At 31.6% G+C, this 72,089-nt stretch overlaps 2 protein-coding genes across 3 annotated transcripts; both read left to right on the top strand.

Annotated features, from left to right (window-relative positions):
- The first annotated feature begins 10,583 nt into the window (after nt 1–10,583).
- On the top strand, nt 10,584–17,018 carry LOC146745899 (uncharacterized). The gene is made up of 5 exons (XM_085499635.1): nt 10,584–10,621; nt 12,167–13,383; nt 14,465–14,578; nt 14,692–14,725; nt 15,192–17,018. The coding sequence occupies exons 2-5, from the start codon at nt 12,174–12,176 to the stop codon at nt 16,372–16,374; spliced, it is 2,541 nt and encodes an 846-aa protein (XP_085355761.1). The 5' UTR covers nt 10,584–10,621; nt 12,167–12,173; the 3' UTR covers nt 16,375–17,018.
- Nucleotides 17,019–49,486: 32,468 nt separating this feature from the next.
- On the top strand, nt 49,487–57,422 carry LOC146745898 (uncharacterized). Of its 2 annotated transcripts, XM_085499633.1 has the most exons (4): nt 49,487–49,594; nt 49,692–50,086; nt 53,482–53,534; nt 54,315–57,422. In XM_085499633.1, the coding sequence occupies exons 1-4, from the start codon at nt 49,526–49,528 to the stop codon at nt 54,455–54,457; spliced, it is 660 nt and encodes a 219-aa protein (XP_085355759.1). In that variant the 5' UTR covers nt 49,487–49,525; the 3' UTR covers nt 54,458–57,422. The 2 variants fall into 2 exon arrangements, with proteins under 2 accessions (XP_085355759.1, XP_085355760.1); XM_085499634.1 differs by lacking the exons at nt 49,487–49,594; nt 49,692–50,086 and adding an exon at nt 51,627–52,080.
- The last annotated feature ends 14,667 nt before the right edge of the window (nt 57,423–72,089 follow it).

Raw genomic sequence — 72,089 nt, 5'->3', positions numbered from 1 at the left:
TATGTGTGTCTTTGTAACTGAGTGACTTGACATAACTAGGTGTAATTAACTTACCTGCTACTTTATCTGTGTCTTTGTAACTGAGTGACTTGGTATAACTAGGTGTAATTAATTTACCAGTTACTTTATGTGTGTCTTTGTAACTGAGTGACTTGGCATAACTAGGTGTAATTAACTTACTAGCTACTTTATGTGTGTCTTTGTAACTGAGTGACTTTGCATAACTAGGTGTAATTAACTTATCTCCTACTTTATGTGTGTCTTTGTAACTGAGTGATTTGACATAACTAGGTGTAATTAACTTATCTGCTACTTTATCTGTGTCTTTGTAACTGAGTGACTTGGCATAACTAGGTGTAACTAACTTATCTGCTACTTTTTGTGTGTCTTTGTAACTGAGTGACTTGGCATAACTAGGTGTAATTAACTTATCTGCTACTTTTTGTGTGGATTTGTAATTGAGTAGTTTGACATAACTCGGTGTAATTAACTTACCTGCTAATTTATGTGTGTCTTTGTAACTGAGTGACTTGGCATAACTAGGTGTAATTAACTTACCAGCTACTTTATGTGTGTCTTTGTAACTCAGTGACTTGGCATAACTAGTTGTAATTAACTTATCTGCTACTTTTTGTGTGGATTTGTAATTGAGCAGTTTGACATAACTCGGTGTAATTAACTTACCTGCTAATTTATGTGTGTCTTTGTAACTGAGTGACTTGGCATAACTAGGTGTAATTAACTTACCAGCTAATTTATGTGTGTCTTTGTAACTGAGTAACTTGGCATAACTAGGTGTAATTAACTTACCAGCTACTTTATGTGTGTCTTTGTAAGTGAGTGACTTGACATAACTAGGTGTAATTAACTTATCTGCTATGTTATGTGTGTCTTTGTAACTGAGTGACTTGACATAACTAGGTGTAATTAACTTACCTGCTACTTTATCTGTGTCTTTGTAACTGAGTGACTTGGTATAACTAGGTGTAATTAATTTACCAGTTATTTTATGTGTGTCTTTGTAACTGAGTGACTTGGCATAACTAGGTGTAATTAACTTATCTGCTACTTTATGTGTGTCTTTGTAACTGAGTGGCTTGACATAACTAGGTGTAATTAACTTATCTGCTACTTTATCTGTGTCTTTGTAACTGAGTGACTTGGCATAACTAGGTGTAATTAACTTATCTGCTACTTTATGTGTGTCTTTGTAACTGAGTGACTTGGTATAACTAGGTGTAATTAAATTACCTGCTTCTTTATCTGTGTCTTTGTAACTGAGTGACTTGACATAACTAGGTGTAATTAACTTATCTGCTACTTTATCTGTGACTTTGTAACTGAGTGACTTGGCATAACTAGGTGTAATTAACTTACCAGCTACTTTATGTGTGTCTTTGTAACTGAGTGACTCGGCATAACTAGATGTAATAAACTTATCTGCTACTTTTTGTGTGTCTTTGTAACTGAGTGACTTGGCATAACTAGGTGTAATTAACTTATCTGCTCCTTTTTGTGTGTCGTTATAACTGAGTGACTTGGCATAACTAGGTGTAATTAACTTATTTGCTACTTTTTGTGTGGATTTGTAATTGAGTGCTTTGACATAACTAGGTGTAATTAACTTACCTGCTACTTCATGTGTGTCTTTGTAACTGTGTGACTTGGCCTAACTAGGTGTAATTAACTTATCTGCTACTTTTTGTGTGGATTTATAATTGAGTGCTTTGACATAACTAGGTGTAATTAACTTACCTGCTACTTTATGTGTGTCTTTGTAACTGAGTGACTTGGCATAACTAGGTGTAACTAACTTATCTGCTACTTTTTGTGTGTCTTTGTAACTGAGTGACTCGGCATAACTAGATGTAATTAACTTATCTGCTACTTTTTGTGTGTCTTTGCAACTGAGTGACTTGGCATAACTAGGTGTAATTAACTTATCTGCTCCTTTTTGTGTGTCGTTGTAACTGAGTGACATGGCATAACTAGGTGTAATTAACTTATTTGTTACTTTTTGTGTGGATTTGTAATTGAGTGCTTTAACATAACTAGGTGTAATTAACTTACCTGCTACTTCATGTGTGTCTTTGTAACTGTGTTACTTGGCCTAACTAGGTGTAATTAACTTATCTGCTACTTTTTGTGTGGATTTATAATTGAGTAACTTGACATAACTAGGTGTCATTAACTTGCCTACTACTTTGTGTGTGTCTTTGTAAATGAGTAACTTGACATAACTAGGTGTAATTAACTTATCTGCTACTTTTCGTGTGGATTTATAATTGAGTAACTTGACATAACTAGGTGTCATTAACTTGCCTACTACTTTATGTGTGTCTTTGTAACTGAGTGACTTGGCATAACTAGGTGTAATTAACTTATCTGCTACTTTTTGTGTGTCTTTGTAACTGAGTGACTCGGCATAACTAGATGCAATTAACTTATCTGCTACTTTTTGTGTGTCTTTGTAACTGAGTGACTTGGCATAACTAGGTGTAATTAACTTATCTGCTACTTTATGTGTGTCTTTGTAACTGAGTGACTTGGCATAACTAGGTGTAATTAACTTATCTGCTACTTTTTGTGTGGATTTGTAATTGAGTGCTTTGACATAACTAGGTGTAATTAACTTACCTGCTACTTTATATGTGTCTTTGTAACTGAGTGATTTGGCATAACTAGGTGTAATTAACTTATCTGCTACTTTATCTGTGTCTTTGTAACTGAGTGACTTGACATAACTAGGTGTAATTAACTTATCTGCTACTTCATGTGTGTCTTTGTAACTGAGTGACTTGGTCTAACTAGGTGTAATTAACTTATCTGCTACTTTTTGTGTGGATTTGTAAGTGAGTGCTTTGACATAACTAGGTGTAATTAACTTACCTGCTACTTCATGTGTGTCTTTGTAACTGAATGACTTGGCATAACTAGGTGTAATTAACTTATCTGCTACTTCTTGTGTGTCTTTGTAACTGAGTGACTTGGCATAACTAGGTGTAATTAACTTATATGCTACTTTTTGTGTGTCATTGTAACTGAGTGACTTGGTATAACTAGGTGTAATTAACTTATCTGCTACTTTTTGTGTGGATTTGTAATTGAGTAGTTTGACATAACTCGGTGTAATTAACTTACCTGCTAATTTATGTTTGTCTTTGTAACTGAGTGACTTGGCATAACTAGGTGTAATTAACTTATATGCTACTTTGTGTGTGTCATTGTAACTGAGTGACTTGGCATAACTAGGTGTAATTAACTTATCTGCTACTTTTTGTGTGAATTTATAATTGAGTGCTTTGACATAACTAGGTGTAATTAACTTACCTGCTACTTCATGCGTGTCTTTGTAACTGAGTGACTTGGTCTAACTAGGTGTAATTAACTTATCTGCTACTTTTTGTGTGGATTTGTAATTGAGTGCTTTGACATAACTAGGTGTAATTAACTTACCTGCTACTTTATCTGTGTCTTTGTAACTGAGTGATTTGGCATAACTAGGTGTAATTAACTTATCTGTTACTTTATCTGTGTCTTTGTAACTGCGTGACTTGACATAACTAGGTGTAATTAACTTATCTGCTACTTTTTGTGTGTCTTTGTAACTGAGTGACTTGGCATAACTAGGTGTAATTAACTTATCTGCTACTTTTTGTGTGTCTTTGTAACTGAGTAACTTGACATAACTAGGTGTAATTAACTTATCTGCTACTTTATGTGTGTCTTTGTAACTGAGTGACTTGGCATAACTAGGTGTAATTAACTTGCCTGCTACTTTATGTGTGTCTTTGTAACTGAGTGACTTGACATAACTAGGTGTAATTAACCTACCTGCTACTTTATGTGTGTCTTTGTGTGATAAACGTACCTGCAATTGTCTGCGCTTCTTCATAACTTAGTGGCTTAACAGTTCCACGTCTATCTGTAAGAAATCAATAATACCACTGATTATTCTCATGTATCAATAGACAGCGAAGCGTTTGACATTTTTGGTATTTACCAATAGTGACAAATAGAAGAAGAAAATATGGCCACGATCAGTTTCCTCCATTATTTCATTATTATTACCTTCGAACGCTATGTCTGGTTCGAGTTTCATAGCTGAAATGTATTCTGGACTCCAATCTTTACTATGCCCCCATTGTTTAACATCTTGTTGCTCTTGTTTAAAGTAGATGGTTTGGTCTGTTTGCGTCTCGATTTCAGCTGGTGGAAAAAAATGATAAATCATTGGGTAGTAGCGGCAGTAGTGTGTGATGATAGTATAATTACTGAAATACCACTTTATAATAACGACACTGTTTGGAAGTTTAATTATGTTTTTTGCTATTCCAATAATTAACTTACCTTTCAGTTTTATCTCTTTTTTGCACAGCTCATACTCTTTGAAATTAATATAACACCTTAAATCTAAGTAAACAGCGCCGATGTGTTTCATGTTCTCTGAAGTGAAAACATTTGATTTAATTCGTTCTTGTATTTTCGTTGTTTGATATTGTTCCCATAAATATCGTAACGATTTGAATGTGTTACAATATAATACAAAAGTGAGAGGTGGTCCCAATCGATGTCTGAACACGATGTCTTCATGTGATATAGGCAGTTTTAGCAACACGGCACTTTCGTGTAACCGTTTCTCTACTTCTGTCATCGTCACGTCTTTTTCTGGAATACCTTTAATGTGAATGTGCACGGATATATCACCTGCGAGTAAAATACAAACAGATTCATCTAAAACAATGCATAATTTCTATATAACAAAATTCGAATACGAATTAAATAATACAAAGATTTACTACCTTCCTCTCGACTTTTTCTTAAAATAATAGACTCATCCCTTCCAATATCTTTTTTAAAATAATCTGTAAGCGAACAAACGAGAATACTAGATAGAATAATAATGCAGATAATTGTATAAAACCCGAATTCTTGACGACGTCGTTTAGGTTCCTACATTCCATACCAGATTCCCGTTTAGTGAAAAGCAGTAGTACCTTGCCAAGGATACAACAAATGCATAGCCAAGTCTCGTATGTACTAGCAAACATGCGAGTAATAAAAGAGGACTAAGAAGACGAGAAACAATATTGAGTATATCAAGTCCCAAGGGACAATACAACTCCAGCTGCCAAATAAAGGCGCTCATGGGTTAGGTTCCAACATTCCATACCAGATTCCCATTTAGTGAAAAGCAGTAGTACTTGCCCAAGGATACAACAAATACATAGCCAAGTCTCGTGTGTACTAACAAACCTGTTAGTAATAAAAGAGGACCATGGAGATAAGAAATATTTTATTACTATATAGTTTATTACATGTGAAATGGACCTCCATTCAGCGACTGTTCCTGGTTTCCCGAAAAAGCCGCAAATCACAAAAGTTAATGCGTACCACACCCAACTCAATGAAACTCAATGGGCTCAAGCAAAACAGTCAGTTCTTGAAATTAAATACAAGATGTGAAAATGGGAAAAAGTGTTGCTGCGTTCCTGATACACATTATATGTCTTACTATTAACTAACTGTCTACAATCATATTTATATACTATGGGGTTATCACCTGATATCACTTGTTTGTAGAGATGGTTTAATAGTAAGAGTGACGTCAAAGGTCATTATTATTATGAACCAAAGGTCATTATTATTATGAACCAAAGGCGATTATCATTCAAAGATATGGGTTTCTATCACATGATTCATTGTATTAATTATAACTATACCTTGAAACTGGAATCCCTAGATGTACAGATATACAAAACACTGATATGCATTCATTGTTGAACATATGGCACAATCGATGCTAGAAAAACCCGAACAATGTGATAACTTAAGATATATATGGATACTGTATGGGTGGTCACCCATTTGGGTATTTTCAATAACACATTGCAGGCACGTGTATATTAATTAGTAATAAGAGCAGCACCGTCGGACGATTTGTATTTCTCTACGCAGAGTTTGAACAAAATATTGATGGCTTTTAACTGTAACCTTTACTGTACCATATCGGTTGGTGATATTAAAATGTCACAACTGTACATGGTAATTTCACAATTCAAACTAAAACTTTAGGTTTCTATTTGTCGATTGAATCTAATAACATTGAGACATTTCCAAATGACGTTCTTATGCAGTTATGTGTTAGTTAATTAAATCGACTGTCATTCATATTTATAAATATTTTGCAAACATTGCGCACCAGATTTATGTGCAAAATACCCATTTGAAGAAAAACTAGCTTGGCAACAAATAAAATAGTAAATAATTAACAATGAATGAACAGTAATAACATCGTATAGTATGGTAATGTGGTAAATACTATGTCAATCAAAGTAAACATCTGCCACGTCAGCAGGAACTTTGCCAATCGGGCTAACGCTTCATGAACCTCTGTGCTGCTTTGTGATACATGTTTAGTTTGATTAATATAGTATTTACACGTATGTGAATGCAGTAATATTCTAATACAACTAATGTACTAACAAATTAAGAAATATTTTACCTTGACTGGATCGAGTTAACCCTGTTTTGTACTCAAGCATGTTGTAGATGTCGTCATTACCACGATACGTTGAGTCTTGAAATACACGTTGTAAGTCCTGTTTGATTTTACTTGCAATATCAGTGTATTTGGAATAATTCCCGTAGACGTCCTGAATTAGTTCCGTTAGTGATTCGTCGTCAGATTCATTGTTATAAACAACGCTTTGGAGATTGTCTGAAAGTGTTTCAATACATGGGTAGCAATCCGACTGGACAAGGGTTGGTATGCCCATGGCCATAACATTGAGTGCGAATTGTAGAGAAGTTTGCGATGTGATAATTACTAAATGTGAAGAAATTAATTCATCATCAATGTCATCAAGCTCTGTAAATAATGTTACTTTCTGGTTTGGAAGTAATTTAATTTTCTCGAGGATAATGTCTTCCTCTGTGCATGGAACATCAAGTATTTTCCAGTTGAAGTCGATATCTTTATATGATAACGCATTTATGGAGAACAATACATGCCTCATTGACACAATATGGAGGTACCCACCGACATACGCATAACACGACTTCATAAAATACCTTTGATCAGGAAAAGTGTGGAAGCTAAAGTGATCAGAATAATTAGTCAACAATTTGTTAAATGATTCAAATACTGGATACCCAAATGACAACAAGCCATCAGCCTGTATAAGGTCTTTAATTAACTGGCTTTTCTGCTGATTAATTTCCTCAATGCTTAAACAAAGCTTAGTTTGCAAGAATGTATCACCTAATTTCAATACATTACCAAAAAGTAGTATAGCTCTTGGAAACAAAGCGTCTCGAATTTCAAGAGCTGCCCCTGAGGTCGTAATGCTAAACCCTAAAACAATTCTCACATCGTTAATTTTGCTCAGATGCGGAAAACAGAGTTCATGGAAATTAAACCATTCATTATTTGGTTTCGTATATTTATGCAATCCAATAGGTTCAGGATATAGTAGCTGTACTCCATACTTGTTTGCGTACTGTTCTTCCTGTCTGCTTGTTTTGAGACACGTACAATATACACCTAAACCGAGTGTCCTGAATAACCGGACAGCGAGGTATATGGCATCAGACTGATAACTTTGCATCGGTTTACCCAGGTTATCGCTCACTATTAATGCAGTCATTTGTAAATCACCGTAATCTGACACAAAAAAAGAAATTGGAGTAACGAATCCTATGATGACAATGTCATTATTCTCACTGTAAAGATACAGTGTGTGGGCACTTATGTTAAATAGTTTATATTTACTCTGTGGCATGGGCTATTTATTAAACTGCAATGGTCGTGCCGTCATTTTATTGGAATTAATTTGCTGTCGGGTTCAACAGAAGCACAGTTCTTATCAATGACAAATCAGCTGTACAGTATCACGGTCATAATAATCAGTTAGAAGGTATTTCACGAACTTCCAACATTGATATCATGGTCCGTGTGTCATTAATAGGCACGCCGTGAAACCATTTTGACCATACAGCAGTGAACAGAGATCAGAAATCAATTCGAATATTCAAACCAGGGCCAATGAAACCACAATTGTTTGCACACAACGGCACAGATTAGTAGTACCCAAAACCACGTAGTGGCTGTTCCGCCATGACAAATATCAAAATGTGAGCCACACAGTAATTATTTTTAAAAACTAGTCATAAGACTATTTTGATGCTGCATATTACATCAGACTGTAAATATACTTCATTTGAATACAACAAATATCAGTAACCATTACTTTCGTAATAGCGTCCTCTGCTTATAAACAACTTGGAAATTAAGAAACGGATCTCGATTATAGAGGGCCTCGATCACAATAGAGAATCATATTTAAACAAAATTGTTTGATATATATGTTTAATTCTTTTAAAAGATCATTCTCATTAGTAAATAGCGCCCTCACTCAACAATAATTAGAATGAGTGGTTGGTCAAAAGTTTGATGAGTCAGGTGCATCTATAGATGAAATTAGTATAGGAACCATTAATGCTGTAGGGTGTATTGGGAGGGGTGGAGGATTTCATGTTTGTAATGGCTGGTTGTAATGTGCTATCTCGTTGTTTTAAGGATGCAGCCTGATATTTGTTGCTTTCCTGGTTGTTCAATTATGGCTACAATTGTTTGTGGTGGGTGGAAGATGTGTTTATTTGCTGTTAAGTCATTGTTTAGACACCCTGTAAATTGAAATGGTATGGTCCAAATCAAAATTTAATATGGCTGTGTCTTCTAAAAACGTGGCAACAAAATGATTTCTGTTTATTTATTCACTGTTGTAGATTCTGAGAACTAGCCACTGAGTGTGATGTCGGGAATACATGGTATTCTGAACAAGCTTTATTAATTATTGCTGTCAATATTCCAACATGAATTGGGAGCAAACTGTAACATCAAATCTAGTCGTTGTATTGTGATGCTAAAATGTCTTGAAACAGATTCATATATAAGGATATGGATAGTAAAATATTAAGATGAAATAGTGTCCAACAAATTATTTTTTTAACTCTTATTGCTTTAAAGACTATAATTTCTTTAATTTGGGAAGGTTCTTCTATAAAAATAAAACAGATATAGCTATATGTATATATATATATATATATATAGCTTTGGTGCAGGCAGCACTAAAAGCTACGAGTCTCTGGACCATTTACACCTAATCGCAAACACTTTAAAATATTATTTCACTTTTTATAAGCTGCTAGTTCGGGAATTGCACACTGTTTTCCTGTTAATTTTATTTTTTCTATCTCATATGTTTACATATCTGTCCGTCTGAAATAGATTGACATTTGCCCATGATAGTTGTTGAATCCTACGTGACCGATAATATTATTAAACTTACCTACAAGGTGGAAGTAATCAACATATATGGGCGATGAAAACAAACGTCAGTCAAGTATTTACCCTCGACATGTAAATATTGAGCAAAACCAGGATTCTGAAAGCGACTGAACCACAGCGCCTGGTGATATCATGAGTAGCCAGAATGAAGTCTGACTTACCTTGTTGGGGGTCCGATCCTTCCTTATACGTACATACACAGCAATTGACTATTCCCTCTCCCTCTGAGACATTACGTGATTTGACAAATGGGTGCGCTGAAGGTCATGCTATGGTTGACCCTGTGTCTGTAAAGACGACAGCTATTGTGTGTTGATTTAAATAATGCATAGCAATATCAATTGGAGTGTAACAGTACACCTACGGGCGTCGTACAATGAAGTAATGGACATTTCAAACGGGCATTGTGTTCGCACATATCAGTATTCAACTGGTAAAATATGCTGTGCGAATCAGAGGTTGTTCCTTTGGAACGATTTTGGAAAACATAGTATAATCCTTGACAAAATTAATAATAACACTGTGGGGATGGGACAAGATGGATTCAAGGTACGGTGGTCAATTGAATGTCGTTCAACAATACATGTATTTTTTCGAATGATTCTTCTGATAAGAGGACGTCGACCTGTATCGTAGCGAGTGAAAAGGGTGCAAGTTTTCGTTGTATTGTGACATGTTGGCACATGTTGCCTAGTATGTGTAATGTAAATAAAGTTGTGCTTTGTAACAAAGCAAAGAGAAAAAATATACCCCAAAAGCCAGATAGGTGTTTCCAACAACAACAACAACTGCACAAAAATATAAATAAAAAGGACGTAAATTGTTCAGCACGTTAGTATATGAAATATAATACACTAGATAACTCTACATATTTTACAAAAGCACAATTCTGGGATATTTATATTCTACCATATAGAATTATGGTGACGTGTAGACCTGTAACGATAAATCACCCAGACGGAACAATGATAGAAACATGATATATTATTTCTTAAGGTATAATGCTGGTTTGGAGAAACAGAACACAATACCGCCTTCCAAGTAATCACTTTTAAGACGTCTGGGGGTGTACGATTCCGCTTCAATTGATATTGCATTACAAAATTTAAATAAACTCACAATACCTGCAGTCTTTACACGCCCAACGGGGTCAGCCCTTAGCATGACCTGCACGTCCATATGCCAAATCACGCAATGTCTCGCAGGGTGCGGGAATAATCAATTGCTGATTGTGTTGGGACGTATAAGGAAGGATCGGTTCCCAAAAAGGTAAGACTGACTTTATTCTCACTACTCATCACATTTCCAGTCGTGTAAGTGTAAGAACCTTTGTTTTTGCCCAATATTTACATGCAAAGGACAATACGTGACTGACTTTTTTTTTTTCATGACACACACTTAGTGATTACTTTTGATGGAATTTAGAGAGCCCTGTCAACAATTCTGTACGAACCTCATAATAAAAAGGGGGCATGGTTCTATTTGCAAATAGGTTACGCTCTGAAACGCTCTGAAAGCACCTTTATTACACAATGCGTGGAATGCAGTACATGTATGATTATACTTGACAATTGAATTGCTATACTAAAATAAGTTTGAATGGCTATAGTTTGAAGTCAGTGATGACCATGGTCATGGTTAAACATGCAGGTTACATTACAGAATAGAATTACTCAGTAATTCAACAAACATATTTCACACTTATAGTACCCCATATGAAGATCTATCATAGCAAGTTTAGAGTGAAGTAGAGTATCAGTTGCATAGACTATTTGTGAATATATACTCCCTGTAGTCAATGCGAAGCTACTTACAAGTTGTGCTAATCCAATCAGAGAGTAGTTTCAGGTTTTTTGACGTACAAAATTCTGCTTCGACTCAACTGTCTCCCTGTGACATACTTTTATGAGTGTTGTTGACTATGTGGACCTGATTGAGTTACGACCTCAATTCTGTAAGCTACTAAAACCTGGGCAGTATATGGATATTCATATGTCCTACTTGCTTATTTTGTCAGAATGCGTACATGTACAGTGTTTTGGGAGAACAATGCATTGTGTATTATATTGTGATGGTTTGGTTTGCAGTGCTATCATCACCTAATAATAACCAAGAACCAGACATTGCATGTTGTAACATTACTAGTTTGATTTATATTAGTTAAAGAGTTGAAACTCCAATTATTTGTAGAAGTATATTTTACGCAGCTTGTGTGTTCGACCTCATTCTTATTTTCCAGCTCAGACAAGTATTTCAAATCAGTCTGTATAGTTCTGATTAAAGAACGCCATGTTACAACCAGTCGAAATTATATAAACTCGTGACGAGTTTTAGTCATATTTAGAACTTTGACTTTAGGGACAGCTTTCATGTGAGCTTGTCTATAAAAAAGAGAGGGGATATGCAGCCAAATTAACTTGTTTAGTGGAATATCTTGACATTGTCATTCTTAATTCAATAGATAATTTAACTCTTAGTCTTGCATATACGATTTAAGATGGAGTTGGTAAAACAAGTGTCTGTTTTACAAATAAAAGTTGCATTGGTACATTCTGCGTGTGTTATCACACGACCTGTCACATTTATTCCCAAGTCAATTCAACCATGAATTAGCATATCATTTCCTTCTTGACAGCGTCGTGAATACGCTTGGCTTGGTGCGAGCTCGACTATGGAATGTTATGACAATACAATGTTTGTATCTTATATGCATCACACTATTTTGCACCACAAATAAGAATCGTGTTTGAAGTATTTGTCAATTTTTCCAAGAAAGTAGAAAAAGTGTTAACTGGCAATCAATATGTTTTCCAGGTGCAATATGGTTAAAAAGGCGTTGATTGTGAGTGGAGTTTGGGGAAAACCTCTGCAGCATGGAATCCCTTCAATAACACGATATCTAATCCGTCATCTACAGAAACTGTCAATGGAAGTTCATTGTCTGGTGTTAGATGCTGATAACTTTGACAAACAAGAAGCCGAAAAACTAGACGCCTATCTTGAATTACCCAATCCAGTAGATCAATTGAAATGTACGAGTCCAAATTTTAAATGGGCATTAAAATATAAAAATTATTTCCCGGGAATGCAGAGAGAACAACTGAAAGATGACATAAATATTATCATTGGTTTCGGTGTGCTTACTTGCCAGGCTGCCTGTCAAATGAAGAGGCAACTTTTTAGAAGTGCGTCTTTAGTCATTATTAATACAGTGCCATATGACAATAATTATTTTTGTAAACAATTAAATATAGAACCGCTGAGCTACCCTAATTTTAAGAATAACAGTGTAAGAAACTGTTCAAAAGAGGCAGATAAAATTCTGTCAATTTCGGGATGTACGTATGACTCCTTTGAGAAAATATACAATGAGCATAAAGACAAACACATACAGCTCAATTTAACACCTGACAGTAAATATTTTGAAATAACATCATCCATAGAAGTTGATGAAACCTGTTTACTATCAGCATATCAAACAGATATCGACAATAACTTGAGTGATGGGTGCCAGAAAATTGCAAATGCAGTACAACAAGTAGCTGATGAAGAGCAGAGAACTCTAACGTGGACGATTTTCGATCTACCAAATGACATGTGCTCTAAACTGAATAAAATAGCAAAGAGTAAAAATGTAACTATCGTTCCATATAGTTATGCTGATGGTCGGAAACCGGAGGACATAATACGCCAATCCCGTCTTGTTCTCATTCCGCCCGACGATAGCACGTTACTGCAACTTGCACATGCCACAATGGCAATAGGTGTTCCTATTATTGTGTCATTAAATTCGGAATGTCACAATTTTGGTGACACGCATTTAAAAGATTACACTAAACACATTGCAGTGGATATGAATTCAGATAATTCAACGACATTGCTAAAGGAGAAAATCTTCGATGTGCTCAAATCTCCCGAAATCTGGAAAACAGTAACCGACGCAATCAGAAAGAATCTTAAGGCATATACAACTAGTAATGACAATGAGTTTCAAGCTATTTTAAAGACATTGCTGCCCACTTATACTGAAGGTAAGAGAAGATTTATCATCTCACTATATAATATTCCATCATATGCATCATGTGATACTGGGGCCAGCACTACTAATATGCAGAAACTCTGGTTTCGATTTGTAAAACATTACAAAGCTAATTGTTTTGGATTTTTAACAAATACAACAGTAACAATTATTATTTTATTATTTAACTGGAAAACAGTTTTCCATAACCGATATGTTGAATCTAAATTACCTCATATTATTTATCACAAAACATAAATGTGCTGCCAAACTATGTATGCTATCCACAAAAAATGAAATTGTGTTCTGATCAACATTTGACCATGTAACCATTATATTACCATATTTGTTTACGGTTTTGATATGTTATTGGTTTTTTTTGACAATTATATGAACATTTTAATGTCAATTTCTTTAGCGATATTCTACCATTATAAGAATTTCTGACCATTCTGCGCCACTTGTTGACCATTATATTCCATCGATTCTATGGAATTTTACTACCATTCTTCAAGCATATTCTGACCATTATATGACCATTCATTAAACATGATCTGAACCATTCTATGGCAATTCCCGATGTTATGACTTAAAATTTGTACTAGTATTTGTCACATTTTCTTGTCAATTTTACACGTTCCCAGAATATTGTATGCTCATTATGTGATCAATTTCACAAACATTCTGAATATTATATATTTGATTTTCCACCAACATGGACATAATTACGCCTCGTGATCTAATTTCTAGTTTGTTGATTTACCAGATTTCGTACCAGTAGATGTTACATGAGCTAAACTATGCCCCAAAGAACATTTTTTAAAATGAGACCCCCTCAATGGCACTATATTTAAACCTTCGCCCTACTGGTTGGCTAACAACGAGTGCACTCCAAATACAAATCTTCATTGGTGAGAAAATAAGTGTGTGCACAAGTTGTTAACAAAAGCCTAATTTGGGTTGGCTTATTAAAGGCTTTCCAGTTCTTTTATGACAATCCTCCATCCAATGAAATATTACAACTCACACTCTTGTTCATTGCACAATGTGTGTGATACTAAAGAAATATTATTCTTTTTGTTTATTAACAATAGTTACAGAAACTCCAAACACAAGAAAAAGGTATGCAACAACAAGCTCTGGTAATACAGCGAAACGCCACAAAAATGAGGCTCAAAGTATGCCTCAAGAACCAATACAAATTACAGGTGAGATAGCACTTGAGACATAATTTTAAAGTGTGATAAATATTTGTTAACTTTAAATGTGTTGTCAAATATTGCATCACCATAATTCATTCATTACTACATTTGTGTTACAGGAACAGATGTGGATATGAGTTCTAGTGAAAACAGGTATAATTGTAATTCAACTTTACAATATTGATGTCAAATCCTATTTTATCGTGATGTGAACTACTCTTTTGTTGTATGCCTGTCATTTTATAGGTATTTGTTAGCTGTCAGTAGTTCAATATATAATTTTCCATCCATTTATCAGCAGAGGCAAATACTATTACATACTCGGGTTAAATTCTGTACAACATTTAAGGGCAGTATCAGGGGGAAATTCTTCTCCTCTGGGTTCTCCACACTTGCAAGGGGGGAATCTCGTCTCGTCTCTCTATCGCGTCCCCTTGAGGTGCGGGATCGGGGAAGTCACTTACGCCTTACAATATTGATGTCAAATTCTATTTTATCGTGATTACTATTACATACTAGGGTTAAATTCAAAAGACTATACAAAATTGAAGGGCAGTGACATCTAGCAAGTTGTTCAACACAAACTAATATGGCAACAATTCTTGCTTTCTGTACATAGGAGTATATTGATTGTCAATGACAGGAGTTTAGTCGGTACGGATGAATTATCAACACTGAATCGATCGGTGTGCAGGATGGCTGTGAAAACTGGATACAACGTCTACATCACTACACTGCACCACGAAAAGGACGTACGTGAACAGTGCATCGACTACGCAAAGAATAACGGCATCATTTTGCTTCTGCCCAAACTCTCTAAAAAATCTCCAGAAATAGACTGGTTAAACTTGGAATATGAAACCTACTTCTCTGAAATCAAATCAATTCCAAATCTTGCCGTTATTATTGGTTATGTCGGCAGTACGTCAGGAGGAGTTATTGATATTAGAAAACATGTTTTCGGAGAAAAAAAAGTTAAAATTGTTCTTATAGATCACGGAATTACTGAAATATATACAACTGAAAATATACTAGGAGTAGCGGAAAAGAATAATAATGTATCTGTAATTGCAATTGGCAATAGCATTCATAGTGATTTGAGTAATGTAGCAAGGGGATATCAGTTACCTCAACCCCGGTGTTTGTATCCACTCCCGGACAATTTGAATTACGATTTTCGTTTTACTAAACCTTTTCCAGAATCTCGGCCTGTGATTTTGACTTTGTTAAATACATCTCAAGAAGTTGATTGTCAGGGGTTCAAAGTAGTCACAGAAGCTATTAATAATGTAGCTAATCATGTTGCTAGAAGTCAGAGATACCTTCTTCCTAGATGGCAAATACGTCTGTCTGTTGAAGGAAGTATAAATACAGAAGCATTACTTACGTCTTCATATTTAAATATCGATATTGTGTCGTCAAGTAGAAGATTAACGACAATACTTCAGCAGTGTCATTTAGTTATAATTCCAGATTCCAGTGAGCAGCTCAGTGTAGTTGGTCTCAGTATCATAGCAGCAGGTATCCCAGTTATTCTTGCTGAAAGGTCAGGACTGGGAGTGTTTCTGAGAAACGAGTTACGCAAAGATTCAGTTAAACCAATAATGGTTGATGTAGGTGTGAATAATATTTCCCCCGCGAAAGACGTGGGTAAGTGGGAAGAACGCATAATTGAGTCACTTTATACAAATTATGCACGTGCTTTTGAAAGAGCTGATGATCTGAAGAATCAAATAGCGAAATGCCAGACTCTATCAGATTCGTTGCAGCAATTTGTTGAAATATGTCATAAATTTGCTTAAGGCATGAGTGAAGTATATAACGCTTTCTAGAACGTTACGTCAATTGCATATTACTTTTCTTGGCATTTCGAAACCCTGTTCTCACTCAGGAACTGCTGTACCCTGTACCCACTCAGGACATTATTCAGATATACAAAGTGTGTTCAATCCTATCGCTTTTTGTTCATGCGAGCAGGTTTCGCTTTAGGAGAGACTCTGGCACGGTTCAAAAATATGGCTGCCTCAATGTTCGTTTATTATTCATAAACGAATTCTAAGATGTTTTTCAACGTATTTTTACACACAATCTTATAGCAATTATTGAGTATCAATGTCTATGCTATATGATTTCTTCCTATGTGATTTTGTGTCAAAATATTACAGGAAGTGTTCATATAGAATTACTGTATAATTTATTGTTATAAGACTGTGTGTCAAAATATTCTATGACTTTATCCTATGAGGATATCTAATTCCATCACACAACATAAACTTATCTTCCACATTCACACAGAACACACATTTCAGTAAGGCTTTTGCATGATGATTTTTCTACTGTATTTTTCTTCTTTAGTGGTTTGAGTTAATTATCATAATTTATGTTGTCGGACATGTTTATGTACAACATGACCTAGAAAATAAATAAAACTGGTTATAGAAATGCATTTAAAAAGGAAGTATTAATTTACTCTCATTAGATTTTAAAAGATGTTTCACTGACCAAAATATGTCATGTATTCATACTATTGAATAGGTGACATTAAATTATTAAGTAGATAATGTAGCATTATTTGTATTATATTCATTACACACACATACATTAAAACAAATGAAGTACAAAATAATGGAAACACGATTTTCTATTATTTTAGTCCAACAATTTGATTTTTGGCCTGATTTAATATTTAATCTGTTTTTTGTTGGGCTCGCGAAACAGCATTTAAAAAATGCCTTCAATAATTATTAGTAATTGTTAAAAAAATTACAAACTTTTTTTTTCAATTTGTAGTGTAAGGTCATGGCACAAATGAATAAAATAAGTCAAGGTTAAAAAGATGCAAGATGGTACCCCTTCAAATATACTGTATTCAAAGTATCTTAAATCAGAAGAGACAAGGAAACAAGCCATTCTGATTGCATTACAGTCCTTTGTCTCGTCTTGATTTTCCTTTGCACTGTATTTGTCACACGTAGAATCAGCGTTGACCGGGTAACTGCACTCACCATTAACAGCAGTGATGGACAGAGTGTTGTTTTATTACCTTTACATTCACTGAATTTCAGAAACTTTTAATGTATGATTTATGTGGACACTGGTTGTCGTGGTGATAACCCAGTGTTATGGTATGCTTCATATTTTGGTTGGAGGATCCACTGTGTTCAGAACTAGACATGGGTTTGGGACGTATTTCCTAAATTTATGCTTATACATGCATGTTAATTAAGAGTGACACACGGTTGACCTTTGAAGCGAGTTTTCGGATTGGTGCAGTGGCGGCGGCACGGGGGTAGAGGGAGAGGTCGCGCCCTCGAAAAAACCCCTTTGTATCAGCAAAATTTGAAACTCAAAATACAAGAAATTGTGTTTCAGAGGGTCTAGATTTGTTAAGGGAAGCATGCCCGCCCCTCTAGTAAGGTCACGCGAGATTGTTTAGAAGATCTCGCCCCTCCATGCAAAATTTCGTGCTGCCGCCTCTGTGGTGAAACCAAAATCGCAAAAGATAAAATGTTGGTCGAAAAGCTAACCGTAACAAAGACTAGAATCACCACCGTTGAAGTCAGATGTAAGCCTTACACGAACTTATTTCCATAACTGAAAGGTGTCCAAGTTCATGTAAACCACGAGGTTTGACGTTGAAAACCCCGATTGATTCTCTGCAATAGTGTGGTGATTTTGAAACTTTGACTAGTAACAAAGACAGTGTAGGGTTTACTGGTCAGCGAGTAAGTTAAAAGAAAATCCGTATTTTTCACGCCATAGCCCGGCTTCACTATAACAGAGTGGGCACAATTCCAGAAGACGTGCCTTCACACGAATTAGAAACGACGTCACAAAATACATGACCTTAAGTCGGGATCGTTTGTCCGGTATAAGGTAGAACAAATCACATGATATTAACGGTAATGAACCATTTAATAAAACAGAACAATCATATAGTTAGTGGGGTCACGCCAGGGGTCACGCAGTTCTTTGCAACATGACCGTGTGGTTGAAATGCGAGGAAGACATCATTCAACACTCACAGAATCACAATAACGCAATAAAACGTGGAAGGGGTCGCATATCACGGCGTATCAAAAATGGTAAATGAAACATCGACAATACATACGCCGGGGTTAGGTTAAGGTAGCGAGACTATTAGTTGTGTTGAAAATTACGAATTTCACAACACAGGTTTAATCGGTGTGCCTATAAGTTTCAAAGATTAACTCAAGATAAAGCAATGTTAGGATGTGTTATCAGTAGCTATCTGACACACAAATGTTTCCAAACATTTGAGTGGTTTGTCTCCGCCCCTGTGTATTTCACAGATTAGTCAATTGCATATGAATGTGTCAGACACAAGGTCATTGTTTTTGGTGTTTTCATCTGCCGATTTTATCGAATTATAGCTATCCCATTCCTTTATTTTTTTGATTTCAAATAGCCTTACACATTTGGATGTTAAAACAGACCTTGATGTGAAAACAAATCGCTTGTGCCGATAAACAAGCTAGAAAATATTTGCTGTTACTTCATGGACGTTTTCTAGGAGTTTATGTTTTTTCAAAATACAAGGTCTTTAACACAAAATAACCTATACTTTAATATTGTCGTCGGATTAACTCCAAATTTTCAGCTTTAAGGTGACAATGAGAGGAACTTAAATGTGTTCAGACAAACCATTTCATGGATTATTTACAAATATGTTGTGGTTTGAATTAGGGGCAATGCGACTAAAACAAAAATTAAAAATCAGGACACTACTTTTCAAAACGCCTTGCTTGAATAAAACTGACCAGACACATACAATTTACTAGAATTGAGCCACCAGGAAAAGTGACAAAAAAACTTCTTATCACCAGCATAAATGCGTAATTTTTTTTTCACAAAAAAAGTAATTTTTCACTTTTGATTAAGTAACGCACCGTAGAATGCAGATACGGGCATGGCAAACAACCTCTGAAAAGCTTGAAGTCCGGCGATTAAAAAAATATATACTTTCCTGGGTCTATTTGTAGTCATTTGGTCACCATTAGAAGATGAAAACAAGTATGCAAATAATAGTCCCGCTACCTTAACACTAAATAAACAATCACCAAAACCAAAGCAGTCATTTTGGCTTTCCTATCCAACTCATTTTCAGTTGATTATCGGGACATCGAATAGTTTGCAAAATGAACACCACACAGCCGCCAACGTCGCGGCGTATTACACAAGCGTGACATCGAGCTAAATTATAATGGGGCCCATACATACAATCTGTCTGCTATCTTTAAACTCGCGTCGAATGATTCGCAACTACGGGGTGTAACCTTCGACCTACAGATATGACCTAGGAGTACATCATGCTAAGTACGCCATATATGATTTTCGTGTGTGTGCTTATGAATTAGAGTAAACCATGTACCTAAAGTAGGTCGAGGTGGCTGGAGATGCAATGGTGGAATTTAATTAAAAAACATGCATTTACTATTTGTCGAGACATTTATTCTCGGAATATAAAAAAATTTAATTCTGGAAATTAATTAAATGAGAATTGTTAACACGAAAAGTCCAAAATACTTGTCGATACATTTATTCTCGCAATTTAACAGCTTGCAAAATACTAGAAATAGTGTGTCGAAGACTGCATTGATGTTTTGTGCTATTAACGTGAGTGACAAACACCAAATTGGAGAAAATGTTTGCACACTAGATGTAGATAAATTTGTTTCGGCATTATGGTTAAGGTCTGAGAATGTAGGTTTACAAGTGTCAAATAGCAACATATTTCACATAGTGGGAAATTATTATTACCCTGGAAACTTATGAATCTTTTTATAATATTTCATGTAGCTGTGCAAACTGTTGTGAAAACAAAATTTAACATAAAAATCAGTGTAAAAATTGTAACCATTTATAACAATTTTAGAATTGAAGAAATCGTCACAAAATTAAAAATTACGACTAAGGTTCACTCAAGGTGCCAACATTTAAAATATCGAAGCTTTCCGTTTCCAAAAATAAAATAGCACTTATTATCAAAAATGACAAAAATATTCATCAAGATTAAAGATTTGAAGATATCTTCACAAAATTAACAAATCTGAGAATGGTCCACCCATCTATCTGAATGTTTAGAAAATAGCAAAGCAAGCAGACAAAGAAGCAGACTCCTTTTACAGGAGTCGGAAACGATGTTGTTGAAGTTGAATACGTTAATGACAACAGGCGACGACGGGCAATTAATTGGTAATATTAACATTAAAAACAATTTAATATATTTAAAATAATTTACTGATAATGATGGAATAATGGCAAAATAATTGCAAGACAATGATAAAATAATTGCAAAATATTTGCAAGGTAATGATAAAATAATGGCATAATAATGAAATAATCGGAAAAATAATTTCAAGATATTGATGAAATAATGATGAAATAATTGCAAGATAATAATGAAATAATGGCATAATAATTGCAAGAAAATGATGAAAATAATGACAAAATACTTGCATGATAATGATGAAATAATTGCAAGATAATTGCAAGATAATGATGTGATAGTGACGAAATAATTGCAAGATAATGATAAAATAATGGCAAAATAATTTCAAGATATTGATGAAATAATGGCATAATAATTGCATGATAATGATGAAATAATGGCTAAATAATTGCAAGATATTGATGAAATAATGGCATAATAATTGCATGATAATGATGAAATAATGGCAAAATAATTGCAAGATAATGATGTGATAGTGACGAAATAATTGCAAGATAATGATAAAATAATGGCAAAATAATTTCAAGATATTGATGAAATAATGGCATAATAATTGCATGATAATGATGAAATAATGGCTAAATAATTTCAAGATGTTGATGAAATAATGGCATAATAATTGCATGATAATGATGAAATAATGGCAAAATAATTGCAAGATAATGATGTGATAGTGACGAAATAATTGCAAGATAATGATGAAATAATGGCAAAATACTTGCAAGATAATGATGAAATACTTGCAAGATAATGATGAAATACTTGCAAGATAATGATGAAATAATGGCAAGATAATGATGAAATAATGGCAAAATAATTGCAAGATATTGATGAAATAATGGCATAATAATTGCATGATAACGATGAAATAATGGCTAAATAATTTCAAGATGTTGATGAAATAATGGCATAATAATTGCATGATAATGATGAAATAATGGCAAAATAATTTCAAGATATTGATGAAATAATGGCATAATAATTGAATGATAATGATGAAATAATGGCAAAATACTTGCAAGATAATGATGAAATACTTGCAAGATAATGATGAAATAATGGCAAAATAATTGCAAGATAATGAAGAAATATTGCCAAATAAGTGCAATATAATGATGTAATAGTGACGAAATAACTGCAAGATAATGATAAAATAATGGCTCAATAATTTCAAGATATTGATGAAATAATGGCAAAATAATTGCATGATAATGATAAAATAATGGCTAAATAATTTCAAGATATTGATGAAATAATGGCAAGATAATAATGAAATAAGGCATAATAATTGCAAGAAAATGATGAAAATAATGGCAAAATACTTGCATGATAATAATGAAATAATTGCAAGATAATGATGAAATAATGGCAACATAATTGCAAGATGATGAAGAAATATTGGCAAAATAATTGCAAGATAATGATAAAATAATGGCTAAATAATTTCAAGATATTGATGAAATAATGGCATAATAATTTCCTGATAATGATGAAATGATTGCAAGATAATGATGAAATAATTGCAAGATAATGATGAAATAATTGCAAGATATTGATGAAATAATGGCAAAATAATTGCGAGATAATGAAATAGTGATGAAATAATGGCAAAATAATGAAATAATTGCAAGATATTGATGAAATAATGGCAAAATAATTGCAAGATAATGACGAAAATAATGGCAAAATACTTGCATGATAATGATGAAATAATTGCAAGATAATTGCAAGATAATGATGTGATAGTGACGAAATAATTGCAAGATAATGATAAAATAATGGCAAAATAATTTCAAGATATTGATGAAATAATGGCATAATAATTGCATGATAATGATGAAATAATGGCTAAATAATTGCAAGATATTGATGAAACAATGGCATAATAATTGCATGATAATGATGAAATAATGGCAAAATAATTGCAAGATAATGATGTGATAGTGACGAAATAATTGCAAAATAATGATAAAATAATGGCAAAATAATTTCAAGATATTGATGAAATAATGGCATAATAATTGCATGATAATGATGAAATAATGGCTAAATAATTTCAAGATGTTGATGAAATAATGGCATAATAATTGCATGATAATGATGAAATAACGGCAAAATAATTGCAAGATAATGATGTGATAGTGACGAAATAATTGCAAGATAATGATGAAATAATGGCAAAATACTTGCAAGATAATGATGAAATACTTGCAAGATAATGATGAAATAATGGCAAGATAATGATGAAATAATGGCAAAATAATTGCAAGATATTGATGAAATAATGGCATAATAATTGCATGATAATGATGAAATAATGGCTAAATAATTTCAAGATGTTGATGAAATAATGGCATAATAATTGCATGATAATGATGAAATAATGGCAAAATAATTTCAAGATATTGATGAAATAATGGCATAATAATTGCATGATAATGATGAAATAATGGCAAAATACTTGCAAGATAATGATGAAATACTTGCAAGATAATGATGAAATAATGGCAAGATAATGATGAAATAATGGCAAAATAATTGCAAGATAATGAAGAAATATTGGCAAAATAAGTGCAATATAATGATGTAATAGTGACGAAATAACTGCAAGATAATGATAAAATAATGGCTCAATAATTTCAAGATATTGATGAAATAATGGCAAAATAATTGCATGATAATGATAAAATAATGGCTAAATAATTTCAAGATATTGATGAAATAATGGCAAGATAATAATGAAATAAGGCATAATAATTGCAAGAAAATGATGAAAATAATGGCAAAATACTTGCATGATAATAATGAAATAATTGCAAGATAATGATGAAATAATGGCAACATAATTGCAAGATGATGAAGAAATATTGGCAAAATAATTGCAAGATAATGAAAAAATAATGGCTAAATAATTTCAAGATATTGATCAAATAATGGCATAATAATTTCCTGATAATGATGAAATGATTGCAAGATAATGATGAAATAATTGCAAGATAATGATGAAATAATTGCAAGATATTGATGAAATAATGGCAAAATAATTGCGAGATAATGACATAGTGATGAAATAATGGCATAATAATGAAATAATGGCAAAATAATGAAATAATTGCAAGATATTGATGAAATAATGGCAAGATAATGATGAAATAATGGCAAAATAATTGCAAGATAATGACGAAATATTGGCAAAATAATTGCAAGATAATGATGTGATAGTGACAAAATAATTGCACGATAATGATAAAATAATTGCAAGATAATGATGAAATAATCGCAAGATAATGATGAAATAATGGCAAAATAATTGCAAGATGATGAAGAAATATTGGCAAAATAATTGCAAGATAATGATGTGATAGTGACAAAATAATTGCACGATAATGATAAAATAATTGCAAGATAATGATGAAATAATTGCATGATAATGATGAAATAATTCCAAGATAAAGATGAAATAATGGCAAAATAATTGCAAGATAATGAAATAGTGATGAAATAATGGCAAAATAATTGCAAGATAATGAAGAAATATTGGCAAAATAAGTGCAATATAATGATGTAATAGTGACGAAATAATTGCAAGATAATGATAAAATAATGGCTCAATAATTTCAAGATGATGAAGAAATAATGGCAAAATAATTGCAAGATAATGATGTGATAGTGACAAAATAATTGCACGATAATGATAAAATAATTGCAAGATAATGATGAAATAATTGCATGATAATGATGAAATAATTGCAAGATAAAGATGAAATAATGGCAAAATAATTGCAAGATAATGAAATAGTGATGAAATAATGGCAAAATAATTGCAAGATAATGAAGAAATATTGGCAAAATAAGTGCAATATAATGATGTAATAGTGACGAAATAATTGCAAGATAATGATAAAATAATGGCTCAATAATTTCAAGATGATGAAGAAATAATGGCAAAATAATTGCATGATAATGATAAAATAGTGGCAAAATAATTGCATGATAATGATAAAATAGTGGCAAAATAATTGCAAGATAATGAAATAGTGATGAAATAATGGCAAAATAATTGCAAGATAATGAAGAAATATTGGCAAAATAAGTGCAATATAATGATGTAATAGTGACGAAATAATTGCAAGATAATGATGAATTAATGGCAAAATAATTGCAAGATGATGAAGAAATATTGGCAAAATAATTGCAAGATAATGATGTGATAGTGACAAAATAATTGCACGATAATGATAAAATAATTGCAAGATAATGATGAAATAATTGCATGATAATGATGAAATAATTGCAAGATAAAGATGAAATAATGGCAAAATAATTGCAAGATAATGAAATAGTGATGAAATAATGGCAAAATAATTGCAAGATAATGAAGAAATATTGGCAAAATAAGTGCAATATAATGATGTAATAGTGACGAAATAATTGCAAGATAATGATGAAATAATGGCTCAATAATTTCAAGATGATGAAGAAATATTGGCAAAATAATTGCAAGATAATGATGTGATAGTGACAAAATAATTGCACGATAATGATAAAATAATTGCAAGATAATGATGAAATAATTGCATGATAATGATGAAATAATTCCAAGATAAAGATGAAATAATGGCAAAATAATTGCAAGATAATGAAATAGTGATGAAATAATGGCAAAATAATTGCAAGATAATGAAGAAATATTGGCAAAATAAGTGCAATATAATGATGTAATAGTGACGAAATAATTGCAAGATAATGATGAATTAATGGCAAAATAATTGCAAGATGATGAAGAAAGATTGGCAAAATAATTGCAAGATAATGATGTGATAGTGACAAAATAATTGCACGATAATGATAAAATAATTGCAAGATAATGATGAAATAATTGCATGATAATGATGAAATAATTGCAAGATAAAGATGAAATAATGGCAAAATAATTGCAAGATAATGAAATAGTGATGAAATAATGGCAAAATAATTGCAAGATAATGAAGAAATATTGGCAAAATAAGTGCAATATAATGATGTAATAGTGACGAAATAATTGCAAGATAATGATAAAATAATGGCTCAATAATTTCAAGATGATGAAGAAATAATGGCAAAATAATTGCAAGATAATGATGTGATAGTGACAAAATAATTGCACGATAATGATAAAATAATTGCAAGATAATGATGAAATAATTGCATGATAATGATGAAATAATTGCAAGATAAAGATGAAATAATGGCAAAATAATTGCAAGATAATGAAATAGTGATGAAATAATGGCAAAATAATTGCAAGATAATGAAGAAATATTGGCAAAATAAGTGCAATATAATGATGTAATAGTGACGAAATAATTGCAAGATAATGATAAAATAATGGCTCAATAATTTCAAGATGATGAAGAAATAATGGCAAAATAATTGCATGATAATGATAAAATAGTGGCAAAATAATTGCATGATAATGATAAAATAGTGGCAAAATAATTGCAAGATAATGAAATAGTGATGAAATAATGGCAAAATAATTGCAAGATAATGAAGAAATATTGGCAAAATAAGTGCAATATAATGATGTAATAGTGACGAAATAATTGCAAGATAATGATAAAATAATGGCTCAATAATTTCAAGATGATGAAGAAATAATGGCAAAATAATTGCATGATAATGATAAAATAGTGGCAAAATAATTGCATGATAATGATGAAATAATGGCAAAATAATTGCATGATAATGATGAAATAATGGCAAAATAATTGCATGATAATGATGAAATAATTGCAAAATAATGATGAAATAATGGCATAATAATTGCAAGAAAATGAAAATAATTGCAAAATAATTGCAAGATAATGATGTGATAGTGACAAAATAATTGCAAGATAATGATAAAATAATGGCTAAATAATTTCCTGATAATGATGTAATAATGGCAATATAATTGCATGATAATGATGACATAATGGCAAAATAATTGCATGATAATGATGAAATAATTGCAAAATAAGGATGAAATAATTGCAAGATAATGATGAAATAATGGCAAGATAATGATGAAATAATTGCAAGATGATGATGAAATAATGGCAAAATAATTGCGAGATAATGAAATAGTGATGAAATGATGAAATAATGGCATAATAATGAAATAATGGAAAAAAATGAAATAATTGCAAGATAATGATGAAATAATTGCAAGATAATGCTGAATTAATTGCAAGATATTGATGAAATAATGGCAAAATAATTGCAAGATAATGAAATAGTGATGAAATAATGGCAAAATAATAAAATAATGGCAAGATGATGACGAAAATAATGGCAAAATAATTGCATGATAATGATCAAATAATTGCAAGATAATGATGAAATAATTGCAAGATATAATGATGAAATAATGGAAAAATAATGGCAAGATGATGACGAAATGTTGGCAAAATTATTACAAGATAATGATTTCATCATTATTTCAATATCTTTCAATTATTTCACCATTATTTCAATATCTTTCAACTATCGCACAATTATTTCAATATCTTTAGGTCTCACCATACCACCCGGCAATGCCTTTCTTGCTTGATAACCCACATTGTCATATGATAGCAGATTACGATTGTTGGATATTAATTGAGGTGGGCACTGGCAGCTGCATTCACAGCATCCTAGCAAGCTTCCTTCACTCCAACTATTTCACTCTCGTCTACACCCGCCATGTGAGTGATAGGGCTTAATTGAATTAATTGAAAGATATTGATAAATAATAATTGCGAGATAATGAAATAGTGATGAAATAATGGCATAATAATGAAATAATGGCAAAATAATGAAATAATTGCAAGATATTGATGAAATAATGGCAAGATAATGATGAAATAATGGCAAAATAATTGCAAGATGATGAAGAAATATTGGCAAAATAATTGCAAGATAATGATGTGATAGTGACAAAATAATTGCACGATAATGATAAAATAATTGCAAGATAATGATGAAATAATTGCATGATAATGATGAAATAATTCCAAGATAAAGATGAAATAATGGCAAAATAATTGCAAGATAATGAAATAGTGATGAAATAATGGCAAAATAATTGCAAGATAATGAAGAAATATTGGCAAAATAAGTGCAATATAATGATGTAATAGTGACGAAATAATTGCAAGATAATGATAAAATAATGGCTCAATAATTTCAAGATGATGAAGAAATAATGGCAAAATAATTGCAAGATAATGATGTGATAGTGACAAAATAATTGCACGATAATGATAAAATAATTGCAAGATAATGATGAAATAATTGCATGATAATGATGAAATAATTGCAAGATAAAGATGAAATAATGGCAAAATAATTGCAAGATAATGAAATAGTGATGAAATAATGGCAAAATAATTGCAAGATAATGAAGAAATATTGGCAAAATAAGTGCAATATAATGATGTAATAGTGACGAAATAATTGCAAGATAATGATAAAATAATGGCTCAATAATTTCAAGATGATGAAGAAATAATGGCAAAATAATTGCATGATAATGATAAAATAGTGGCAAAATAATTGCATGATAATGATAAAATAGTGGCAAAATAATTGCAAGATAATGAAATAGTGATGAAATAATGGCAAAATAATTGCAAGATAATGAAGAAATATTGGCAAAATAAGTGCAATATAATGATGTAATAGTGACGAAATAATTGCAAGATAATGATGAATTAATGGCAAAATAATTGCAAGATGATGAAGAAATATTGGCAAAATAATTGCAAGATAATGATGTGATAGTGACAAAATAATTGCACGATAATGATAAAATAATTGCAAGATAATGATGAAATAATTGCATGATAATGATGAAATAATTGCAAGATAAAGATGAAATAATGGCAAAATAATTGCAAGATAATGAAATAGTGATGAAATAATGGCAAAATAATTGCAAGATAATGAAGAAATATTGGCAAAATAAGTGCAATATAATGATGTAATAGTGACGAAATAATTGCAAGATAATGATGAAATAATGGCTCAATAATTTCAAGATGATGAAGAAATATTGGCAAAATAATTGCAAGATAATGATGTGATAGTGACAAAATAATTGCACGATAATGATAAAATAATTGCAAGATAATGATGAAATAATTGCATGATAATGATGAAATAATTCCAAGATAAAGATGAAATAATGGCAAAATAATTGCAAGATAATGAAATAGTGATGAAATAATGGCAAAATAATTGCAAGATAATGAAGAAATATTGGCAAAATAAGTGCAATATAATGATGTAATAGTGACGAAATAATTGCAAGATAATGATGAATTAATGGCAAAATAATTGCAAGATGATGAAGAAAGATTGGCAAAATAATTGCAAGATAATGATGTGATAGTGACAAAATAATTGCACGATAATGATAAAATAATTGCAAGATAATGATGAAATAATTGCATGATAATGATGAAATAATTGCAAGATAAAGATGAAATAATGGCAAAATAATTGCAAGATAATGAAATAGTGATGAAATAATGGCAAAATAATTGCAAGATAATGAAGAAATATTGGCAAAATAAGTGCAATATAATGATGTAATAGTGACGAAATAATTGCAAGATAATGATAAAATAATGGCTCAATAATTTCAAGATGATGAAGAAATAATGGCAAAATAATTGCAAGATAATGATGTGATAGTGACAAAATAATTGCACGATAATGATAAAATAATTGCAAGATAATGATGAAATAATTGCATGATAATGATGAAATAATTGCAAGATAAAGATGAAATAATGGCAAAATAATTGCAAGATAATGAAATAGTGATGAAATAATGGCAAAATAATTGCAAGATAATGAAGAAATATTGGCAAAATAAGTGCAATATAATGATGTAATAGTGACGAAATAATTGCAAGATAATGATAAAATAATGGCTCAATAATTTCAAGATGATGAAGAAATAATGGCAAAATAATTGCATGATAATGATAAAATAGTGGCAAAATAATTGCATGATAATGATAAAATAGTGGCAAAATAATTGCAAGATAATGAAATAGTGATGAAATAATGGCAAAATAATTGCAAGATAATGAAGAAATATTGGCAAAATAAGTGCAATATAATGATGTAATAGTGACGAAATAATTGCAAGATAATGATAAAATAATGGCTCAATAATTTCAAGATGATGAAGAAATAATGGCAAAATAATTGCATGATAATGATAAAATAGTGGCAAAATAATTGCATGATAATGATGAAATAATGGCAAAATAATTGCATGATAATGATGAAATAATGGCAAAATAATTGCATGATAATGATGAAATAATTGCAAAATAATGATGAAATAATGGCATAATAATTGCAAGAAAATGAAAATAATTGCAAAATAATTGCAAGATAATGATGTGATAGTGACAAAATAATTGCAAGATAATGATAAAATAATGGCTAAATAATTTCCTGATAATGATGTAATAATGGCAATATAATTGCATGATAATGATGACATAATGGCAAAATAATTGCATGATAATGATGAAATAATTGCAAAATAAGGATGAAATAATTGCAAGATAATGATGAAATAATGGCAAGATAATGATGAAATAATTGCAAGATGATGATGAAATAATGGCAAAATAATTGCGAGATAATGAAATAGTGATGAAATGATGAAATAATGGCATAATAATGAAATAATGGAAAAAAATGAAATAATTGCAAGATAATGATGAAATAATTGCAAGATAATGCTGAATTAATTGCAAGATATTGATGAAATAATGGCAAAATAATTGCAAGATAATGAAATAGTGATGAAATAATGGCAAAATAATAAAATAATGGCAAGATGATGACGAAAATAATGGCAAAATAATTGCATGATAATGATCAAATAATTGCAAGATAATGATGAAATAATTGCAAGATATAATGATGAAATAATGGAAAAATAATGGCAAGATGATGACGAAATGTTGGCAAAATTATTACAAGATAATGATTTCATCATTATTTCAATATCTTTCAATTATTTCACCATTATTTCAATATCTTTCAACTATCGCACAATTATTTCAATATCTTTAGGTCTCACCATACCACCCGGCAATGCCTTTCTTGCTTGATAACCCACATTGTCATATGATAGCAGATTACGATTGTTGGATATTAATTGAGGTGGGCACTGGCAGCTGCATTCACAGCATCCTAGCAAGCTTCCTTCACTCCAACTATTTCACTCTCGTCTACACCCGCCATGTGAGTGATAGGGCTTAATTGAATTAATTGAAAGATATTGATAAATAATAATTGCGAGATAATGAAATAGTGATGAAATAATGGCATAATAATGAAATAATGGCAAAATAATGAAATAATTGCAAGATATTGATGAAATAATGGCAAGATAATGATGAAATAATGGCAAAATAATTGCAAGATGATGAAGAAATATTGGCAAAATAATTGCAAGATAATGATGTGATAGTGACAAAATAATTGCACGATAATGATAAAATAATTGCAAGATAATGATGAAATAATTGCATGATAATGATGAAATAATTCCAAGATAAAGATGAAATAATGGCAAAATAATTGCAAGATAATGAAATAGTGATGAAATAATGGCAAAATAATTGCAAGATAATGAAGAAATATTGGCAAAATAAGTGCAATATAATGATGTAATAGTGACGAAATAATTGCAAGATAATGATAAAATAATGGCTCAATAATTTCAAGATGATGAAGAAATAATGGCAAAATAATTGCAAGATAATGATGTGATAGTGACAAAATAATTGCACGATAATGATAAAATAATTGCAAGATAATGATGAAATAATTGCATGATAATGATGAAATAATTGCAAGATAAAGATGAAATAATGGCAAAATAATTGCAAGATAATGAAATAGTGATGAAATAATGGCAAAATAATTGCAAGATAATGAAGAAATATTGGCAAAATAAGTGCAATATAATGATGTAATAGTGACGAAATAATTGCAAGATAATGATAAAATAATGGCTCAATAATTTCAAGATGATGAAGAAATAATGGCAAAATAATTGCATGATAATGATAAAATAGTGGCAAAATAATTGCATGATAATGATAAAATAGTGGCAAAATAATTGCAAGATAATGAAATAGTGATGAAATAATGGCAAAATAATTGCAAGATAATGAAGAAATATTGGCAAAATAAGTGCAATATAATGATGTAATAGTGACGAAATAATTGCAAGATAATGATGAATTAATGGCAAAATAATTGCAAGATGATGAAGAAATAATGGCAAAATAATTGCATGATAATGATAAAATAGTGGCAAAATAATTGCATGATAATGATAAAATAGTGGCAAAATAATTGCAAGATAATGAAATAGTGATGAAATAATGGCAAAATAATTGCAAGATAATGAAGAAATATTGGCAAAATAAGTGCAATATAATGATGTAATAGTGACGAAATAATTGCAAGATAATGATAAAATAATGGCTCAATAATTTCAAGATGATGAAGAAATAATGGCAAAATAATTGCATGATAATGATAAAATAGTGGCAAAATAATTGCATGATAATGATGAAATAATGGCAAAATAATTGCATGATAATGATGAAATAATGTGGCAAAATAATTGCATGATAATGATGAAATAATTGCAAAATAATGATGAAATAATGGCATAATAATTGCAAGAAAATGAAAATAATTGCAAAATAATTGCAAGATAATGATGTGATAGTGACAAAATAATTGCAAGATAATGATAAAATAATGGCTAAATAATTTCCTGATAATGATGTAATAATGGCAATATAATTGCATGATAATGATGACATAATGGCAAAATAATTGCATGATAATGATGAAATAATTGCAAAATAAGGATGAAATAATTGCAAGATAATGATGAAATAATGGCAAGATAATGATGAAATAATTGCAAGATGATGATGAAATAATGGCAAAATAATTGCGAGATAATGAAATAGTGATGAAATGATGAAATAATGGCATAATAATGAAATAATGGAAAAAAATGAAATAATTGCAAGATAATGATGAAATAATTGCAAGATAATGCTGAATTAATTGCAAGATATTGATGAAATAATGGCAAAATAATTGCAAGATAATGAAATAGTGATGAAATAATGGCAAAATAATAAAATAATGGCAAGATGATGACGAAAATAATGGCAAAATAATTGCATGATAATGATCAAATAATTGCAAGATAATGATGAAATAATTGCAAGATATAATGATGAAATAATGGAAAAATAATGGCAAGATGATGACGAAATGTTGGCAAAATTATTACAAGATAATGATTTCATCATTATTTCAATATCTTTCAATTATTTCACCATTATTTCAATATCTTTCAACTATCGCACAATTATTTCAATATCTTTAGGTCTCACCATACCACCCGGCAATGCCTTTCTTGCTTGATAACCCACATTGTCATATGATAGCAGATTACGATTGTTGGATATTAATTGAGGTGGGCACTGGCAGCTGCATTCACAGCATCCTAGCAAGCTTCCTTCACTCCAACTATTTCACTCTCGTCTACACCCGCCATGTGAGTGATAGGGCTTAATTGAATTAATTGAAAGATATTGATAAATAATAATTGCGAGATAATGAAATAGTGATGAAATAATGGCATAATAATGAAATAATGGCAAAATAATGAAATAATTGCAAGATATTGATGAAATAATGGCAAGATAATTGCAAGATAATGAAGAAATATTGGCAAAATAAGTGCAATATAATGATGTAATAGTGACGAAATAATTGCAAGATAATGATAAAATAATGGCAAAATAATTGCATGATAATGATGAAATAATGGCAAAATAATTGCATGATAATGATGAAATAATGGCAAAATAATTTCAAGATATTGATGAAATAATGGCATAATAATTGCAAGATAATAATGAAATAAAGGCATAATAATTGCAAGAAAATGATGAAAATAATGGCAAAATACTTGCATGATAATAATGAAATAATTGCAAGATAATTGCAAGATAATGATGTGATAGTGACGAAATAATTGCAAGATAATGATAAAATAATGGCTAAATAATGTCAAGATATTGATGAAATAATGGCATAATAATTGCAAAATAATAATGAAATAAATGCATAATAATTGCAAGAAAATGATGAAATAATGGCAAAATAATTTCAAGATATTGATGAAATAATGGCATAATAATTGCAAGGAAATGAAAATAATGACAAAATAATTGCATGATAATGATAAAATAATGGCTAAATAATTTCAAGATATTGATGAAATAATGGCATAATAATTGCAAAATAATAATGAAATAAATGCATAATAATTGCAAGAAAATGATGAAATAATTGCATGATAATGATGAAATAATGGCAAAATAATTGCATGATAATGATAAAATAATGGCTAAATAATTGCATGATAATGATAAAATAATGGCTAAATAATTTCAAGATATTGATGAAATAATGGCATAATAATTGCAAGATAATAATGAAATAAAGGCATAATAATTGCAAGAAAATGATGAAATAATTGTACGATAATGATGAAATAATGGCAAAATACTTGCATGATAATAATGAAATAATTGCAAGATAATGATGAAATAATTGCAAAATAATTGCATGATAATGATAAAATAATGGCTAAATAATTGCATGATAATGATAAAATAATGGCTAAATAATTTCAAGATATTGATGAAATAATGGCATAATAATTGCAAGATAATAATGAAATAAAGGCATAATAATTGCAAGAAAATGATGAAATAATTGTACGATAATGATGAAATAATGGCAAAACACTTGCATGATAATAATGAAATAATTGCAAGATAATGATGAAATAATGGCAAAATAATTGCAAGATAATGATGAATTAATGGCTAAATAATTTCCTGATAATGATGTAATAATGGCAATATAATTGCATGATAATAATGAAATAAAGGAATAATTGCAAGATAATGATGTGATAGTGACAAAATAATTGTATGATAATGATAAATTAATGGCTAAATAATTTCCTGATAATGATGTAATAATGGCAATATAATTGCATGATAATGATGAAATAATATAAAAAAAATAATTGTATGATAATGATGAAATGATTGCAAGATAATGATGAAATGATTGCAAGGTAATGATGAAATAATTGCAAGATAATGATGAAATAATTGCAAGATAATGATGAAATAATTGCAAGATAATGATGAATTAATGGCAAAATAATTGCAAGATGAAGAAATATTGGCAAAATAATTGCAAGATAATGGTGTGATAGTGACAAAATAATTGCATGATAATGGTAAATTAATGGCTAAATAATTTCCTGATAATGATGTAATAATGGCAATGTAATTGCATGATAATGATGAAATAATATAAAAAAATAATTGCATGATAATGATGAAATGATTGCAAGATAATGATGAAATGATTGCAAGATAATGATGAAATAATTGCAAGATAATGATGAAATAATTGCAAGATAATGATGAAATAATTGCAAGATAATGATGAAATAATTGCACGATAATGATAAAATAATGGCTAAATAATTTCAAGATATTGATGAAATAATGGCATAATAATTGCATGATAATGATAGAATAATGGCATAATAATTGCCTGATAATGATGAAATAATGGCAAAATACTTGCAAGATAATGATGAAATAATTGCATGATAATGATAAAATAATAGCTAAATAATTTCAAGATATTGATGAAATAATGGCAAAATAATTTCAAGATATTGATGAAATAATGGCACAATAATTGCAAGAAAATGAAAATAATTGCAAAATAATTGCAAGAAAATGATGAAAATAATGGCAAAATAATTGCATGATAATGATGAAATAATTGTAAGATAATGATGAAATAATGGCAAGATAATGATGAAATATTGGAAAATAATTGCAAGACAATGATGAAATTATTGCATGATATAATGATGAAATAATGGAAAAATAATGGCAAGATGATGATGAAATGTTGGCAAAATAATTGCAAGATAATGATGAAATAATTGCAAGATATTGATGAAATAATGGCAAAATAATTGCAAGATAATGAAATAGTGTTGAAATAATGGCATAATAATGAAATTATGGAAAAAAATGAAATAATTGCAAGATAATGATGAAATAATTGCAAGATAATGATGAAATAATGGCAAGATAATGATGAAATGTTGGCAAAATAATTGCAAAATAATGATGAAATAATTGCAAGATATTGATGAAATAATGGAAAAATAATTGCAAGATAATGAAGTAGTGATGAAATAATGGCATAATAATGAAATTATGGGAAAAAAATGAAATATTTGCAAGATAATGATGAAATAATTGCAAGATAATGATGAAATAATGGCAAGATAATGATGAAATATTGGAAAATAATTGCAAGATAATGATGAAATTATTGCATGATATAATGATGAAATAATAGAAAAATAATGGCAAGATGATGATGAAATGTTGGGAAAATAATTGCGAGATAATGATGAATTAATTGCAAGATAATGATGAAATGATTGCAAGATAATGATGAAATGATTGCAAGGTAATGATGAAATAATTGCAAGATAATGATGAAATAATTGCAAGATAATGATGAAATAATTGCAAGATAATGATGAATTAATGGCAAAATAATTGCAAGATGAAGAAATATTGGCAAAATAATTGCAAGATAATGGTGTGATAGTGACAAAATAATTGCATGATAATGGTAAATTAATGGCTAAATAATTTCCTGATAATGATGTAATAATGGCAATGTAATTGCATGATAATGATGAAATAATATAAAAAAATAATTGCATGATAATGATGAAATGATTGCAAGATAATGATGAAATGATTGCAAGATAATGATGAAATAATTGCAAGATAATGATGAAATAATTGCAAGATAATGATGAAATAATTGCAAGATAATGATGAAATAATTGCACGATAATGATAAAATAATGGCTAAATAATTTCAAGATATTGATGAAATAATGGCATAATAATTGCATGATAATGATAGAATAATGGCATAATAATTGCCTGATAATGATGAAATAATGGCAAAATACTTGCAAGATAATGATGAAATAATTGCATGATAATGATAAAATAATAGCTAAATAATTTCAAGATATTGATGAAATAATGGCAAAATAATTTCAAGATATTGATGAAATAATGGCACAATAATTGCAAGAAAATGAAAATAATTGCAAAATAATTGCAAGAAAATGATGAAAATAATGGCAAAATAATTGCATGATAATGATGAAATAATTGTAAGATAATGATGAAATAATGGCAAGATAATGATGAAATATTGGAAAATAATTGCAAGACAATGATGAAATTATTGCATGATATAATGATGAAATAATGGAAAAATAATGGCAAGATGATGATGAAATGTTGGCAAAATAATTGCAAGATAATGATGAAATAATTGCAAGATATTGATGAAATAATGGCAAAATAATTGCAAGATAATGAAATAGTGATGAAATAATGGCATAATAATGAAATTATGGAAAAAAATGAAATAATTGCAAGATAATGATGAAATAATTGCAAGATAATGATGAAATAATGGCAAGATAATGATGAAATGTTGGCAAAATAATTGCAAAATAATGATGAAATAATTGCAAGATATTGATGAAATAATGGAAAAATAATTGCAAGATAATGAAGTAGTGATGAAATAATGGCATAATAATGAAATTATGGGAAAAAAATGAAATATTTGCAAGATAATGATGAAATAATTGCAAGATAATGATGAAATAATGGCAAGATAATGATGAAATGTTGGCAAAATAATTGCAAAATAATGATGAAATAATTGCAAGATATTGATGAAATAATGGAAAAATAATTGCAAGATAATGAAGTAGTGATGAAATGATGGCATAATAATGAAATTATGGGAAAAAAATGAAATATTTGCAAGATAATGATGAAATAATTGCAAGATAATGATGAAATAATGGCAAGATAATGATGAAATATTGTAAAATAATTGCAAGATAATGATGAAATTATTGCATGATATAATGATGAAATAATAGAAAAATAATGGCAAGATGATGATGAAATGTTGGCAAAATAATTGCGAGATAATGATGAATTAATTGCAAGATATTGATGAAATAATGGCAAAATAATTGCAAGATAATGAAATAGTGATGAAATAATGGCATAATAATGAAATAATGGCAAAATAATTACAAGATAATGAAATAGTGATGAAATAATGGCATAATAATGAAATAATGGCAAAATAATAAAATAATGGCAAGATGATGACGAAAATAATGGCAAAATAATTGCAAGATAATGATGAATTAATGGCTAAATAATTTCCTGATAATGATGTAATAATGGCAATATAATTGCATGATAATAATGAAATAAAGGAATAATTGCAAGATAATGATGTGATAGTGACAAAATAATTGTATGATAATGATAAATTAATGGCTAAATAATTTCCTGATAATTATGTAATAATGGCAATATAATTGCATGATAATGATGAAATAATATAAAAAAAATAATTGTATGATAATGATGAAATGATTGCAAGATAATGATGAAATGATTGCAAGGTAATGATGAAATAATTGCAAGATAATGATGAAATAATTGCAAGATAATGATGAAATAATTGCAAGATAATGATGAATTAATGGCAAAATAATTGCAAGATGAAGAAATATTGGCAAAATAATTGCAAGATAATGGTGTGATAGTGACAAAATAATTGCATGATAATGGTAAATTAATGGCTAAATAATTTCCTGATAATGATGTAATAATGGCAATGTAATTGCATGATAATGATGAAATAATATAAAAAAATAATTGCATGATAATGATGAAATGATTGCAAGATAATGATGAAATGATTGCAAGATAATGATGAAATAATTGCAAGATAATGATGAAATAATTGCGAGATAATGATGAAATAATTGCACGATAATGATAAAATAATGGCTAAATAATTTCAAGATATTGATGAAATAATGGCATAATAATTGCATGATAATGATAGAATAATGGCATAATAATTGCCTGATAATGATGAAATAATGGCAAAATACTTGCAAGATAATGATGAAATAATTGCATGATAATGATAAAATAATAGCTAAATAATTTCAAGATATTGATGAAATAATGGCAAAATAATTTCAAGATATTGATGAAATAATGGCACAATAATTGCAAGAAAATGAAAATAATTGCAAAATAATTGCAAGAAAATGATGAAAATAATGGCAAAATAATTGCATGATAATGATGAAATAATTGTAAGATAATGATGAAATAATGGCAAGATAATGATGAAATATTGGAAAATAATTGCAAGACAATGATGAAATTATTGCATGATATAATGATGAAATAATGGAAAAATAATGGCAAGATGATGATGAAATGTTGGCAAAATAATTGCAAGATAATGATGAAATAATTGCAAGATATTGATGAAATAATGGCAAAATAATTGCAAGATAATGAAATAGTGATGAAATAATGGCATAATAATGAAATTATGGAAAAAAATGAAATAATTGCAAGATAATGATGAAATAATTGCAAGATAATGATGAAATAATGGCAAGATAATGATGAAATGTTGGCAAAATAATTGCAAAACAATGATGAAATAATTGCAAGATATTGATGAAATAATGGAAAAATAATTGCAAGATAATGAAGTAGTGATGAAATAATGGCATAATAATGAAATTATGGGAAAAAAATGAAATATTTGCAAGATAATGATGAAATAATTGCAAGATAATGATGAAATAATGGCAAGATAATGATGAAATATTGGAAAATAATTGCAAGATAATGATGAAATTATTGCATGATATAATGATGAAATAATAGAAAAATAATGGCAAGATGATGATGAAATGTTGGCAAAATAATTGCGAGATAATGATGAATTAATTGCAAGATAATGATGCAAGATTGCAAGATAATGATGAAATGATTGCAAGGTAATGATGAAATAATGGCAAGATAATGATGAAATATTGGAAAATAATTGCAAGATAATGATGAAATTATTGCATGATATAATGATGAAATAATAGAAAAATAATGGCAAGATGATGATGAAATGTTGGCAAAATAATTGCGAGATAATGATGAATTAATTGCAAGATATTGATGAAATAATGGCAAAATAATTGCAAGATAATGAAATAGTGATGAAATAATGGCATAATAATGAAATAATGGCAAAATAATTACAAGATAATGAAATAGTGATGAAATAATGGCATAATAATGAAATAATGGCAAAATAATAAAATAATGGCAAGATGATGACGAAAATAATGGCAAAATAATTGTACGATAATGATGAAATAATGGCAAAATACTTGCATGATAATAATGAAATAATTGCAAGATAATGATGAAATAATGGCAAAATAATTGCAAGATAATGATGAATTAATGGCTAAATAATTTCCTGATAATGATGTAATAATGGCAATATAATTGCATGATAATAATGAAATAAAGGAATAATTGCAAGATAATGATGTGATAGTGACAAAATAATTGTATGATAATGATAAATTAATGGCTAAATAATTTCCTGATAATTATGTAATAATGGCAATATAATTGCATGATAATGATGAAATAATATAAAAAAAATAATTGTATGATAATGATGAAATGATTGCAAGATAATGATGAAATGATTGCAAGGTAATGATGAAATAATTGCAAGATAATGATGAAATAATTGCAAGATAATGATGAAATAATTGCAAGATAATGATGAATTAATGGCAAAATAATTGCAAGATGAAGAAATATTGGCAAAATAATTGCAAGATAATGGTGTGATAGTGACAAAATAATTGCATGATAATGGTAAATTAATGGCTAAATAATTTCCTGATAATGATGTAATAATGGCAATGTAATTGCATGATAATGATGAAATAATATAAAAAAATAATTGCATGATAATGATGAAATGATTGCAAGATAATGATGAAATGATTGCAAGATAATGATGAAATAATTGCAAGATAATGATGAAATAATTGCGAGATAATGATGAAATAATTGCACGATAATGATAAAATAATGGCTAAATAATTTCAAGATATTGATGAAATAATGGCATAATAATTGCATGATAATGATAGAATAATGGCATAATAATTGCCTGATAATGATGAAATAATGGCAAAATACTTGCAAGATAATGATGAAATAATTGCATGATAATGATAAAATAATAGCTAAATAATTTCAAGATATTGATGAAATAATGGCAAAATAATTTCAAGATATTGATGAAATAATGGCACAATAATTGCAAGAAAATGAAAATAATTGCAAAATAATTGCAAGAAAATGATGAAAATAATGGCAAAATAATTGCATGATAATGATGAAATAATTGTAAGATAATGATGAAATAATGGCAAGATAATGATGAAATATTGGAAAATAATTGCAAGACAATGATGAAATTATTGCATGATATAATGATGAAATAATGGAAAAATAATGGCAAGATGATGATGAAATGTTGGCAAAATAATTGCAAGATAATGATGAAATAATTGCAAGATATTGATGAAATAATGGCAAAATAATTGCAAGATAATGAAATAGTGATGAAATAATGGCATAATAATGAAATTATGGAAAAAAATGAAATAATTGCAAGATAATGATGAAATAATTGCAAGATAATGATGAAATAATGGCAAGATAATGATGAAATGTTGGCAAAATAATTGCAAAACAATGATGAAATAATTGCAAGATATTGATGAAATAATGGAAAAATAATTGCAAGATAATGAAGTAGTGATGAAATAATGGCATAATAATGAAATTATGGGAAAAAAATGAAATATTTGCAAGATAATGATGAAATAATTGCAAGATAATGATGAAATAATGGCAAGATAATGATGAAATATTGGAAAATAATTGCAAGATAATGATGAAATTATTGCATGATATAATGATGAAATAATAGAAAAATAATGGCAAGATGATGATGAAATGTTGGCAAAATAATTGCGAGATAATGATGAATTAATTGCAAGATAATGATGCAAGATTGCAAGATAATGATGAAATGATTGCAAGGTAATGATGAAATAATTGCAAGGTAATGATGAAATAATAGAAAAATAATGGCAAGATGATGATGAAATGTTGGCAAAATAATTGCGAGATAATGATGAATTAATTGCAAGATAATGATGAAATGATTGCAAGATAATGATGAAATGATTGCAAGGTAATGATGAAATAATTGCAAGATAATGATGAAATAATTGCAAGATAATGATGAAATAATTGCAAGATAATGATGAATTAATGGCAAAATAATTGCAAGATGAAGAAATAATAGAAAAATAATGGGAAGATGATGATGAAATGTTGGCAAAATAATTGCGAGATAATGATGAATTAATTGCAAGATAATGATGAAATGATTGCAAGATAATGATGAAATGATTGCAAGGTAATGATGAAATAATTGCAAGATAATGATGAAATAATTGCAAGATAATGATGAAATAATTGCAAGATAATGATGAATTAATGGCAAAATAATTGCAAGATGAAGAAATATTGGCAAAATAATTGCAAGATAATGGTGTGATAGTGACAAAATAATTGCATGATAATGGTAAATTAATGGCTAAATAATTTCCTGATAATGATGTAATAATGGCAATGTAATTGCATGATAATGATGAAATAATATAAAAAAATAATTGCATGATAATGATGAAATGATTGCAAGATAATGATGAAATGATTGCAAGATAATGATGAAATAATTGCAAGATAATGATGAAATAATTGCAAGATAATGATGAAATAATTGCAAGATAATGATGAAATGATTGCAAGATAATGATGAAATGATTGCAAGATAATGATGAAATAATTGCAAGATAATGATGAAATAATTGCAAGATAATGATGAAATAATTGCAAGATAATGATGAAATAATTGCACGATAATGATAAAATAATGGCTAAATAATTTCAAGATATTGATGAAATAATGGCATAATAATTGCATGATAATGATAGAATAATGGCATAATAATTGCCTGATAATGATGAAATAATGGCAAAATACTTGCAAGATAATGATGAAATAATTGCATGATAATGATAAAATAATAGCTAAATAATTTCAAGATATTGATGAAATAATGGCAAAATAATTTCAAGATATTGATGAAATAATGGCACAATAATTTCAAGAAAATGAAAATAATTGCAAAATAATTGCAAGAAAATGATGAAAATAATGGCAAAATAATTGCATTATAATGATGAAATAATTGTAAGATAATGATGAAATAATGGCAAGATAATGATGAAATATTGGAAAATAATTGCAAGACAATGATGAAATTATTGCATGATATAATGATGAAATAATGGAAAAATAATGGCAAGATGATGATGAAATGTTGGCAAAATAATTGCAAGATAATGATGAAATAATTGCAAGATATTGATGAAATAATGGCAAAATAATTGCAAGATAATGAAATAGTGATGAAATAATGGCATAATAATGAAATTATGGAAAAAAATGAAATAATTGCAAGATAATGATGAAATAATTGCAAGATAATGATGAAATAATGGCAAGATAATGATGAAATGTTGGCAAAATAATTGCAAAATAATGATGAAATAATTGCAAGATATTGATGAAATAATGGAAAAATAATTGCAAGATAATGAAGTAGTGATGAAATAATGGCATAATAATGAAATTATGGGAAAAAAATGAAATATTTGCAAGATAATGATGAAATAATTGCAAGATAATGATGAAATAATGGCAAGATAATGATGAAATATTGGAAAATAATTGCAAGATAATGATGAAATTATTGCATGATATAATGATGAAATAATAGAAAAATAATGGCAAGATGATGATGAAATGTTGGCAAAATAATTGCGAGATAATGATGAATTAATTGCACGATATTGATGAAATAATGGCAAAATAATTGCAAGATAATGAAATAGTGATGAAATAATGGCATAATAATGAAATAATGGCAAAATAATTACAAGATAATGAAATAGTGATGAAATAATGGCATAATAATGAAATAATGGCAAAATAATAAAATAATGGCAAGATGATGACGAAAATAATGGCAAAATAATTGCATGATAATGATCAAATAATTGCAAGATATACTGATGAAATGATGGACAAATAATGGCAAGATAATGAAGAAATATTGGCAAAATAAGTGCAATATAATGATGTAATAGTGACGAAATAATTTCAAGATATTGATGAAATAATGGCAAAATAATTGCAAGATAATGAATTAGTGATGAAATAATGGCATAATAATGAAATAATGGCAAAATAATAAAATAATTGCATGATAATGATGAAATAATTGCAAGATAATGATGAAATAATGGCAAAATAATTGCATGATAATGATGAAATAATTGCAAGATAATGATGAAATAATTGCAAAATAATGATTAAATAATGGCAAAATAATTGCAAAATAATGATGAAATAATGGCAAAAGAATTGCAAGATAATGATGAAATAATGACAAAAGAATTGCATAATAATGATGAAATAATGGCAAAAGAATTGCAAGATAATGATGTAATAATGGCATAATAATTGCAAGATAATGATGAAATAATGGCAAAATAATTGCATGATAATGATGAAATAATTGCAAAATAATGATGAAATAATGGCAAAATAATTGCAAGATAATGATGAAATAATTGCAAAATAATGATGAAATAATGGCAAAATAATTGCATGATAATAATGAAATAATTGCAAAATGATGATGAAATAATGGCAAAATAATTGCATGATAATGATGAAATAATTGCAAGATAACTATGAAATAATTGCAAAATAATGATGAAATAATGGCAAAATAATTGCAAGATAATGATGAAATAATGACAAAATGATTTCCTGATAATGATGTAATAATGGCATAATAATTGCAAGATAATGATGAAATAATTGCAAGATAATGATGAAATAATGGCAAAATAATTGAAGGACAATGATGGCAAAATAATTGCAAGATACGGACTATAAGTTCGGGCCGTCAAGGCGCCTAGTTTTGAATTTGCAGTTCAAATACCAAGAATTGCGTCATGGACACGGGACTAATTTGCATTGTCATTTCATGGCTCTTGACCACCTTGTTTGTGCAAGAATTCAGCAATAATTATAAGGTCAAAATATAACATGGAGTTCACGTTATGCAACTTACAAATGCCAAGAAAATCAACCATTTTACCTCATTTGCATATCGGTTGTAGACAATAGCAATTTTATTCCACGGCAAACTACTGTGTTTTGTGCATTACATATGTAATAGTCTTGAATTCTGCTCGAATCTGTGAGAAAGGTTTATAAGAGGTGAATCCCACATTGGGAAAGAGATACATTTCATAAATAAAGAAGACACTTCATCTCATACTAATGACATAAGTAGTGAACGTAAGCAATATGTTCAGGCACTGAAATGAAAGTACCAATGTTTATATGTCTGTTTACATACAAACAAACAAACAAACAAACAAACAAACAAACAAACAAACACAAATGTATTGTCTGTTTCCGTGTGTATGTTATAGTTTGTCCCATTTTTTTGTACGTGCGCATGCGCAGTATATAGTTGGCAAGAACCGGTCGATCTAAAGATAAAATAAACAGTGTTGTTAATATCAAACATACACGCGTGTCTCTCTGTTTATAAATTAATGTATAGGCATTGTCCCAGCAGATCGCGAGCTAATTCTTATCGGTATGCGATATTTGCTGTCAGACATTCGCATGCTGGTATGACGTCACGGTGCGACGGCCTATGGTGGCGTCCGTTGCAATGATATCTTTTTGCGTGAATTGAATCAGAAGACTATAATCACAAGTTATATGGAGGCCACGTTTGTGGAATAAACCAATAGATGATTTTCCTTACAATTGCGAGATCTCGCGAGATGCATAAAAGACGCGCGTCGAACGTCTGCCGCAAAAATCGAACGATTTGATTTTGAACTAGAATTTCTTTATTTCGTAGCTTACATTGGCCGGCCGATCTTCGACAGAGAAATATTGCTTCCGAATACCCTTACTTAATCGAAATTGCCTATCATCAAATGTGGACAGCACATTATTAAGCATGGAAATATCCCCGAAATACGTTCGCGTTTGTCGAATCCCACGCGATGTTTGACGCGACTACGACGCTATGACCTTTGTTTGTCCTGTTTTTACGTTCGATTTCACGCATAACGCGTGATTATTGCAGTGAACGGAAAATAGTCTATTTTTACGTCACTGTCTAATGTAGAATTATTTAGTTGATTTAAATGCACTTTTACTAGTTAGGTAATTACTTTACTTGTCTACTTAAGTAGGTCAGAATGTTTTAACACATGCTTAGATTGAGCCAACATAACAAACGAATGATTTATATTTGATTTTCATGTGTTTCGACCGAACTTGGTTAATACGATGTAATTTCTATCATTTAGGTTAATGTCCAAGTGTGTCTGTTTTAACAACATTTTCGAGGCGAAATTTGAATTGTGTATATTGTCGATGATATTGCTGTCAAAGAAGTTCCAATGCAAATAAGAAATAAATCTAAAAATTCCGAAATTTAATTTTAATTTAATTCCGAAATTTAAACACGAATATTATTAGATTATTTATGTGTTAGTGACTGCTGTTCATTTATTCATGTTTAACAATATTTTATTCCCTAATAAATACTGAAATATGTAAATAAAAAAGTAACTTATGACGTATTAGGAAAAGTGCCATGTCCCCGTAATGAATATAGAAGTTTGAACCGAATGTTACTGCTCATATATGCAATGCATTATAGGAAAACCGTCCTTCATTGTATATATAATGAAAAAATGTTATCAACTTGAAACTCACTGAAATTGTCATTTTTTAAAACGTTTTCATAATATTAATTATGAAATATGAAGAAATAATCTCACCATATAAACAAGTACAAAAAGCCAATTTTGATCATTATCTATGGTAGTTGGAACTCTTGTATCTAAAAAATCATCCGGTTACCCTAATTGATTATTTTTTCGGAGTATGTATTCCGAGGGTATGAACTCAAAATAATAAAAGAATCACGTTCATGGCATATAATCTCCTTGAATTGTAGCAGATTGTTTAGGTAACTTTACCAACTTACAATTTATTATCTCGTTATAACGAGGCAGTTTTTATTTGCTTCATAAAATAAAATATGCATCTCGTTATCATGGGGTAGTAACTAGAAATAAGGAGAAAGTTTTAATTTTGTTCATAGAACGAAATTCCCTGTCGAGTTAGTTCTCCCATTAAACAAAGTGCATGTTTTTTTATTGAAGGCCATGATTCGTGATTCGTCAGTGTTTTTATAAACATATTTATATATTGAAAAATATTGAAACGTAAAATTGAACTAAGTACCCCGTTTCCACACATCTGACGTTTCATTCGGAAATATTGTTAAACTGTTGTTAATTTGACGGCTAAAATGTGTTATGATTTTGGTGAAAAGTGTCTGTGTTACCAGAATACCGTAACATTCACAAAGATGCTTTGCCACTGATTCAATAAAAAAGAACAACATTTGATGGAGCCATAAATATACATGTGGCCGATTCAAATCGCAATTGACACGGAGATGAAAACGTGCGACCACGTATATATCGTTCAAATATTAAAACCTTCTGTCACTTAGAACTAAAGTTATTATATTAATATATATATGTATATATATCAAATATATTAACTTTCTGCCTATAACTAATATAAGTACTGTGTACTCGCCAGCAGAACTATTTCATTTAACAGCTGAATTATTGTCGAGTTCTAACTCACATTGTGTTTGATTTTAAACATCTGGATCGATTTTCAAAAATATATGCGATAGAAGTACGTACCTTTTACTTTTTTACTTATGTAATAATAATTGAAAATGATGATGTGACATGGACTGGGTAAGATATAAAATATGGATCATTATATGTGACAATAGATACATAACCGACATCGCAGAAAAACTAGTAAAATGTGAAGAATAAGTATTACCACGCAAGTGGTGTTCTTGCATCCATTCATGAATGAGGCGACCGGAACTTCAACACAGTTTTTCTCAAAATAAATTATTTTCAAATTTAATTAAAAAAAATCATTATCACAATATACTTTGTATATATTTAATTAGTCGACACAATAATCACACCAGTGGTGTGGAAAGGAAGTCATAACATGTAATAGTTATTGTCTGGCGGCTGAACGCAGCTGAACAGGTCATTGACTTACGCAAAACTAGAACTGATGTAACCACAGCAAGTCCAAATATGTGAAATATGGACACCGGGTTATCAGTTCATACATAAAGGTATTATACACGATTTATCAATCGCGATCACATCAAACAAACTGACAACAGGAAAATTATGGTTAGTCTTTTTGTCAAAATCCATTATCTGGAAAAAAAATCCGTAATGAACTGTTATGATTTGCATATTTTGAAAAATATAATACATTTGCGCCGTCCATGGATCGACCAAGCACAATTTCAAATTCATAGAGTAAATAAATTTGTATGGCAAATAGGGTAAATTTTCGCGGTATATAAAAGTGTTATCTAAATACTTCAATTCGATGAGTTTAACAATATGTTAAATAATTGCACATAGATGAGATTTAATTAAAAATAACTTTTAGCTTGAGACTGATGGGAAAACCGACATTTTGATACAAAAAGTTACTGTAGTAATGTTATGTTATGTATCTTGTTGCCATAGTGACACCACGTACACACGTTTGGGTTCACACGGCGTTGCAGGATTATTTGGAATCAACCATTTGAGCCCTGGGAATCAAGGGATCGTGCAAGCTGCTGCAACTATTGGTCAATCACATGTATTTCTTTACTTTACGTTTTAATGTAAGTATGTAGGATTTTAAAATAGAAATTAACAGCCGGGCTCCACCGTTACTGACTGGTTGGGGAGTTAAACCGAACTATCTATAGTGCAGTAAATTTGTAATAGACAATGACTTGTTAGTCTGCGCAATTGTCGATTCTACAAGACAAAACTGGACGTTGTACTGAGGGCCTCTGACTTGAAGGTAGAGAAGCAAATAATTATGTTTTGTACGATGATTTTGTAGAAATTTGAGCTGTTGAACTCATGTTTTGCTGGCAAGAATGTTATTACATTCACGCGATTTCAGTGAATTGGAACAATATTTCGATCTTTGAAACTTGTTTGTTGAAGAAATTCACCCAAACACTTTTCGCTATGGAATTCCAATATGAGTTGTACGAGACCTGAATCAATAAACAACATTCACCTAACTGAAGTTATAACTATATTCATTAGTTTTATGTACACGATTGCTGTACGTATAAAAATAATCATGCTTATTTTGTTTATTTACAGATACAAACATTTCACTGTTTACGTACAGTGAACTTAATATCGCGAGACAAACCAACAATGACCACATTAAAATTATATGTCACCTTCGTAACAGGGGTAATCATTGGTGTTGTAATATCGTTTACTGTGAGTACTGACATGTTCTGATATATTTGAAGATTTCGTTTTTAAACCATGTTGTTTTGTAATGATACATATAAAATATATACATTGTTCTTGTCAGGAATTTAGTGGCAATAAGGTGTCAACGTTGAGTGCTTACAAATGTCGTGAAAGACTTGACGGTGTATCGATGAACAGTGTTAACGCATCTTCAGTGAGCGGCATTGGAGACAAAGCATCGACGATTATTGTATACACATGTAATAACACAAGTAGTCGTCAGAGATATATTACAACTGATACGCATGCAACCATAAAGGAAACTGTAACAGATGAAACTAAAATATTATTCCCGTACAACGACTACAACCGCTTTGGCATGGAGTGGATCGGCGTGGTTAATGAGCTAGATTGGGAATACAGTAACAGAGAACATAACGTCAATGTATCTCACAGTGAGAAATATCTCGATATTGGAAATGGTTCTCTGGGATTAACATCAGTGAATCAAACACGGTAAATTGAGATTTTGATAGCACCGACAGCCCCTGAAAACTACTCTTATGACGTAATATTAATTAATTAATACTTTAAAATATTATATGTAGATACCTTTCATAAAACGCTGTTAAGTGTACTGACTTGATATCAAATTTTAATTACCAGGTTTGATTGTATAGATTGTATTGCGCCATCAATTACCCACTTTATATTTCACACATACCGATGTCTGCCTATAATGGTAAATTGTATTAGGTAGTCGTAGTTCACAACAGATTTTCTACGATTTTCACTATATTCATATCTATCATTGAGAAAGAATACTTTCTGAAACGTCTGATTATGTTGAATAATTACCACGGACTACGGTTGCCTGCAACCTTTTTTTGTATAATATAAGGTTATTACGAGGATATCTCAAAGTACAGTACAGCTGGAGTATCGACCAACGCGCAGCGGAGAACGATGCGCGGCGTACTGTCTGAGTGCATACTTTAAGGTATTCTTGTAATAATCTTATTGTTATACATCTTTTCCTTTCAAGGATACACCATGGGAATGCCGAAATTCAAAACGTTTAGAACATAATCAGCAAACTTCTTTGTGTGGAGTCCGGTCAAACTCTGGTGACAGTCATGTTTGTTTTTATTACTAGAGGACGCTTACGCGCATAATCATTCCATATTTGGAATTCGCATTTTCTAATATGGTAGGATGAAAATATCCCGTAAAATACCGCAAAATTACGGCACGCTGTAACTTATGTCGTTACGGTGACAGATGTAAAATAATAATATGTATCGGTCTTAGTACCTTTCACTAATTTTAATATTTTATCACATGATGTCTACTTGTAAATGTCAAATGCCCTTCGATTAAGCGCGACTGTCGTCACAAACACAATACTTTAATAATATTAAATATAGGAATGAAATGATTACATGAAATGAATTCCAATGATACAATATAGAAATATAAAAATAAAATGTCAAATATAATAATATAAATGAGTATTAAATATCAAGATTAAATATTTTAATTTTTGCGTGGATTCAACACAACAAATACTATTGTTTTAGTTTTCATTCTACCTTTCCTGTGTATGCTATACCATTTCAATTACAAATTATTGACATAGACGGATTGTACTTAAATGTGTGTGTACAGTACAATATATTGTTATTATACATGTCTGCAACAGTGCCTCAACATAATAAAAGTGCCATTTTAATCATTATTTTACAGTTAGTTCTGGGTTGAACTGTGTGTTTACTGTTTTCATATCTTGTTTAGAGAACACAATATGTACATCAACTTTTAATTAGAGGTGCTACTTTTGTGATAGATATTAATGTGATAACACTTTTATGTGAAATATTCTCTAATTGTATGCATGCATTTACCACATGTTGCAGAAAATTGTCAAGCATTCCCTAATCACATTGCTGTATTTTTTTCAGGGTTATGCTTAACAAAAATATCAAAAAGTTTGACAAGGGGCAAATAATACATATTATTGTCGAGACATATGATGAAAATGGTCGTAAACGAGACAGGGGTGGCGACACGTTCAGGGCAACCATGATAAATCGGCAATTGTCGGCAAGTACAGCAGGCCGTGTGGCAGACCATGGAAATGGAACCTACTCTATTTTTTTCTATGGAGCGTGGCCTGGAATTGCAGAAATCGCCATCTCGATCGATTTTACGAGAGAAGCGATCGACTTCCTGAAAAACGCCATCAAAACAAAAGAAATGAACTTTCCTATCACTGCAATATATGCAAATGGTTCACAATCCGGTGAAACACAATGTTCTATTACAAATGAAGGGGTTTGGCCTAACAAATGTGAGTACGGTAACAAAAACTCCTTGGGTAAAACCTCGCTAATTTGCAATAAACTGAGGCAGTTCAGTTGCGAAGATTTGAAAAACATGACTGTACATGTCAAAGATTTGGATCAAGTTGCAAAGGATGCAACTAGGCGTGTTCTTCACATGTTTCAAAGGTAATGTTAATATTTTATTTTATTATACTCACCTTTGAAGGGCAGATTTTATTTGCGTTGCAAGGCGTCTGTTCAAAACGCGGAATAGTTGTGTTGTACATTACTACACTGAAAAGTGTAGACAATTATTTACGATATGCAAGACGCAAACAGTATGCAAATGAGGAGGCGACAACAACTAAAACGGACTTCTATATTGATGCAATATAGACGAGAACATGTAATATTCGGTATTATTATACATCTGTCACCATAACGTAATAGGTTACAGCCTGTCGTAATTTTGCAGTATTGCACTAGGTATTTTCATCATACCATATTAGGAAACTCGAATTCAAAATATGGAATACGCACGTAAGCATCCTCTAATAAAAAACAAACAAACACGGCAGCATCCAGGGTTTGACCGCACCCCCCCCCACACACACACACAAAAGTACGCTAAATTTGTTCTAAATTTTTTGGGTGTCGGCATTCCGATGATGTATACTTGGGAGATGTATAATAGTAAGGTTATTACGCGGTTACCGCAAAGTGTGTACTCATACAGTACGGTGCGTGTCGGTTGATACTGTGCTGCCTTCGTGCATATTTTGTGGTATTCTTGTGATAACTTCATACGAATAAGGAATACATTGAATTATTATGAACATCAAACAATTTTGTTCTTGTAGCACATAACTCATTTTTTTCGAGGAATCAATAACATGTTTATAATGTCTGTTATACGAACAATAACAATCACTGCACATGCGTAAATAGTGGAGTTCTTAGAACAAACACAACACAGTAATCTGCATGCAGTATGTCATATAACAACATTAGTGGAGTTTACATAAAAAAATATTATGTCTCAACAGTAATCTTCAAGCTTGGGTGAATATATTTGACATTTAAGTTTTCATTTGTCTGTGCACTAGTACTCTTCTTAAATACCATGAGTGGGTCACAATTTTGCCAACAAGGTAAATTTCTAATCGCTACTGAACAGATTGGTGATTACTTGATGATTCGCTATTTGATAGAAACTTGCAAACATAGTTACATACCCAATATAAGTAAACAAGCACACGTGAACACGTAAAAAAACGTGTATAATATTCAAGATGGGAACATCACTGTATTGAAATTCAACTGTACACTCAGGTATTCCACAATCGATAACGTTGACCCAGACGACTATTTACTCATTGTGTATCAATCCACCTTTTCAAAGCCAGTTTTAGTCGCTAAAATTCCAATCACAAACATACGACTACTTGATACACAAACATGACATTCCTTGAAAAACAAATTGTGACGTAAAACTTGCCAAAAGGCGACCTTCAAATCCGTTTGGGTGATGATGATAACTTTTGACCCTAAATTATATTTTAGAATTTGTGTTCTTTATTTATACAGCCCGTACCACAACACGTTTTTAAAAGACATGCCAATGAAAATATCGAATTCAGGTGAGTAAAATATATATTTATATATGTGAACAGAATCTATGTTAATTTATTTATAACTGGTGCGGTTATTTATGCATCCACGGTGCGTTTATATTAATGAATCATGCATCTTCGTGACGTACAAGTTTTTGTCGAAATGATGTATGTGTTATATATAAAAACAAAATAATGAATATTAATTTTAATTTTCATCAATCGTATATTAGTTTACTATTTAAATTGTTACTTAACAGTTAAGTAGAATAAATGCTTCTTCGTACGGTAATATGATTGTTCTAATATGATTGTTCTGTAATTAATTGGTTTATTGTGTTCACAAGTTGAAATATTACAGAATTTAATTTACAAACCAGGATTTAATGTTACCTACTTGTCTGACCTTGTTATTTTAGTCGCTTTTTGTATTGTGTGATATTTTTTTCTATCCCTTTCTATATTTCCAATTGGGCTAATACCCATCTCATTCCAGCCATTTAGGCTTATCAGATCTTGTATGCTTACTCTTTTATTGCCATGTATCTAACTGATCTTGTTTGCATTTGTGTGTATGCCTTCTACGTAACTCGAAATACGAATAAAACAAAACTTTCCATACTACGATAAATTGCTTTTCGTTATTTTGTTTTTTGTTTTTTTTCAATAGTGGGGGGGGGAAACAGTAGGCTATTTTAGTCAAAACATGAATATGAAGACATCGGAAAATATTTATATGGTTGTCATGATCTTGTAAACAATAATGTTATATTCTATTGATACACTATTTTACTGCCAATGTTATAGATTCTGCAATACAACCACCAAGGCCTCCTCCATGTGGTCCTGACATGCCGATTCCAATCACTGACGGCTACTGGAAAAACAGAGAAAAACGTTCATTCCACTTGTTTGTAGAAGTCAGCAATGGACGAAACCTGAAGCCTTAAAGTGTCTACAAAATAAGTTATTTATAGTCAGCGGTGACTCTACTGTTGGACAGTTAGGTGGCTCATTCCAAGAGTTGTTTAATTACGAAGCATTTGAAAATAATTTTGTGAGTCCACGAATTGGAAAATTAGCAGATCGATTGCGAATACTGGAGAGTGACTTACTTGACAAATTTGGACAACAAGACTGTCGATCCAAAGAACTTGTAGTGGTTTTAAACTTTGCTTATCATTATAATTTGTGGTCAACACGGGCGTACCTCGAGAGGATATACCGTGCTAAATTAGCAGTGTTGAGACTGAGAGAAAGATGTCCTAATACAAAAGTGCTTATAAAATTAGCGCATCCAGTGAAAAATCGTACGCCCTTGCGATCGGTCAACAGCAGTAACTGGCTTTTCTATGATATGAACAGAATGATCCGTTACGTATTTGGTGGTATTGGTGTACGGTTTCTTGATCTCTGGGACTTAGTGGTTTCGGCGTCATTGTTATACAACGAAAGTGTTCACAGTCCTGCTCCTGTGATTAATCAAGAAGTGCACCTCTTACTTTCTTATATTTGTCCAGAATTAGTATTAAGGTAGCCCCTAGTACGTTAAAACTAGTATTAGCTATACATCATTCAAAAATTGTAACAAAACCACTAGATTAAAATTACTAGCTCGGCAAACGATCACTTGTGTTTCGCTCCATCCCATTTAAATGAAAGAACATTTGAATTGTCATTTTACAGACTAATCACACAAATTTTAAGTTGACAAATTATGACCATGATTGCCACCCCGTATACAATGCCACATGGACCACAATTGACTACATCACTGATATATTCATTCAAACTCTTACATCCAGTAAGCAATCGCAAATTGATCAGAAATCAGTATTTACTGTAGTATTTACTGTAATTATATTTTTAAGAAGTATGGGCTGATATTTAACCTCTTTAATATTTATAACAGTGTTTACTTACGCGATTTCCCCTATACTGGATTATTACCGACATTTTTTGTCGAGTATCTGTCGATATTTATAAAACCATGCTTATCCTAACTATAAGAGAAACTTTCAATTTCATTAAGATGTGTATAAAATACACGAATCAAATGTTATGGGGGAGTTAGTAACCTGTGAGAAAATAGTTTGTTTTCAAGAAAATAATGAGCATCGGAATTGAATGCTTAGAAAAATAAAAATAAATATTCTGTACAAAAAAGAGTGTTGCAAGGTTTAGCTCAGTTCTGTCAATATCCATTGAAAGAGTAACAAAACAATAATCGCTATGAAGTGTCACAGCGCGCCAAGTGTTGCAAAAATATTCTATAATACAGAATAATAAAGAAATTCATAGCCTTTTCCTCAAAATCATATATATATATTTAATTCTCTTAAAACATCATTAGTAAATAGCACCTCACTCAACAATAATTAGAATGAGTCGTTGGTCAAAAGTTTGATGAGGCAGGTGCATCTATTGGCAAAGCTTGTTGTACATAGATGCAAATGAGTATAGGAACCATTAAGTCTGGGCGATTTGTTTCTTTTTAAATTTAAAATTAAATTTAAAAAATAGCAAAATGTTAACGCGAAATCCCCTGTAACCGCAAAAATCACCCAGACTGGACGTTTTTGCATCGCCCTCTGTGGTGAAAGCCGGAACTTGTGTGTTTTCATACTAGTTTTTATGTTAATGAGCAGAATGACAAGCATGACCGTTATCCAATCGGAGTAAATTGACCTTTAAACAATATATAGTTAACCTTTGTACCTGAAGACTTTAGTTTTCTTCAAGTTTCTCGGTCGTCAATCATAACAAACGAATTGCTATTTATAACGTTCCATACAAACTATTCTAATGGACCTCCATTAAAATAATTTGTATGGAAAGTAGCCTGCATGTAGCTTTATCTCGCCTGGGTTACAGTGAGGCGTGATCTCCACATAATACCCACAACGTTTACCTCATTATGCAGCGAGCTCGCCCCCACTCCTTTTCTGTACCCGTTCTGTGATGTCACTGCATATCATGAATAAATAATAGGAACAGATTTGCGGCAAATAAGACCAGTCTGTCGTGGTTTCGCGTTCATCCCACCTTTCGCAATACTATTTTTTCCATTTTTTTTAACTGAGAAAAAATCACCACAGCTGGGCCAGTCTACCATTAATGCTGTGGGGTATACTGGGAAGGGTGGAGGATTTCATGTTTGTAATGGGTGGTTGAAATGTGCTATCTCGTTGTTTTCAGGATGCAGCCTGATATTTGTTGCTTTCTTGGTGGTTCAATTATGGCTAAAATTTTTGTTGTAGGTGGAAGATGTGTTTATTGTTTGTTGAGTCATTGTTTATACACACTGCAGCTCGAAATGGTATGGTCCGAATCCAAATTTTATATGGCAGTATCTAAAAACAAAATGATTTCTGTTTATTTATTTACTGTTGTAGATCCTGAGAACTAGCTATTAAATATGATGTCGGGAATAAATGGTTTTCTGAACAAGCTTTATTAATTATTGCTGGCAATATTCCAATATGAATTGAGAGCAAACTGTGACACCAAATCTAGTCGTTGTATTGTTTTGCTTCTAAAAAAAAATTTTAATATCTTGAAACAGATTCAAATATAAGGATATGGATTGTAAAATATTAACGATTAATCAAAAGATATGACGTATTCAGTACTTAGTGTGATTGGCTTTATGATTGAAGGTTACGCCCTAGAGTCTTTTTACTGTTTTGTAATTGGTTAGAGTTTTGAAAATGAATAAAGAGAGTTTGAGTTGGTCTTGGGGAGCACAGCACGATAGACGCAGTCGAGAGTCCGTTCTGGAGAGCCTTGGGGCGAGTGTTGACGCAGTCTAAGAGAGTCTTGGTTCAGCCTTGCGATAGTCTTGGGGATTTTTCCCCAGGGCGCTGTGTCTTATAGAGTGCTCGACTGATCGACTAAGACTAAAGTTGAAACGTATTTCGTTGTGTGTGTCTTATTTGACTGAAAAGTATAAGTGACTTTCCCGATCCCACACCTCAAGGGGATGCGATAGAGAGACGAGACGAGATTCCCCCCAGGCAAGTGTGGAGAACCTCAGATAAAAGAATTCCCCGTGATACGTGGTGTGAGAACCCTGGGCATTGCGTTTAACACACATTGACATCCTGTGAAGAAACCGCGCTTGACGTCTAACGACTTTACCCGAACGACACCGATGTACAACGCTGAAGAGATGAAGATTTCAGAACCCCTTATGAAGGACGAGTATCGTATAGGACTGAATAATTAAAAATTGAGCGACATTAAAGACAGGAAGATGATAAAGAACGACCCGGAATAACGCGACGTTGAACCCTTTTCCAGAACCCTAACCCTATTGTTCAGTAATGTAATGTATTGCTTGCTTTTCCTATCGTTTTTCCTTACCGTTTTTTGTGATGTTGAATTGTATGTATGTAAGCGCCCAGATCTTTGTTTTGAAAGGATATTTAGTGACGTGCGAGATCCTTTATAACGATTTAAGCGCGCCTCAGTGGACGAGTATTTGCTACACAGTGTTTTGAGTTTTGTGAAATTTTATGGTGTTTTAATGAGTTTATGAGTACGGATTATGATGGGGAAAGTAATACCCCAAAGAGTTTTTCAGAGTTTTGAGATTTGTCGATGTACAGAGATATCGACCTTTTAAGAGTTGTCGTTGTTTATTTCCGGAATACTTCTGACGCTTTTTGAGTGAATAGCACCTTTGTAACGTTTTTTAATGTCTTTTTGGGATGAGAGTTTGGTGCGCTTATATACGTATTGTTTGATAACGCAAGCTTTTGTTCATGATTGACAGGATTATATGTAACTCAATTGTTTTGCTTTCTCCCGGCAAGTGTGGAGAACCTCAGAGAGAAGAATTCCCCGTGATACCATAATGGGCGAAAGTTGCGGCTACTAATAAACAGAAAATATACAGAACGGAAGAAGGGAATAGAACAATTTCACAATCACTTGCCCTGAATCTGCATAATTTAATTCGTCTTTCTGGTAATTCGTATGAGAATCTAAGAAAGACACTAGTTTTAGTCAATCAAATATTATTGTATTTTAAAACATTTATACTACGAATGCACGAGTGACTGATGTGTGGTATGGAGTAGCATTGCAGTGCAGCAAACTGCAACGAGTACGCCACCTCGGTGGCAACCGCTGCCTCGCATAAAGCTTCACTACTGTGTGTACGCTTTGTTCGCTTGATGTTTCATATCAACGTAGAAATCACCGACAACTGTTATGTTTGCATAATATTTATTTTAAAATGCTATAGGGAGCCGGGGATTAAATAAACATTAAAAAAACAAAACAGAAACGTTGCGAGTGAACGAACATGACTGAAAATGTAGTGAGCGTTAGTTATCATGGAGGACAAACACCAGTGATTTTAATGCGACTGATGCAAACTTCGGTTTTTCCGCGATGGAGTTTTGAAAATAATGTAGCACGGTTGTAATTCTCACTACAAAAATATAACAAATTAACCTCTGTGTAACTCGCGCTATGTCGGCATACTCCCACTACAGTTATAGCATTTACTTGGATAAATTACCCGAGTAAACCTTAGTTCATCAACAATAAAAAGTATGCGATTAGATGGAATGCTTCGACGGAGCGCAATATGGCAACAAGCAGGCGACGATTCTTTTTAATTGCCGAATTTCGTTACTAATATCAGCAGTTTATTGGTAAATCCACTGATTTTTGCTGCTGATTTTAGTAGTAAATGATTGTTATCCGCGAATTTATCTTTATATTTAAATTTATTGTTTTCTCCTTTATTCATATCCGAAAACAACATTGTATTCAGTTTCGTAGTAGGTATTATTATCCAATAATAGGGTACGTAATCGCAAAGAATCTTCAGTCATAAAATTCACTGGTATTGATGATTCTATAAAATCATTTTGAATCAAAACATATTAGATATATTATTGACATTTTATGAACTGTTAAACAAACAAAAAACATGCATTGCCACACTTAACAAGGGATTCGAACCAAAGATTAAATGTTCAGTGATATACGACGAAAGTCAAATATTGGAGCGTGCAACGATATGCAAAATACTTACGTGTAAGACTTTTTCACCAACGCATTTATTGTCCCGCTGCATACAAATGATGATTTATTCTGGTTGTAAAATATTGAATAGTTATTTAATGATAGATACATGAAATAATAGGAGACAATAGGGTAAAAACATAGAATAGATGAATATGTGACAATAATATAATTATGACATGATTACTTGATCACTATACATAATCTGCTGCATTATATCAGAGTACGAGTTTATGCAACACAATCAGGCGAGAATGGATGAACTGAATAGTACATTACTCTTCAGGGTTAATAGATTAGTGAACGATCAAACACATATATGACACATACTGATTACACAGAAAAGTCAGTAGTTCACAATCTCATTAGTACAATCAGATGTTGCATTACACTATGTTAAGACATGACTACCACGATTGATAGACATAAATCATATCACATTGACCACTTCACTCACAACCTGAATAACAAATCTAACCCCTAACCATCAGTAAGAGCGTTTAGTATGTGTAATCCCGTTTTTTATATGCATGTCTTCCTTGAGAGTTTCCATATCTAATGACAATATGTGCAGTATATATTACCATATTATATTGATTATATTCATTCACAGTGGATATCAACTTGAATTTTTAAGGTGAATGTTCCAGCAAATCACTCCACTATCACCTTGAAGTATTTCATTAGGACTATGTGTATGTGATGATGCCTCACAGATTAGAATCATATTGCTTCTTTCTTCAACGCGCTTGGCCAAGCTATCAAAATCTTTGAGGCGGAGCTAAGTTGCAAGACTCTCCACGTTGCTATTTAAGACGCGCCCACACTACCATGTATTTCTAAGGGCTCTGTGCAAACAGCTCTGAAGCACTGATCGAAAAGCCGGTGAAAATAGCTAAAATCGAGAAAACATCACAAACTTAACTTTGAAGAAATCCAACCAAATTTAGTTATGTTGCATATGTAGGGGTAATCTTGTTACACTGTTCATAGGGGTATCAACAACCATCCCAAAATACCGTTCTTCTAAGAATTTATTGGCCTTTGTTTTCACCATGATGTGTGCCAAGAGGTGAAAATGCCTGACCCGAGAATAAATGTTGCTGTGCACAGTGGAAGCTGTGTTGGCTTGGATGTCAAGGCGATACAGTGACGATATCCATACATCATGCAACTCACTGATAGTCAGACTAAAGCTATTCAAACTATACTTAGTGTGTTCGTTTTTATTCGCACTGGAAATGCTAAATCCTTATGCTATTATGCTTTACCGGCCTTGCAACCATCGAGTGTGGTAATAGTGTTGTCACCACTGTTGAGTATTATAGAAGAGTAGGTGTTATACCTCAAAACTCATGATGTCACTGCAACATATATCGGCAGAAATAAAGCTGAAGACAGAAATGAAAAGCTCCAAGCGCTTTCTGGCAGTCATTGTAACAAAGCTTGCTATTGGTGGGTAAACTTTATATCTCGCAACTTGGGTGACATACACGTTTATGAATAGAAATAACCGCACGATGTTGTAGAGGAAGTAATGTTCGATGTGAAATTTCTTTTGACACAGTGCAAAATGTGTCAAATCATAGCATTTACGTGGGAAACTATCGCAGACGGCTTCACAAAAACAAAACCATCCACAAAAACCATACGAATAACATGGTATAAATGCACTTTGTTCATGGAATCCAGGGAAATAGCTTGGCTTACATGTAAGCTGCCGTCGGATAGTATCAACAAAAACATGGATGGCTTGCATGTAAGCGACAAGTTAAAACCATTTCACATCGTTCACTGGTAACGTTGAAAAAGCTTGGCTTACATGTAAGCTGCCGATAGGTAGTGTCCATATAGACATGTTTGGCTTGCATATAAGCGACAAGTTAAAACCTTTCTACTCTGTTCACTGGCCCCGCAGATAGTTTCTTTAACAGAGGCTATATCAATACCAATATATCTTGCTACAAAGTGTACGCCGATTTCTTAGATCTATTGTCACTGCAACGTGCATGGAAATTGCATGTTTACATGCACGCTCTGTTGAATAATAGGAACTAATAAGCAGATTTACAAGAATGTCTTAAATTTTGAATATAGAAAAAACGATTTAGCAATGAATAATATATCATTTTTAATTACAATACTTATGCCTTTGAACAATTATTATTGCCGAATTTGGCAAAGTAAAAAAATTGCGGGTGTGTCAGCCAACTTTGTAAATACATAGCATTAAATACAATACAATGCGATATTGAAATTAGATCCTAACAATAATGGCTAGTTAATTTTCTTCCTTTACGTGGTATATTGAGTAAATAATAATCACGAACATCAAACATAAAATCAAAGAAAGCTTAGGAAAGAAAGGACAGACGGTACAAATAACTATGAAAATTATTAGAAATTAATATAACATTTAAGTATAGCTCGGTTGATTGTTTATCTTAAAGTAGTTAGCAATTTGATTCACAGTATAAAAGTTAACAACACCAAAAGAAAACACTTTATATACTTCTAAACATTTCATATATACATATATTATTGGAATATAAATTGACATTACGTTTGACAAAATATCAATTATAATGCAACCTACAAAAATAAACACGTCAGTGAAATTTCTCCAAGAACACTTTGTACCAAGTTTGATATATTACTATATGTATGTTAAATAGAGAAATTCAATAGATATGTTTATGTTAAATAGATAAATAATATGTATAAATGTCCACTAAACTAAACTAATCATATATCATTTCGCTATCTGTTGAGGCTTTTGATTAGAATTTTGAAATAATGCATTCATATACTACATAATTTCGCCACGGTCTACCGCTTTTAATAATTGTTGGTATGTATGTCTCGCCTTTTTTTGTGTACCATTGGACGTCTATATCTTTATCGCGGCATTCTATCGCTTTTCCGATCCATATTTGTTTGCCTGTACCGCGGATGCTGAGGAAATCACCCACGTGCACAGTCTGTAAATATATAATGTGTGGAAACGAGTTAAATCATTCTCTTTATAGTTTCATCACTTAATCTTTCAACTGTGTCAACTGATCAGTTATAACTGTGCCAGCTATGCATGGGCTCATTAATTAAATTCGACATTATTTCACTGAAACTGAAGATAGCTACCACATGTACTTTACATTAAAGGTCAAGCGAGCAAGTAAACAGTTTAGTACCGCATTACACTTGATATATCTGTTGACTATGATGAACATCAGTGAGTATACATTGTGTAAGTGAGACTGACCATCATAAATTTACTTTTTAGTTACAAGTTAATAACGAAGGATAAATACAGCTTAACGCACTTTTTATAATCATGTCATTAATTATGCTTATTACAATGTGTAATAATGACTGCCATTGTAATATATTGAACTCACCTCGGCATTATAATCTTTATGGTCAGCATTCGCACATGCTTCAGTAAGTGTTTCTGTCAAGAAAAAACATAATTATATCAATAAGTATGCTAGCTCTGAATTAGCTAAATTATGTGAACTAAATAAGAAAGAAAAAACTTAAATTAACAGTACCTGCATGTTTGTTGGTCGTTGTAATGTTGGCTCTCGTTTGAACTTGTTTTCTCGTAGCTGTATATGCACAAAGATATGACGCATTACAGTCGGGAAGATAATTAGATTGAAAGAAGTCACATTGATGTAATAATGAAATGCATACAGCGTATTAAGGCCCAGGAAATAATTTTCACCACACATATTAATTACAACTATACGAATCTCTTTTGTAAGAATTTTAAACTGAAATAAATACAATTTTTCATAAAAATGAACAAAATATTTACCAGAAAATTCGGTTATTATGCGTGCCTGAAGCCTTGTCCCTAGTCCTGCGTCTAGGGGTTCTTTTTTACTGCGAAAGTAAGAGTTTAGTGCAGAAATTAATTCACACGACAAAAACTCATATTCGCCTTCTGTTATAGCTGCATATGGGGCTATAGCGGCAACTTTCGACTCGGTTAATAATCTCATCCCTCTTTCTTCTTCAGTGACATTGATGTTCTCTTCTTCTTTCCATTCCTTTAGTCGGCCATCGTTAATACAACTCTGTACAAAATTCAATACCTCTTGCGTGGAACCTGTTAACGTAGCAAAATGGAGAAGTAATTTACTTTTTCAAAACCGATTAAAGCGGGAGGGTCGTCACCTGCGCACGCGCGGGAATTGAGTCCCAAACGAGATAACAACTCACGCTAAAGACGCAAAGGCTCATGGGTAAACGCTTGTTTGTAAACAGTGACACGCTATGGCCATCTGAGGCATGCGCAGGTGACGACTCCCCCGCTTTAAGTTCTTACTAGATATTCCTCAATGTGACGTTTTACAAGCTAACACAAACAACCACAACAGTTTGACGAGTATGACTTTGCAAGGATAATACATCTTATCAGCATACACGTTTTATTGGAACTGTTATGTTTGTTAAGATATTACCCTATGCCTAAAAGCCAAACTGAGAGATCAGGCGTGACCACGATTCATGCACCTTAGCAACCAGTTGCATCACGTGACACAGGTCATGCTTTCAGTTCAAAATGGTGGCAACCAAATTGCCCTACGTGTTATGAAGCTACAATGGGAGTTATACTGCGCACTTACGTGGAATGTTGAGTGATATTGCTTTCAACACAAATATTATATGAATGGTGTCTTTTTGCGATTCCCTAAGCCAAAAACACTGTCTAAAAAGTGCAATCAACGTATCAGTACCTGCTCTCGGACAGGAAATTTCGGTCGACACCTGCACTTTGTGGAAGGGAAAGACCAAAAACAGAGTTGAATCTTGATACCACTGTGAGAGGTTTGGACGGCGTGTATTCGAATAGCGGAAGATAAGGTCGGCAGCGAATAAAGTGAACTTGTCTCGAAGATTATAGTAAATTGGTGTGCTGGTCAACAACATACCCATGACAACATCGTTTGAAATATTCGAACGATTTGTAGGTCCTAAGCTTCTTCAGGTCATAGTCGGATCGAAGACACATTAAATAGCACTGGGTCATAACAATCAATATACGGGGAAAGTTAAAGTGAACAGCTATATGTGTTTGCTTTTTATATGACATTTTATATAATCACTCACCTAATTTATTTACTGAATCTGTGCCAATCTTCTGCTTTTTAGGTGATTCTGAAAAATTATAGAGAAGTACGGTATTATTTTATTCCCGTGTTCAAGTTCGTGTTTAATTAGTGACCATAACCCAAGAAAAGCCGCTTAATATGTCATTTACAGATTAAGTCAGCTATAGTTTACCTGATTGCCAAGTGCCAGGGTTAGTTAATGAATTTATGAGTTGTTGTGAGTTAAAACACTAGTTCCACTGTATAGTCAATTTGAAAATATCAAAAATGACAAAAATATTCGGAAAAACATAACATGAAATCAATGTGTCTAAATACAATATATTAAAGATCGCAGTTAGAGATTTGAAGGTACGTTCACGAAATCAACAAATCGAGAGAGGTCCACCCAATCTTGAGGTACACAAACCAAGTATCAAAGTAAGCGGTTGATACAGCTGACACCGACTGACGACGGACGAATGACAATCAGTAATATGAACGACCAAGTCGACAACGGAACCCATACGTAGGTTGTTTGACATCATTCTACTCACCGTGTTTATTACTGTCCAAACATATTTTCTTCCGTTTTTTGTTTTTTTGTGTTGTTTCAATTTTTGTTCGGTTTCCTGTAAATTAATAGTTACAATATTGTTTATTTTTTATTTGATATAATTTGTGACAGTCGTGACGATGGATAAACTTAAATATTCAACAATATGTAAGTACCATTTTGGCTAACCTATCAAGTAAACTTTTAACTAGGAATAGGCTACGCATGACTGATGTACACCGGCGAAACGTCCATTACAGGTTCAAGTAAGCAGACTCGGTAACAAAATGATTGTAAATGAGATATACACCATGCAAGCTTTGTCAGTATTGGTAAACAAGCAACACTGTCATAATATTCAAAACTCGAGCTACTGAACTTCAGGTTGAATATAATATCAATAGGACATGGTGTGAATCATTTCCCAATATAGAAATTTAATTATTATCATTTGTATCTTAGTTACAGTTAGCATCTGTATCAAAATAATTAAAATAAATCCTTACAAGACGTACAATTATACCGGCTTTTAAGGCAGACCATGAACTACAATAGTTGCATTATTTAATTAAACAAACAAAATATTTACTAGTGTTTACTGGTGTGTCGAAAGTGTAAAAGCTCTAAATAGCTTGTGTACCTAATCGTGGGATAGACAAATATAGAAGCCTTTCTAACATTTAACATTTCCGTAAGCAAAGTAAGTCAGCCTACGTACCGTGTTTAGTGTCAGTACTCGCGTCGGATACTTCCCACATCACATATCATGTTTTTCTTTCTGGAAAATATGGTGCACGTTAACCTAATTATATCGTTACAACTAATTTAGTGACTAAACTTAATTTATCGGTAGCAGGAGAGGTTGGTGTATCACAGAGGTGTATAAGGTTACGAAAAAGGTAAAATGTGACAATATGTTTATGATAATTTGGCGTACACAAAAATGACGATTTTCGTTGGGGTACTTGTAAATAAAATGCACAATACCTTGTAGTATTTCCACCAGTTTGGTTGCGCTAAGTTCGACTACCTCTTGCTCAGTTGTCCCAAATTTTACTTTCAGTGAAGTTAATTGCACACGTTTTAGACCGGTAAACTAACGGTGAATCCATTGCATGCATCAATGAACATAGTTGCCAGGTTATATGAACAAATAACACAATGTAATATTTATAGTAAAATATGTTCTAAAATACATCCTGAATGACAATTATGTTGTGATTTGTATTGTACACATGTAAATGTATGGGATACGTTTCTTTCAAAGGGTTGGTTCAGCATACGTTATTTTGCAAGGAAGAATATTTTAAATCGGCCAAGTCGGAGACCGTATTGTATTTGTAAAAGGGGCATACTGAAAAGAAATGTGCATGGATACATTATACAACATATGTAAGTATTCTGTACTGAGAAAAATATATATTTTGAAAATGTTACTAGTTGGAAGCACCTGCTATACCTAAGAATACATGACATTAATATATCATAGGTAATCCACTCACACGATAATTGATCAACTGACTATGCCAGTGGGCGACAGAGTTTAATGAGTTATTGAGTTGAACTTGCCAAACGAAGCTTAACGAATTTATAAACATGATCCATCCTGATGAGAATTTGATGACTTATTTGGCCCTGGATGAGCCATTAAGGCCCGGAAGGGTGGAAACAATGCGACCTTGTACGTACTAGTGAAACGGAAAAACTTCACGCTCTTTTGCCATGGCAATGCAATCGGTGTAACGCGATGAAATTAGAATTAATCAGGCAGTCGTGAGATTTGACGATGCATCGCAAGTATTCAATGTGGTTTGACGTATATTCCGATCGACCGGGTATTCATTAGTCAGCAAGTTTTTACAATTTAATGTTGAGCGGCATGACCAGTCGTGAGCCATAAAGATGTGCAGGAAAGGTCTATGTTGCCATATCCATTGAACAACATTTTAACAAGTTAACACTCATGACACACGAGAATTATTTATATTTTCACGCCGAACAATAATAGAAACACGCGAATATTGCAATAGGATGTTATTATAATAATGCTACTTACACATTTTGTTTTGGAAGCTTCTGTTGATAGCTCGGTCAAACTGATAGTCCCTTTTGCGAGTTCCGTTAAAAGGTTAATTTTGGTCTCTTGAGTGGAATTGAACAGTGCTCCAAATCGTCTTACTTTAGTGGCTGGATTTCTGTTGAAATATGTCTTCAACAATGACCACTGATTCTTTGGTAACCTTGATAACATTTTGTGTGTGTTTTTTCTGTCTTTTTCTGCTTTCTGATTTTGAAAGAAATTATATCAATGTTAACACAATTTTCAACAAATTTTGACAAATAAGTCCATATTCATAAGAATAAAAAAACAATAGGTCCAACAATAGTGTCTGCATACCCAATATTAAGGCATAATAGCTAGCGTACATTTTTGTTGAACAGTTTTAACAGGATCGCTCTGCAACCTTTGATTGAAGTGGAGCTAAAACGTTGGCGCGATAATGTACTCAATGTAAAAATAATCACATATACTCACAGTTCTCAAATTGAATATCTTGTTTATTTTCGAAGTACATTCTGAAGTCAAAGCTGGGGTTTCTCTATCCTCGTTCCTTCCATCGTATAGTATCTTTCGCATCAACTGCACTATGCTCCAATCGCTCATGGGGTTGACTTTGTTTGAAATTTCATTGTTTGTTACTCCTAGCAACAAACATTCGTCAGAAGTGAGGCCGCAATAGAGCGATACTTGAATTTTCAGCAGTTTAGACTCCTTAGTTTCATTATTTATTTCTCTGATTGCTTGAAGTCTGTGGTTTCCGTCTATCACATACATTTTGTAATGTGGGAGCATAGATCGCTTGAATTCATCTGTTCTGGGGCACTGAATCCCATCAATGACTCCAATAATTGAATTGTTTGGGAAAGTCAGCGTGTGGTTATATTTCATTTGTAATTTCAAACTTTTAACAAATGATGTGTCTATGTCTCTCACTATTTTCTCAGTTGGAGGGTGAAAGAGATTGGAAACTGGGACTAAGAAAGTGCCAACGTGTTTAGTTGCAATTATACTGTGCATGATGGCAGCGTCACTTGGCGTCGTGTTTTTCTTACTGGTTTTGGTTTCTGTAGTCATTTTTTCGCAACGGAATTTCTTGATATTTTGTGAGTCATCTTTTTCTATTGGTGGTTTATCCAGAGTGTCGTTTGTTCCTGATGGACCAGCTTTTGGTTCTTCATCTACCTCTTCCTTTCATACCAATGTACATCTGTTCTTGTAGAATGACTTCACTAGTTCATAGGATGTTGTAGTATTTAACTGCGTCGAAAACGTTGAAGCATTGCCATTAAATAGAGATAGAGGTAGATTCATTGTCCCTTTTCCAGCAAAGTGAATCTAATAATAAATAGTAATAAATAAAAAGTAATAAATAAATAAATTAATAAAATAAATAAATAATAATAATAATATAAACATAACATTTTCTGTGGTGTTTGAGGGTGGATGTAACGTCTGTGAGTTTAAATGTACTATGCCTATAACGACTGTACTGCATAATTTAACAATTTTAGCACTCGACATAACAAACGCGCCAAATAATATAACAAACGTATCGTGCATTATAACGACAGTTGCACATAATATAACAAAGGTACCATGTAATATAACGATCCCATCATTTTATATAACGTACGTACTACAATATATAACGAAAGTTTCGCACTGTATATCCGTGAAATATAATGATTACTCCACACAATATATCGTACGTACCATACGAAATATCAAACGTATCGTGCGTTATGACAACAGTTTTAGTTGACTATACTTGTTGAGAAATTAGGATACATTAATTGGTATTGTAGAGTTACGGGTATGGTAATGTATAATCCACAGTAATCAGATTTCATGTATATCTACTATTATGATATTCGTAATTTGTACATTTGTTCGCATTTTCAGAAATAATTTTTACCAAACGTACCTTAATACAAACTTTGCAGTCGATACTGTTTTCACACTCGCTTATACGTGAAACTGATTTATTTGTTTCTGTGAAAAAAATAAAAAAATAAATAAAAAATAGTTAATAGTTAATAGACAATGGAGTAATAAATGGCGATATATTATTATATATTATATATTTTTATAAATATTTTGCTTTGATCATACTTTCACGTGGCAATTGGATATACGAAGTACTGATAATGCTATATAGTTCTGATTTGTCCAGTTTATCGCACAGATTTGATTTATTGATGGACATCGTACCCCGATAGACAATCTAAATTCAACGATCGAATAGTCGGTAAATCTTTAATTTAATTACAACTCGTTTTTCCCACTGTTCCGATAACGAATATAAAAAATATATGGTAAGTTAGTAACTGTAATGTGAATACAGGTGGTGTAGGCCATGCGCTGCGCCCTCTATTGTCGGTCTTTTTCTGACTCACAACAAGATGGCGACCAGTCGTGAAAGTGTTTTGCAGCGTGGAACGTAAGTGGCTCGTATTTTTTATAAATGTGCATGTTTTATGTATTTTTGTTAAATATCGACACCACATAGTCGTCTCTTCCCATGCTGCGATTTTCGTTGGTAAACTCGCGTCGAAACTTTCTGAAAATCGCGTTTATTGGCAAGATCTTTGGCGGGAACATCTTTCTTTTATTTCCACCTCACTGGTTTGCAACGTCAAATTTCGTGTCGATATAAATTTTAACAAGATGGGTTAACATTAAAATAATATGCCTGTTTCGTTAACAACACTTTAAACTTTCAATTGGTGCAAATTAACCCCTAACAAGTCATTGTCAATGACACGTCCCCGTTCCGTTCATATTTGAGTGACATATACATTCAAAGCAGATCATGACCGAAATGCACCTGCATATGTACAACACATTGTGCAAAATCTGAACAAAATCCATCCATGCATGACTGAGATCCGGTTCTGGAATTGTGAAAATACGTGATTTTGATGCATTTTCGGCCTTAAAATGGCCATCATTCCGCTATTGTTAAGCAGATCATGAAACAAATGCACATATCTATTTGTGACATGATGTACCATGTGTGTGTGAAGTTTGAACTTGATCAATCCAGACATGTCTTGGATACGGATCCAGAACTGAATTCTTTAACAAAATGGCCGCCAGTCGGCCATTTCGAACTTGATCCGAAAAAAAAGACGTGCATCAAGGTCCTATTATGTTTAATGTATGTACTAAATTTGAACAAAATCCATCCATGCATAACTGAGATACGGGTCCGGAATGGTGAAAATGTGCGATTTCAATGCATTTTCGGCCTTAAAGCGGCCCCCATTTGGCTATCGTTAATGAGATCATGAAACAAATGCACATAAATATTTGTGACATGATGTACCTTGTGTGTGTGAAGTTTGAACTTGATCAATCCAGACATGTCTCGGATACGGATCCAGAACTGAATTCTTTAAAACAAAATGGCCGCCAGTCGGCTATTTCGAACTTGATCCGAAAAAAAAATGACGTGCATCAAGGTCCTATTATGTTTAATGTATGTACCAAATTTGAATGAAATCCGTCCATGCATAACTGAGATCCGGGTCCGGAATGGTGAAAATGTGCGATTTCAATGCATTTTCGGCCTTAAAGCGGCCGCCATTTGGCTATCGTTAATGAGATCATGAAACAAATGCACATACATATTTGTGACATGATGTACCTTGTGTGTGTGAAGTTTGAACTCGATCACTCCAAGCATGTCTCAGATACGGATCCAGAACTGAATTCTTTAAAACAAAATGGCCGCCAGTCGGCCATTTCGAACCCGATCCAAAAAAAAAAAATGACGTGCATCAAGGTCCTATTATGTTTAATGTATGTACCAAATTTGAACAAAATCCGTCCATGCATAACTGAGATCCGGGTCCGAAATGGTGAAAATGTGCGATTTTGATGCATTTTCGGCCTTAAAATGGCCGCTATTCGGCTATCGTTAATCGGATCATGAAAAAAATGCATGTGCATATGTCCCATATAATGTGTGATGTATGAGTGAAGTTTGAACTTAATCGGTCCATGCATGTTCGAGATACAGGTGATCACGGACGCACGGACGGACGGACGGACGGACGCACACAGGGCAAAACATAAGTCCCCGTTTTCGGACTGCGTCCGAGCGGGGACTAATTACCCCCTCGAAAGTCTTAGAAATAAAGGATCGTTTATGTCAGTTTTTTACGGTCAGTACATTGTCGGGAAGCTTAACATTTTTAGCAATAATTTTACGTCTATACAGACAATACATAAATTATCATTTTTTCGCTATTTTTCTTTCAAATCAGTGTCAATTTTGTTCCGAAAACTTTTTAGAATTCGTCTCATGCAGATTTTAGTAGATCATTTTGGAAAAATCAAATAAATTTACTTATCTTATTTTGTTTTGTTTTAATTACTCTCATTTGTTTACATGCCTGGCAGCAAAAGTAAAGCATAATAATTTTGTGGTCACATTACAGCAAAAAAAAAAATAGATTAAATTTTAATCAGATTGTGTTGATATTGAATGTACATTTATTTTGAAATTGATTTTTGTATAGTGCCCATCCAATAGACCACAGCCCTACACCATGAAAGCATAAAAGACAGAGGGCTTCTCATATTTCCAGGAAATCTCTTTTCAAAGATGATGAATTTGTAAGTACATGTTGTTCTATATTTTATAGAAAAGAAAAAACTAATTGCATTGTTATTCTGTGAATAGGTAATAGTATGACAGATATTTACACATTATTATTTGTTTAAACTTTTACCTAGGTACCAATATCACTCACTAGCCAAAAAAGAAACTGGACTGAGACAGAAGATGCTGCACTAGTGGAATTCATTTCTTTGTA

Source organism: Saccoglossus kowalevskii, chromosome 5 (genome assembly GCF_978046115.1).
Source record: "Saccoglossus kowalevskii chromosome 5, keSacKowa6.1, whole genome shotgun sequence".
In the NCBI taxonomy this organism is placed as follows: domain Eukaryota; kingdom Metazoa; phylum Hemichordata; class Enteropneusta; family Harrimaniidae; genus Saccoglossus; species Saccoglossus kowalevskii.
Note: the sequence above shows the minus strand (reverse complement) of the source record. Positions and strands in the feature narration are given on the sequence as shown.

What these genes read in the sequence shown, in the direction of transcription:
- LOC146745899 (XM_085499635.1), top strand. Translation starts at nt 12,174, where the DNA reads ATGGTTAAAAAGGCGTTGATTGTGAGTGGAGTTTGGGGAAAACCTCTG. An exon ending in GCTGCCCACTTATACTGAAG is followed by an intron (nt 13,384 to 14,464) that starts GTAAGAGAAGAT and finishes TATTAACAATAG; the next exon opens with TTACAGAAACTCCAAACACA. An exon ending in AGAACCAATACAAATTACAG is followed by an intron (nt 14,579 to 14,691) that starts GTGAGATAGCAC and finishes TTTGTGTTACAG; the next exon opens with GAACAGATGTGGATATGAGT.
- LOC146745898 (XM_085499633.1), top strand. Translation starts at nt 49,526, where the DNA reads ATGACCACATTAAAATTATATGTCACCTTCGTAACAGGGGTAATCATT. An exon ending in GTGTTGTAATATCGTTTACT is followed by an intron (nt 49,595 to 49,691) that starts GTGAGTACTGAC and finishes TGTTCTTGTCAG; the next exon opens with GAATTTAGTGGCAATAAGGT. An exon ending in AATGAAAATATCGAATTCAG is followed by an intron (nt 53,535 to 54,314) that starts GTGAGTAAAATA and finishes CCAATGTTATAG; the next exon opens with ATTCTGCAATACAACCACCA.